Raw genomic sequence first — 72,089 nt, forward strand, 5'->3', positions numbered from 1 at the left:
AATTGGAATACCCTAAAAGTAGAAGATTGAGAAGACTGAGTTGAAGAGAACAAAAAGGGACCATGAGAGAGAGAGAGAAATTAGAATAACAATCGAAGTTGTAGAATGAAGAAGTATGCATAGGACAACTGTGAGATGATCAAATAATAGGATTTTCATATTTTACGAAAACACTGTAATTTTGCATTAAATAATAAATTGATCTTCCCCACTTAAGTTCCCGTTCACTACAATAGGAATAGTTTCTTTATTCTTAAAACTCAGTAATTAAGTTCAAACTGTACTGTAGAATTCACTTGATGTTGTTTTACTTGTATCTTCCCATTTTTATTTAGGACTGCGATTGGTCAGTCTCATATTGGCATATGTGCATCCTATGCGGATTGTCTCGATATAGTTTTAAGTCACACTGGGAATATACAAGTAAACAACATCAAGTGAATATAACTTCGTCCCATGGCACAAGCAAGTGGCTATTAGGATTTAGTAGCTGAGTGGATAACGCGATGGCGTTTGAAGCGAATGGTATTGGGTTCGCGTCCCGGAGTGAAGATCAACTATGCGATGATGGTACATCCAACTGACGAGTCCAAAATAGGACAAAACGCGCGTCCTGGATTCCACTGTTAGCCACTATCCGTTTTTGCTTAAATGTACTGTAGATTGTTTTGCATACAGTAATCGCTAACTATCTCACTAGCAAAAAAGTATCTACATCAAAACAACATAAATCAAACGTCTGAACAACAATATATTTTAGTAATTTTAAAGAAACATACACGTATGTTATTAATTTATGTATTTCATTCAATTTTCGAACATAATATGAAGTAGTGTATGCGTTTAGTCTTCAGAATTTTTAAACAAGTCTTATTGAGAATAAGTATGAATTTACGCATTGAATATACATGATATATATGTATATAAGGAGATATTCATTAGTCTATATGAACCTCATTTCAAATGACCGTCCAAAAATGAACATTGAATTTCAGTAGTGAAAAATATAACTGTTAATATACCTCATTGAGTAAATAAAACAATATACTTACTTATTAACGCCTATTACCCCTCAGGGAGCAACATAGGTGGCTCACCAGCATTCCCCATCAAACTCGGTCCTGGCCAATTCTTTCCACTTGCTTCCAGTCACTATTCAACCTATTCATGTCTGCTTTTAATTCTCGACTCAATACGTTTGTTGGTCTCCGTCGTTTCTGTTTCCATTCAGAATTCGAAGTTAGAACTTGTCTCGTGATGCTGTTTGGCGAGTTCTGTAATGTCCTATCCACCTCCAAAATCTTTTCCTAATATCCTCTACAGCTGGAAGGTGCTTTGTTCTCTTCCACTGTAGGCTGTTGCTGATTGTATCCGATCATCGTATATGATGTATCTTATGTAGAAAACTGTTTATTAATACCTACACTTCCATGATGATTATTGCAGTAGTTCTCCAAGTTTCAGCTCAGTGTAGTAGAATTGTCTTGATGTTTGTAATGAAGATTTTGACTTTGATGTTCATTGATGGTTGTTTTGAGACCCATATGCTCTTCAGCTGCAGTAATTACACCCTTCCTTTGCTCATCCTCGCCTTTATATCTGAATTAGATCTCTTGGTTCATCGACGATGCTTCCCAGATATGTGAAAGATTCCACCTCTTCCGCAGTTTCCCCATCAAGTTTGATTTGGTCGGTGTTCTCCGTGTTGAATTTGTGAATTATACTTTTTCCTCGTGTGTATTTTGAGGCCTACTGATACAGAAGCTGCTGCTACACTAGTTGTCTTCATCTGTATTTGTTCGTGTGTATGTGATTGAAGGTTCAGGTCATCTGTGAAGTTCAAATAGTTTAGTTCCATCCAACCTGTCCATTATATTCCGTGGTGCCAGTCAGATGTGGAAGTCTTCTCAACACAGTCAACCACCAGAAGAAAAAGGAAGGGAGAGAGTAAGTAACCTTGTCTGACTACGATTCTCACTTGAAATGAATCTGTCAGCTGTCTTCCATGCACGAATTTTTCAGTGTAGTCCATCGTACGAATTTCGGATGATGTTAACGAGTTTCACAGGTACACAATACAAACTTCATCAGCTGAGATGGCTGGAACATTTGCTACGTATGCCCAACCACTGACTGCCCCGACGAGCGATTTTTATGGGGTAGGAGTAGGTTGGAAGAAAACTAGGGGTGGCCCGAACAAAAAATGGCACAAATCCACGAAGTCACCGGCAAGTGGACTGAGCCATGTTGGTAGGTGTAGACTACCTGGTCGGGATCTGCGAGACAATAGCAACCGATGGCTTGAGACACTCAATGACATGGCTCAAAGTCGTTTGCAATCACGCAGGTGCATCCATTCTTTGTGTTTTCCCAAATTCTAATCTTCTGAATTATTCATGTTCCTTTTCTTTTTCTCTTTCCAAATTTATTTCACTGGATTATACTCCTTGAATAATATCTTCAAACCCTAATGTTTCCGATTACTGCTTATACTCTTACTACCTTTACCACTATGGGATTTGAATCGACAACTGCATCTCTGTGCTAATGTGGTATGGCAACTGATGTACGTACGTACGAAATTCTACGTTGTAACTGGCTGAGTGACTCTCAGGTGCACCATAGTATCGAAGAGGTTTCCATAATGTTCTTCTATCCACACTATTAAATATCTTCTTGTCGTCAAATTGTTTGACACTGTTACATTAAACATTATAACTTTCATTGAAATGGTCAGTTACCTGAATAAGGAACTACTGATCATTTAATGGGGTTAAATACCATAATACGTTAAGTGGAAAACATAATTTGTCCAGATGTATTAATAATTAACATAGAACACGTGAAACTATGAAGTAATAACTAGACATAGTCACATTTACTTTTTATTGTAATGAGCAATAAACTGTCATAAATGTTAATGGATAAGAGGTGTTAACTAAGTTATGACCAGTTTGATTATGATTTTTTTTCTAGTCTAATGTAAGTGTTTTATTCATTTCATATTTAGAAAACATTTTTTTTCCCAATGAAAGATATGTCATTATGCAAGGAATTCATTGTATGATGTAAGACTAAAATTTTTAAAAATTGAACTCAGAACTTTTGATTCATTGTAGATGATATGTTCATAGAATGATGTGAATAATGATGAAACTAATATTGGTTTCATTCTATTTAAACAGAATAAAGGTCAGCCAGTCAGTCAGCTACAACGTAGGACCAGGCACACATATGCATCGGTTTAAGTTGCCATACCTTATTAGGACAACAAGATGAACACCGAATTCATAGAAGTAGGTAATTCAGTGGTGGTAATATATAAAAGAAAAGTTGCAAATAAGAATATAATACAGGAAGAAAGAATTAGCTGGTAGAAAGAAAGATATGAAGCGATTTTAATCCCGTAGTTTAAGGGAAGACAGATAGTGTATACACCTACAGCACTGCGATCGATTCTGAGCCATGTCACATATAGTCTCAAACCATTGGTTACGATAGTCACGTGGACCCCGACCAAGTAGTCTGCATCTACCAATATGGCTCAGATCAGAAGTTAGTGACTTCAAGCACTGATGTCATGTTTTGGTTTGGCCGGCCCTAACTTGCTCCCCCCTCTAACAGAATGAAGAACTGCGTAGACTTCCAACATCGAAAGCAACATACTGGATTCCGTAAGGATTGATCGTGTACCGACCAACTTGTAACACTACTGATCATTATGGAACAATCGATTGAATGGAATTCACCACTCTACATCAATTTTATTGAATACGTGAAAACATTTGATAGAATGGACAGGACAACACCATGGAGCCTTCTTTGGCATTACGGCATGCCTGAGAAGATAGTCAATATCATACGGAATTCCTATGATGGATTAAACTGCAAAATCGTGCATAGAGGACAGATGACAGACTCGTTCGAAGTAAAGACCGATGTCGGGCACCCTTTGTGCAACTGAAGAGCATCTAGAACTCAAAACAACTGTTAACCAACACCAAGGTCAGGATTTTCAATACAAATGTCAAGACAGTTCTAATGTATGGTGCGGAAACCTGGAGAACTACGAAAGACATCATTCAGAAGAAACAAGTGTTTATTATTAGCTGTCTACGCAAAATACTTCCGAACCGTTGACCATACATTATCAGCAACAACCTACAATGGGAGGGAACAAACCAGATCCCAGCAGAGGAAGAAATCGGGAAGGTGCGCTGAAAGTGTATACGACACACATTGAGGAAAGCAAACAACTGCGTCACAAGACAAACCGTCACATGCAATTTTCAATGTCAAAGACGAAGAGGAAGACCAAAGAACACATTACTCTGAGAAATGGAGATAGACATGAGAAAAATGAACAAAAATTGGATAGAACTAGAAAGGAAGGTGGAGGACAGAGTGGGTTGGCGAATGCTGGTGGGCCGTCTATGCTCCATTGGAAGTAATAGACGTAAATAATATTAGCTAAAAGCTGTCAAAAATTGAGAATTATACAGTGTATCCGATTTTTATATAAACTTATTATGATAGATTTACAAAAGCTAAGGTATGTTAAAAATGTCTGATAATAATCATAGTCGCTATAAGATATACTTACTCAATAGAGACTTTGTCACTAACTAGAGCTAAACTATGATCCATTGAAATGAAAGTTTTACTAGACAATAGTTTCATCCGCATTTAGGAATCCATATCAGGCGTCATCTATAACCTTGAATTTTTAAATCACATGAGAGTTAAAGTACTTGATTCAAAATTCATTGGACTTATTTTACATTAGTGAACTTTATCGTTGGTATTAGTTAATAAGCGCTTCAATTACGATTTGAGTAAACAGTAATTACTTCTTTCTGGAATACTGAGACTTTTTGATGGAGTTTTGTTCTCTGAACTGGAGGGTTTAGTTCGTGGAGTTTTCATCATACTTCTGAACGACATCATCAGCACAAAATTCAAGTAGAGACTTTGTTTAGAAGTTAGTTATGAGTACTCATATGTTAACTAATTAATTGTGTGTGATGTGAAAATCATATTGTCATACTGACAGAGTTTTTTCATTACAAATGTGACAATGCCTGTGAATGTTTACAATTTCATAGTATACCACTAACGAGTTCAGTAGTGGAGAGATAATCTATCATGTTATACATTTATGAAATTTAACATTACTAGACATTATCGTACATATGAAAAAGAAAAGTTTCTAGATGCCAACATAATGATAGGAGTTATACATCCACAATATCCAAGGTACAGCATACAATAAAATAACAATAATATTTATAGATATTATCAGTATGGGGATTTAAAATCCTATATTAGGAATCGTGAATGTACGCTTTTGAACAGTCCTATACTAAGATGACACTGACATCCATTTATTCCAGGTTTTCAATGATAATCTAAATTGCCCCCAAATGCCCTGGTACGGCCAAGAGTGGAAAGAATCCGCTCTACCTCTCGAAATGCTCTCACATGGCCATGCGTATATAGCCTCTGCCAGAGAAGCCACACTCACTGCCTTCTCGTGGCGGGGGTGTTGTTCACCGGCTACTATGGGAATGCATCTCCTGACGTTGCTCCACTGCCTTGTGGATAAGACCCTCAAGGTCGAAGGCTCCGGATGTGGTCCCCTAAGAAAACCGCCTGCTTCGGTATGGGCACCCGGGTAGTATCACAACCCTCACACATATCTGTCGGGCGCATATGTATTTGGTGCCTCCTTGTACCAATATCTATGTGCTAAAGTCAATAAATAATAAAAAATCAACTCATGAATTCAATTGTAAAAAAATTATTGTCGTTATGTCATATTCTACCCGGTAATAATAATAATAATAATGAATCATGTTAGTTACACAATGAAGACCTTCTAACTGCCATGGTAGAGTTTAAATAGTTTGAGTAATTTTTTTCTGGTAAGCGTTTTATTCAGTGAGTTTGTTTTCTACGGGATGGGGTCGTTATCCATTTGCCCAACCCCCCTTCTTTATCCGGGTTTGGGATCGGCAGTAGCTCCAGAGGGGTCTCAGGTGGAGTTAGTTAGACAATAGGATTTTTTCTAAAATGTTTTTATTACATTATTGTTGTTCACATCTTGATTTACACTTTCACGTTAATAACTTTAATAGTGAACAACAACAACAACAACAAAGAAACAATCGTTGTTTACAAACCGCTTACTTTCAATCAAATCATTTGCGATAGTATGTAAATAAACAATCATGAATTAACATGTGAACAGCTGAATTCTATTATTACTCATTCTGTTAAATTTTTTTTCTCATATCTGTTTTCAATAAAACTGAAATAGATTATTATCATTATAGACGAACCAATCAGATACAAGATAATACGTCTTGAAGTTTGGCGCGAAATTCACCCGTCCATTTGTTTCAATAGAGTTTCGGCATTATAGTTAATGTCAGTTCGTGATAAAAACCCTAAATCTATTTCCTAATTTTAATGACCAACTGTAAATCACAATTTTAATTCCCCACACTGGTTTATAACCCTCATTTGGTCGTAGTTATTAGGTGCACACTCTCAAGGTCAGTCTAGCGTCGCTCAAAGGTCGTCCATAAATTATAGTCTCACATTATTACTACTATTATCATTATTATTATTGTGCATAATGTTTATCTGTGAAGTTTATGGGTTTATTTTTGTTTCTTTACTTATATGACCACCTATGTATATTTTGTCTTATAATGAATAACATTTTCAATGGTTATTTTTTCAAAGTGATTTTTATGCTTGGAAAGTCATAAAATATTTTTTTGAAATTGACGCGTAAATCTTTGAAGTAAATAACTAAGTTCACTTGATGGTGTTTTACTTGAATCTTTCCATTGATGATTAAGACCGTAATTGGTCAGTCTCTTATTGGTATATGTGTATCCTGTTCGAAGTGCCTCGATATTATTGCCTTAATTCATAAGCATTATAAGTAAAGATGGATAGTGGATAGCAATGGAATCCAGTTTGATGCGTGTTTCATCCTATTTCAGACTTATCAGTCGGATGTACCTGCATCTCAGAGTTGATGTTCACTCTGAGACTATTTAGCCAGTGAGTCTTGGTAGCCACCTTCTTGTAAAATGGGGTGAAGTTTTAAATTCACTTGATATTGTTTACTCGTAATCTTGTAGCTAAGTGGATAAAATGGGGAGGTACAAGTAAACAACATCGAGTGAATTTAAAACATCACCCCATTGCACAAGCAGGTAGTTATCAGGACTCAATAGCTAAGTAGTTAACGTGATGGCGTTTGAAGCGAACGGTATTGGGTTTGAGTTACAGAGTGGATATCAATTATGGGATGCAGGTACATCCAACTGACGAGTCCCAAACTGGATGAAACGCGCTTCATGGATTCCACCGCTAACCACTATCCATCTTTGCTCATATAGTAAGTACTTCATTTACAAAATGTCAGTTAATCGTTTCAGACTTCATTGTTCTTTCAATTCCACACCAGTCGTTTTTTTTGGTTCTCGTTCTCTTTTCTTTAGTCTTCTTAACCTTCTATTGTCAAGTATTTCACACTTACGATTCATGACATACACTACTGATATCTATCAACATCAGTAGCATATACCACAGTAAGATTTGTCTTTTTACTTTAAATATGAATATTATCTAATAATGAATGAATATATATTTGATATTTGTCCCCATTATTATCTTGACTGATTGTAATTTGTTTTCACCTCACACTGTTTACAGACACAGTAATAAATTTTCATACAAGATAAACGACTTTGACATGAATGAACAAAAACAATAAAGGAAGATATATATATATATACCTACAACTAACACATGTTTACTATTGTTTACAATGTTGACTAGTTCTACCCCCCTTACTTTTTTGTTTTTTTTATTTTTTTAGTTTTTGTTTCCATCGCAGGGTATAAAAAATAACAACACATATAATGACATTTCAATAAATAATAATTTTTTTGCTTTCTAATCTTTATTACCCAATCAAAGATGACTCAGACAGAAATGAAATAAGTTACCCGGATATAGATTTATTTATGGTGGTTGTTTGTTTGTCATAGTGATAGTGTTGCATAGATTAAATGGTTTATTCGAGTATATATTCAAGATTCTTTATAATTGAAATTTATATTATACATGTTTTATACTGGTCAATAAGATTAAGTCATGCTAGCTTTACAGATTGAAATTATGAGTCAATTGAAGCTAGACTACCATGGAAAACCTGAAAGCACTGGACGGCCGTTTCGTCCTAGTATGAGGCTCCTCAGCAGTGCGCATCCACGATCCCGCAAAACGCGAGATTCGAACTCAGCACCTATCAGTCTAAAATTTCCATAAACCCCTTCTGATCATGCCAGTTAGTTTAGTATCTATTTAGGTTGATAATTAAGATATGTTGTCTTAAATCATTTTAAGATTAGAATGGAGATTAATGATATGTTAAATACTAGGTGATTATAGTGTAGAAAAACTATGATCAATGGAGTTCAATCCATATCGAGTGTGAGATAGTTATTCACTTTAGATAAAGGGTTGAGCAAGAGATCATGAATCGATTGAAGTTAAACAATGACATCGTTTGCGTGCGAGAATGAAGGTCCTAGGTTCAATTCCTGAATGTGGAATCTGTAATGTGCACTGATAAAGAGTCTCATACTAAAATGTAACGACTGTCTAGTACTTCTAGGTTTTTAAAAAATGGTCTAGATTACATTGGCTCTTTGATTTATTTTAAGGGTCATAATAATCTAATATTGTAGTGAACAAGAACACGAGTGGGGACAATCGAATGCATTCGACACAAAATTACAGAGCATCTCACTAAAATATGAGAACCATATAGTAACTAGCTAATTTACAAAATATCAATCCATCGTCTCAAACTTCACTGTTCCTTTTGCAAACATCAGTCTATTGTCTCAGATTCCATTATTCATGCATTTTCATACCAATTACTTTCCGTTCTGTTCCGTTCCTGCTCTTTCCTTATCGATCTTCTAATGAAATACATTCTATTCCTAGATATCGTCATATCCTACTTATGTGGATATAAGTAACCCACACCACAATATCAGCATTTCAGGATCAATGTTCATATGGACATAACATTTGATGAAATCGGCAAGAAGAACAATATGTTGTTGATATGAATAAAGACCGAAATGTTAACAGATAAGCAATGTTTTCCACTTTTTTTTCACCTATTACGTGTAACATGGTATTTTTAATGTATAGAGTCTTAAATTGTAGCTAACTGTAAGAAATATAATGAGAAACGATCGTTCACATGTTATGTATATGATATTTTACACAAAATGTATAGACTCCATTCCATTTATATCTCTACTGTAGTGAATGAGAACAAAAGCGGCGACAAACGAAAGTATTTGAACACGAAATTATAGAATCTCTTAGTAAAATCTGAGAACTATACAGTAAATACTTCATTTGAAAAATGTTAATCGATTGTCTCCAACTTGTCTGTTCATTTTGTAAATATCAATTAATCGTCTGAGACTTCTTTTATTCCTACATTTTCATATGAATAACTTTCTGTACTTGTTCTTTCCTTCACGACCTTCTGCTGCCAGACATTTTAATCCCGACTATCGTTGTATACTACCTATGTCGACATAAGTATCACACATCACACTATTAGTAACCTTAACGATATACGGTGTTTGTAGGAATAGTTTCAGGAATATTTATCCACCGGGAAATATTTGTATAATTTGACCCTTATAATCAGGGTAATTTGTTACAAAATGTACATGCAATATAACATATTTATTAAACATTATTCAATAATATATCAATACTGATGAATCATAATTTAATTGAGAAACTTGGAAGCAATGAATGGTCTATTCTTTTTAGAATAGAACGCCTCAGCAGTGCGCATCCACGATTCCGCCTCTCCAGATTCCAACTCAGGATCTATCGATTTCGCATGCGAACGCTTAACCTTTAGACCACTTAGCCGGCCGACATCCAACGGTGTTAATCGTGTCTAACTTCAACCAATCCACAAAATTGAGTCACTGCCCACCATTGTCTTCACTGAGTTACTATCTCACAACACACCCGGATGAACTCCACTGATCACGGCTTCTCACTAGAACTCCAAGAAATACCATTTAAGTTTAGTATTTAATCTTATGAACAAACATTCATTTCTAACTGTTACATGTATACCCAAATTTACTAACATTGTAAACTACATGTTGATCGGATCGGAACACGTATGTTTGCTCACATTCATTTAGATTGCTTGATATTATTGTTTTTTATTATTATAGAATAATAATAGAAATATAAACATTTACTAGTTTCTCTCATGTAGTTCATTCATAAACACTAGATATTAATGTGTGGATTTGATAGATACTGTAAATAATAACGATCATATCACCCATGTAGATATTATCATCGATTTATCATTTGGTCAGAAACCATTTCCTCATCCATTCATTCATTCATTCACTCATTATTATTATTTATCATTTGCTCATCTACTGTCATATAAATCATAGTTTTGATGCCAAGAAACCAATTCAACATCTTATATACAATATTATTAACATAGAACTAGTTACTTAGTGAATGAAATATTCTAACATTTGTTTTGTAAATAGAATATTTATTGAAAGACAATATAGATAAACACGTTTATTATGAGACAACAACAAAAAAGAAAACAGTTGTTTATTAAATTCACTTGATATTGTTTATTTGTATTTCCTCATTGTTATTAGGCGTTGCAATAAATCGGGTGGTAGATAAATGGATAATACGATGGCGTTTAAACGGAAAGGTATTGGGTTCGACTCCTGGGGTGGACATCAAGTTTGAGATACAGGTACATCCAGTTGACGAGTCCTTAGTAGAACGAAACGCACATCCTGGATTCCACTGCTAACCACCATCTATCTTTGTTCATAAAGTTGTTTATAAAGTTTGTTTAGTTGGTCAACCTCACGTTGATAATGAAGATATAAACGTTGATATTTTTCTGGTTGTTACTGATAACTACTATATGTAACTGTATATAAAATTATTAAATGTAACATTAGATTTTTTAAAAACCGTTTTGAACAGAAAAATTAGTGATTGAGATCATGAACCGATTGATGTTAGACCACCATTAAAAACCTGAAAGCACTGTAAGGCCGTTTCGTCCTACTGTGGAACTTCTCAGCAGTGTGCATCCACGCTCACGCTCGCGGGATTCGAACCCAGGGTCTTTAATCTCGCGCGCGAACGCCCAACTTACTAGACCACTGATACGGCCGGCATCCAACGGTGCTAATGTCTAACCTCAATCAATCCACGAAATTGCACGACCATCTTTCATTGTACTGAGAAAGATACCTATCTCTACCCGACACGGATTAGCACTACTGATCACGGCTTCTCTCTAGAACTTCGTCCAGTGCTTCCAGGTTTTGAATGGTGGTCTAACATCAATCGGTTCATGATCTCAATCAAAAACTTAATAATCTACACAACACCATATTGAACAGAAAGCTTAATGTGATGAAATCATCCGGAATTAATTGATTAAAATGTGAATGATACGTATAAGTACCTTTTCAATTTTTGTTGAGTCGCTAGATATTTGAAATTGATCTTATTTTTCTTACATATTGTCTTGATGTTAGATATAATAATATATGATCTTTGATGGTAGTTATCTAAAATATATAAAATAACTTCAAAAGGTAATTCCCGAAGTTCTAGTAAGAAACCGAGATCAACGGAGTTCAACCGTATCCGGTGTGAAGGAGTTACCTAACGAAGACAATGGATGATAGTCGCGTATTATCTTGGATTGGATGAAGTTGGACATCAACGCCATTGGATCCTGGCTCAGTCATCTAGAGATTAGGCATTCGCGGAAGACCGAAGGCTGTATAGCCCTCAACGTTGAGGAAAGTTTCAAGAAACTTGAACTAATTATGACCGGCAGAATCTTCAATACTAATATCAAGACAGTTCTACTGTACGGAGCTGAAACTTTGAGAACTACTACAACCATCATCTAAGAAGTATAAGTCCACTCAAGATACTCAATGTTCGTTTGTCGGATACCATCAGTAACAACCTACTGTGGAGGAGAACAAACCAGCTTCTCATTGAAGAGGATATTAGGAAAAGATACTGAAAAAAGATATGATATACATTGATGAGACGGGCGCTAACTTCAGAATCTTGAAGTGGAACAGAAAAAGGGGGCGGACAAAGAACATACTGTGTCAGAAATCGTAGACAGACCGTCAGAACGATAAATACTAACTGGAAACAATTGGGAACTTTTTCTCAGGATAAAGTTGAATGAAAATAATTTTATAACTAGACAAGTCAACTAATTCATTACTATCATAATGAATTAATAATATATATCTTTAAGGAAAGACTTTCGAAGAATTTCAAATGAAGTTGTTATGAAATCAATTGATTACACCAGAATTTAAGAACACTAATACAGAAGATTGCTAAGTAATTATTAATTCACCTGCTGAGAAAATCTGTAGTAATGAGTTACCAAACAAACAAATACCCATACCGTTCATTGTACAAATAACACAAGTATACGAATGAATATTGACTATTGATTCAGGTAGATAAACATAGTTAACATATGAATGTGAAAAAAAATGATAAGACATATAATAGTTTATAGGTAAATCAAATTGTTGTTCAATGATTATGTTACTTATGAAATAATCTTATTTTAAACATGGCTATAGATTCTAACAGTATGCGGTTGTGGAGATTGTTAAGTTTTTGATTGAGGTCAATGTTAGACCACCTTTGAAAACCTGGAAGCACTCAACGGTTGTTTCGTTCTAGTATGGGATTCTTAAGCAGTGTGCGTCCATGATCCCACATGCGGGACTAAAGTCCAAAACCTTTAACGTCTAGACCACTGAGCCGGCCGGGATCCAACGGTGCTAAAGTTTAACTTCAACCAATCCGCGATATTATGCGACCGTCTTCCATTGTCTAAGGTAGATAACGGTCTCTACCCGACAAGAGTTGAACTCCGGGAGTCACGGCTTATCACTAGAATTCCGAGAATTACCTCTGGAAGCTAGTCACTAGTGAGCATATGGTAACTATCAGTATGGGATTGTGGCGATTATTGAGTTTTTGATTAAGATCACGAATCTTGAACTCGAACGCATTGAAGATAGCTATTAAACTAAATGTCATCCCCTTATATATCTTTGCCATTGACTAAATAGATACTTTGAAACAAACACAATGTTATAATTTTGTAAATATCTGCGTCTTCCTGTTGATATTGGGCAATATAACTGATCGCTCTTATTTGATATACCTATTAAGACACGTGTCTCGAATAATTTAAATCCAGTAGCTCAGTGGATGAAAACTTTAGCTTTTGAAAAACAGGTACTGGATTGCAGTCAAATTCAGCTGATGAGCCTCAAACTAGATATTATGCTAATCCTAGTTTCAGTTTATAGTCACCATTTAACTTTACGGAATCATGTTATAGAAATAAGATTTACAGTCATTTATCAGTAAATGTTTTATGATCCCAACATAATGCTTCATGTTTAACATTCAAATTGCCCATTGTACCATATAAGTAATCTATTTATACAAATTTTAAACCCAATTTACAAATAGGTAATCAGAATTCAGCAATTTTAAGTGAAGCAGGATAATTTTACGTAGTTTGATTTCAATAATTTTGAGAAATCATTGCTTATCATCTAATCCTTATCATTTTGTTTGTTATAAGCTATTATGATTGTCATGTAAACATATTTTACAAACGTTTTAGGACATGCTTCGACTTCATTTCAAAAGTGTTTGTGTTTAATTATCATCCCAATATGGCAGCATCTCATATCAACATATATCTTTGTAAAGTGTTAATGAATCCCGGCCGGTTCAGTGGTCTAGTGGTTAAGCGCTCACATGCGAGACTGATAAATCCTGAGTTGGAATCCGGATGCGCACTGCTGAAGAGTCCCATATTAGAACGAAACGACCATCAAGTGCTTCCAGGTTTTCAATGATGGCCTAGCTTCAATCGGTTCATGATCTCAACTATTATAATAATAATCGTTAATGTTAAGTTATTGCAAGATGCTAATTTATTGAACTTTAGACAATTTACATTTTCTTAAATATAAATAATGGTCAGCTTCCAGCTGAAGAATAAAATACGAAAAGATGTTGTGGGTGAATAGGACATACATTGTGAACATCACCAAACTACATCATGAGGCAAACGCTAACTTAGAATCCTGAGTGGAAACGAAAAAGTAGAATACTAAAGGAAGATCAAAGAACACACTGCATTGAGAAATGATTGCAAACGTCTATAGAATGAATAGCGACCGAAAAGAACTGGCCGGGACAGAGTGTGATGGAGAATTTCCATAGTCGGCCTATGCTCCTGCACGAGGGTTAGTAGGTGTAAGTAGGTAAGAAAGTAAGTAAGTAATATATGATTAAAGTAGTAATAAAAACACAATGGTATTTAAAGATAATCAACGACTGTTTACTAGAAAATATTTAACTCTGACCTATGTTTTAGTGTACTTGTAGGAAAAAAATAGTAATGCATTTATTTTCAGTAAAATATTAATTATAATACTATCCCTTAAATAAACTATTCATTCATGCATTGATTGTAACATCTATTTTAGTATATCTGTATTATACTACTTACTGTTTATATTGAATTTTGTAAGTTGCAGAATAACTAGTAACTATACAAATATTTTGTTATCGGAATGGGGTTGTGAAGATTTTAGTGATTTTAAAGTTGAATTCATGAGTCAATTGAAGCTAGATCACTATGGAAAACCTGGAACCACTGGACGACCATTTCATCCTGGTATGGGAATTTTTAGCAGTGCGCATCCACGATCCTGCCCTGTAAGATTCAAACCCAGGACCTACCAGTCTCACGAGTATATGCTTAATCTCTAGACCGCCTAGCTGGATCGCGGATGCGCACTGCTGAAGTGTCCCTTTCTAGGATGAAACAGCCGTCCAATGCTTTCAAGTTTTCCATGGTAGTCTAGCTTCAATTAAATCATAAATTCAATTATAAAAATATTTTATACTTCTATACAAGATGTTTCTAGATATTGGTTACGTTTAGTTTTTAAACATATTGAATTGCAAATCGTTTAGTGACTAAATCAACTGGATCTTATCAATAATAATAATTACTATTATTATTATTATTACTAGGTTTATTCAATATTAGATTTTCGATACAATATAGAGTTTCACAGATTGAAATCATGAGTCAATTGAAGCTAGACTACCATGGAAAATCTGGAAGCACTGGACGGCCGTTTCGTCCTAGTATGAGACTCCTCAGCGATGCGCATCCACGATCCCGCACCCCTCGAGATTCGAACTTAGGACCTATTAGTCACGCACCAAGCGCTTAAACAATCTGTGAAATTTCTAAAATCCCCACAAACCCCTTCTGACAATATAGAGTTCTTAGCACAAAGTATTCCAATGAGTTTCTTTATTTCTTGATCGACTATTGGGATAAATATTGTGTGGTCACCAGTTAAATGTTATCAGTTCATGAATCGACATCTGATTAATGTATATTCTTTTAGATCCTTATTGCCAGCAACCATGATAACTCTGATTGGGCTATTTTGTCATTTGTACAGTGGAATGTCATGAACTTTTTATAAACCTACCTGAATAGAATGCACAATTAATTGTTATAATGTTGTGTTAAAACAAACAAGGAAACATATAACTTATTGAAATATCTAGATGATAAGAACAGGTAGCCCAGATATTCAAATAGGTCACCTTTTAATTAGTTAATTATGATCATCTTAAGTATTTAAAGTTTGTCTCATAATAGTGATTTATTACTGAAAAAAAAAACAAATTTCTAAGCAAATAGGCAGCAATAACAACAACAACAAAAACACAATTATCCAATCAAATTACAGGGGAATTTTGATTGGTCAAATTCATTTAATATTAATTATCCTATTATTATATGTATATATTTTATTTCTCATTTAATTTAACAGGAAATGATAAATATATGCCGTGAAATTTCAAACAAAAAGCAAAAACAAACAAAATCTCAAACCCTATTTATTGAATATATTTTTTGAAAGCATGGTAACGAACGAAAAATTCCAGAAACTTCTTTACCCTCACCCCTCTTCCTCTCTCTCTTCTCAAAACTTTTTAAAAAAAAAATATTAGAAATATGTAATTAAATCAGAATTAGAATGAATTCAATGAAAATGATTGGATTTGATTTCATCATATTCATTAGTTTAATTATGAATGAAATTGGATTCTGTATGATAATGGATAATTATTCAATAAATAATCAAAGCAAATTACGTAAGTTAATTCATTATATATATACTTTTAATTACTTAATTTTTATATCTAAATGCTTAAAAGTTTGTTTATGTTTATCGGAAGGGGTTTTGTGGAGATTTTTCTTTTAGTAATTTCAATAGGTGAAATCATAAGTCAATTGGAGCTAGACACCACCATAGAAAACCTGGAAGCACTGGACGACTACTATGAGACTGCATCTTTTAACGTTGATCCATTGTTTGATAGATTAGACTTCTAAGTCAAAGATTTGGAATGTGACCCACTAAAAAAACCCACGTATTTCACTTTGAGCATCCGGTCAGTATTCTACCCCTCACACAAATTGAATGATGAAGTGTGTTGCATATATATTTAGTGTCCACTTGTACCAATGTTTATGTTATTATAAAATAAATATAAGTATTTCACAAGTTATTGAGTTAGGAAAAAACATGATAGACACTAATACGATCGGATGCCGGCTCAGTGGTCTAGTAGGTTAAGCGTTTGTGTGCGAGACTTAAGGTCCTCGGTTCGAACCCCGAGGGGAGGACCGTTGATGCGCACTTCTGACGAGTCCGACAATAGGGCGAAACGGCCGTCCAGTGCTTCCAGATTTCTAACGGTGGTCTAACATCAATCGGTTCATGATCATAGTCAAAAACTTAATCTCCACAACCCCTATCCTGGAAAAAAACATTCGATTTTGTTCTGTTACTTTGCCAAAGTTCGTAAATATATTTACAGTGTCTTTTAACTATGAACTCCTTTCATTGTTCATTTAACTAATTGCTTTTTGTTAAAGTTTACAAATAAATTATATTTAGGTCAACATTCGGTGTGTGTTTTTTTCTTTTTCTAAAGTAATTTTTTTCAAAATATCACTATACTTTTTAAGCAAAGGTGGATAGTGGTTAACAGTGGAATGTAGGAGGAGCATTTCGTAGTAAAACAATACCAAGGAAATTACCATACTTTCTTTATTTCTTTTTTTCTTTCTATCCTTTATTCCATTAGTAACTAACTTTAAATAAATTTGCTACTATCCTATAATCAATTTCGTTTATGATTAATTTTGGTTAAGACTTTATATTAACTTATTAAACATTGTTATTTGAATAGTAATAATTCACATAATTCTTTGTACCGTTATAATTTTTAGTGTACATGACAAATTCTAGCTAAAGTGTTGATTGTTTAAATATCACCCGATGATTTATCCGCTTTCCCATGTATATATATGTACTTCTTGCTTTGCCTTGTTGCAACGTTATACAATTTGATAATAAATTTGCTCGTATATATTTGCTCATACACACACGTTCGCATTTCTGCTTCATATTCGATTGATGTACTTATAACTTTTTGATTTGTGCTATCCCCTAATAAATTGTAATTGACACTTCTCATCACCTTCTGATTATATAATCACCATTACTATGGTGATCAGTTAAAAAAAACAATGCTATTACACTATAATCAATGCATAAATACTATTTCAATAGTTAAAATCGTGAAGCCAGACCACCATGGAAAACCTGGAAGTACTGGACGGCCGTTTCGCCCTATTGTCGGACTCGTCAGAAGTGCGCATCAACGGTCCTCCCCTCGGGGTTCGAACCGAGGACCTTAAGTCTCGCACACAAACGCTTAACCTACTAGACCACTGAGCCGGCATCCGATCGTATTAGTGTCTATCATGTTTTTTCCTAACTCAATAACTTGTGAAATACTTATATTTATTTTATAATAACATAAACATTGGTACAAGTGGACACTAAATATATATGCAACACACTTCATCATTCAATTTGTGTGAGGGGTAGAATACTGACCGTATGCTCAAAGCGAAATTTTTACAAATTGTAGTGTCGGTTATTATATGTTAAGCCTATATACCTTATTCTAGCTTTCGGACAGGCCAATCTATTCATTCAACTTGAGTCACATTTTGACCTTGTTAATTATTCGCTTATCAATCTTGACGGTTTTTATGTGAGCGCATATGTGTGTACCGCTCTTATCCCATTCATCACATGTCTGTGACCTATTTTTGTTTGACTATAAATATTGATTAACACTTGACTAAATGGAGTTGACTTACCCATCATCTCCACTGTGCGTCATTTAGCCTCGCCTCTATACCATTCGCTTCATATACAAACTATATGTATTCACAAGTCAGTTCTCGTTATTTGATTTATTTAACTTTATTATTGACTAACACAGTTTGAGTCGATGACTATATGCGAGGATAGGCGACATATATATTTCAATAATAATCATCCATACGATCTACTTGGAGTCAGATCCCAGTTCACTAAAGTTGTGAGCCCAGCGACAAAATCGTTCAATCCAAATGACAACAAAATAAAGAGCTACTAAAAAATTTAAACATCTAAATATTTATTTTGAATATTTGCCAATATTGATCACTTTTATTTTCTTTCACCAACTTAACTTTTCTCTCAGAATCTTAAATAGAAACCCATATATAAATTTATAAACCTTCACTGATATCTTTCAACAGAAATAAAGTTAAACTAACTTGACTATTATTAATTTCCATATCAACTATAATCAATATTCTAATGTTTCCGGAAGTTTTAAATCTGTTTATTGAATGATAACTGTGTAAATGTCTATTAAACTATTTGATAAATCATTCTATTTGATAGTCATTTGGTATTGTTTTACTTGTATCTTATCATTGTTATTTAAGACTGCAATTGATCAGTTTCACGCTGGGATAGTTGTACAGATGTTTATATTTCAGCACAGAATAATTCTTGTCACATAAGATCTTTGCTTAAAAGGCTTGTGACTTAAGGCTATATCAAGGCAATCTGAACACGATTCACATATGCCAACATGAGATTGATCAATTGCAGTCCTAAATAACAATGAGAAGATATAAGTAAAACAACACCAAGTGAATTTAAGCTTCGCCCATTGCACAAGCAGGTGACTATCAGGATTCAGTAGCTAAGTGGATAACGTGATGGCGTTTGAAGCGAATGGTACTGGGTTCGGGTTCCGAAGTGAACATCAACTCTGAGATACAGACACATCCAGTGGACGAGTCGCAAATAGGACGAAATGTGCGTCCTGGATTTCACTGGTAGCCACTATCCATCGTTGCTTGTAAAGCTTGTAAATTAAGGCAATATCGTGGCAATACACATATGATGCACATATGCCAATAAGAGACGGATCATTTATCTTTCTAAACAACGATGGGACGATATAAGCAAATAACGCCAAGTAAATTTGTACGTAGGTTGTATCCCTATCTTATACAAATAGTGTATATGTATGAACCTAGTTTACTAGGAAAATAATCTTTTTTATATGTTTCTTACTAAATATTTAATTTTCGAAATGTATATATTGCACTGTAAAAAATGTTGAAGCCATATAACGGATATATCATGTTTTTCTGTACAGAAACAGTTTGTAAAGTACATTATCTTGGCAGATTAGGCTTGGAAATCTCCACTATTTTGGCTTCTTTTTATACAAAAACTATTTTTCAAATTATTTTACAATATACTGGCAACCACGAACTTCAAGTATAAGGAAAGTTATTCCCTAGATTAGTGACTACCGACAAAAATATAACGTTGAATACTGATAAGTGGTACTGGTATCAGTGATTACACCATAAAGTCACTCGAGACTTTAATTATCAAATGAGGTTACGTAATAATCAGGTGGTTAGATAAACTTATGCACTGCTGAGGCATCGGCAACTCAATCCCGAACACTACGTGGATATATGATACGTCCATCTTTCTCCTTGCTCCTCCTTCTATTTTTATCTAACTCCCTGATTATTATGTAACCTCATTTGATAATTAGAGCCTCGAACCACTTAATTATGTAAACTTTTATATAATTCTATGAACTATTAATACGAGTGTACAGCTTAAGTTAATTATTATTATCACCCCGAATGTAGAAAAAATGAAACAGCAAAACCTAGTCGAGCTCAGTTAGGAGACAATAGAATCAAGTATATTTTAAGCGAATCCAACAAATCACTTAGTTAGAAATGTAGAGAATGTTTATCTTATGAAACTGTGAGTCTATTTTCATCCACCTACAAAAACAGTGATGTGAGTTAGCAACTTAGACCAAAAAGCTAGGAAATGCCTTAGGATCTTAGAAGGTAATGCTAATTAGAGACATAGGTGGAAACCCATTTTTCCAAGTTCAGAAAACAATGAAAATCAAAAACAGAGAGTAACGTTATTGGACGTGTTGATCAGTTTATTTATTTTGGAAGTCTCATCAGCCAAAGTAGGTTGATGTCTAGAGAATTTTCCTCACTGATTCAGACAGCTCTTTTAGCTTCTGTCAACTTTCGTCACATGTGGAATTCTTCTGCCAACCAAAATTCATGTATACTGCCCAGATATTTACTCTAGAATACTCTATGAAAGCAGATCATATGCGTAGACTGTCATTTTTGATCTTGGCTTTCTTCGGAGAATTGTTGGTGTATTGTGAAACAACCGAGTAGACAGTTTTGAAGTCAAACGCTGAACACTAAAGTAATACGGAATATCGGTTGATGACGTAATGAAGCTTCGTCGACTGTGTAGATTAGATATACATAGTCTATACCCAACCATTACCAACTTTAAAGTGTAGTGCCAGCTGAAGTAAGAATATTTTGAAGGAAATTAAGTGATGACCAAGTCCAAACATGGCTTTATCCCTGAAACCGTTAACTGTTAGACAAAATCATGCACGTAGATTCGAGCGCCTTCAAATGAGTCTATGTTATAACTATGATCATTGATGAGAGAACTTGGATGATACGAATCAAAACATTTCATAGTGGTCCATGTATGTCCATTTTATATAGAGTATCAATATTATCCCACTAACCCAAACTTTTCCTTATGAACTCCATCTCTCAATGTTTAACCATTCTCATTAGAACCAACAGTGAAATTATTCATCTTGGCATACTTATATGACCATAAAAATGTGAGCCAACTCATTATTGTATCAGATTCTATTTTTAATGATAACCGACTAAAACAAAATGATGTTTTAAACGTTTTATCTATTTATCAAATAAAAGAATCTATCATGACTCATCTATTTACATGTTATTAGATCATTTTAATCATTATAATTACCAATTATATAGAAAAATTAATGGCTTCGTGACTTCTATCCATAGCAAATACATAGTATGTAAATAATTTTGATTTAGTTAGCTGTATTAACAAGTTTATTTTATGATAAATATGAAAAGAAAAAGATTTGTGATGTTAGACATTAACATTGTTGGAGGTTAAGCGTTTGCTCTCGTGACCGATCGGTACTAAGCTCGAATCTCACGAGTGGGATCTTGCGTGGATGTACACTACTGAGAAGTTCCAAAATAGGACGAAATGGTTGTCCAGTACTTTCAAAATTTTCACGGTGGTCTAGCTTCAATTGACTCATGATCTCAACTATTGAAATTACTATAATATCCACAAAACCACCTTTCTGATAGTAATCATCGTATGCTCACTAGTAACGGTCTCCAAGAGGTCTTTCATGGAGGTCTAGTGAGAAGTAGTGACCAATGGAGTTCAACTGGCTCTGTTGTGTGATAGTAACTTAACGAATACAATGGTGGACATGTCGCTTAATTTCATGGATTATTTGAAGTTAGATAATAACATCGTTGAATATCGGCCGCCTCAATGGTCTAGATGTTAAGCATTCTCACACAAGACCAGTAGTCCTTGGTTCGAATCTCATGAGTAGGATCGTGGATGCGACAAATCAGTCGTCCATTACTTTCAGATTTTCCATGATGAATTCAACTATTAAAACATTTTATATTTTAAAAATAATGAAACCTCAGTTTGTATGTTTTGATCTGGGTGGTCATGAAATAATTATCAATACTAAGTTATAAAACAAAAAGTACACTGTGATATATTTTCGCCCCCATTTTAAAAGAAACATTTTTTCCCTTTTTTTTTCAAAAAAAAGAATAACAAATCGATAAACGAAAAAAGAGTATGTATCAACGAAAGTGGAAAAAAAAGCCGAAATCTGTTTATTTTCTATTAAAGAATAATGGGTTCGTTTGTTGTTGTTTTCCTTTTATTACCATTCACCATTCAACATGAGAGTAATTTCAAGAGTAAAGATATTTGAAAAAAAGAAAAAAATAGGCAACAAAGAAAAATCTAGAATATTTTCCTGAAAGGGGGATGACCTGGTAGAAAACAAAAAAAAACCCACATAATATATATATATATATATATATATATATATATATATCACAAATATTCATGTTTAAGCAGTTTTCAATGTTTTGTTTAAAAAAAATACTATTTGTGGTGTAAAGTTAAAAGGGTAAATTTCAGGACAATAAATTTCATTGTATACAAGGGTTATGTACATTATCACTCTTCTAAACGAATATGTATATATGTTTATATATACATATGGGTTAAATGCTATGTAATATAATGTATACATTCAGTTTATAGATAGTGAATCATCTTGTCTAATGTAGATTGTTAGCTTCGTTTTTTTACTAGTTTACTAAGTCTGGTTTAGAAGAAACGGTATATTTCAAAGAAATCATCTTGGTGCTTATATATCTTTTTCATATCAGAAGGGGTCTTTGTGGATATTATAGTAATTTCTATAGTTGAGATCATGAGTCGATTGAGGCTAGAGCACAGTGGAAAACCTGGAAGCACTGGATAGTCGTTTCGTTCTAGTATAGGACACCTCAACAGCCTCGCAAAATTCCAACCTAGGATTTATCAGTCTCGCACGCGAGTGCTTAACCACTAGACTATTGGGCCGGCCGGCATTCAATGGTGTTAATGCTTAACTTCCACCAGTCCACGAAATTGTTCCACCGTCCACCATTGTCTTCAGTGAATTACTATCTCACATTAGACCCGGTTGGACTCCACTAGTCACTGCTTCCCATTAGGACTTGAGGAGATATCTTTTTGTAAATCGAAGAGATAAAAGATAGATTACTGACTTATGATGTATTGTTATTATTATTATTTATCATTGGACTTCCTAACTGTATTACATCTTATACAGTGATAAACTGTATTAAGTTCAAAATTTTGTTTTATTCTTATTAGAAGATGACTGATGGATATAAATAAAAAGATGAACTCGTTAGTAAGATATTCGTTATTCATACTTTGAAACATATAATTTGAATTACACTTCATAGTAGATTATCACTGGCTTTATTCAATAGTATATTTTTGGTACAATATAGAATTTCAACAAGTCTCCCATTTCTTATTTCTTGATCGATCCCGACGATAAACATTGAGTGATAGCCAGTTAGATGTTAGCAGTTCAGGACTCTACATCTGAATAATGTATATTCTTTTCGATGAATATTGCCAGTAACCACGATGTTTCTGATTGGTCTCTTCAGTAATTTGTATAGTGAAATGTCGTCAAGTTTTCACAAACGCACTTGAGTGGGTTATGAAACTAGTAGGCATAATACTGTGTTCAAACAAACAAGCAAAAACTAAACTTGTTGAGTTATCCAGATTGCAGGAATGGGTGGCCCAGATATCCAAACAGGAGGCTTTAAACATACATAAGCCTGAATTTAATGGGACGTTAAATCAAATGATTAAAGCAAACTATTAGAAACTACGTACTTTATAACCATATTGTTTTCTATAAATAAATTCAAACATTATATATTACTTGTCTGTGTTGTAGTAATTGCGTAATATCCTGTGGAGACGATGTTTGATAATTAAGTTTGTCTTCGAAAAGCTTTTTGGTCGAAATGTGGAGCTTTAAAGAAAGTTTTATATTTTTAAAAAAACCCAAGTGCGATAACAGATTGTTATCAAAAAGGGGTTTTCTAGATATAGTAATTCAATAGTTGAATTGACGAGTCAATTAAAGCGAGAATATCATGGAAAACCTGGAAGCTCTGGAAGGTCGTTTCGTTCTGGTATGGGACTCCTCATCAGAATGCAACCACTATCCAGCTCGCGGGATCCGGACCCAGAACCTACCAGTATCGTGTGCGAACGCTTAACCTTTAGACCACCGAGCCGGCACCCAACGGTGTTAATGTTGTGTTGAATAAATCTTTGTTAGTTCGGTTTTCTTTCTCAAGTTTTATGTGACTCATGAATTCTAGTAACTCCGGCTTCTTATTTATAGCATATAATGAAACATATTAATCAAACCTATCTTACATTAGTTCATTTAATATATCATATGATATTGATTTCCTGATATATATTGTCTGGATCTAACATGGGAGAATTTATGTTATACTTAATATACCATAGGTAATAACCGTACCACTCAAAAGTAGAGACTTTGGCCAGTTGAGTTTTCCAACCTTTGAGATTAGTTGCGCCAATATTTTTTTAAACTAGACTTCTGTAATCTTACACATTTCAAAGCTGAATGAAAACTAGATGACAGAAATCAGAAGAGATTTCCAACTTTGAAGATTGTTCGCTAGCTAGAACAATGAAAATTTTCGAGCTTCTAAAAAATTCTGCGTAGAATTATAGATATTGTCTTAGCATCAATATATTTCTAAACTGTCTGAGAATATCATCTTTCCGTAAATTTCATGAGTTCAAATAAGACTGAGAATTACACTATATAAACAAATATATACCATAAGCAAAGATGGATAGGACGAAACGCGCGTCCCAGATTCCACTGCTAGCCACTATCCATTTCTGCTTATAAAGCTTGTGACTTCAGGCAATATCGAGGCAGTTCGCGCGGGATGCACATATGCCAACAAGAGACTGATCAATTGCAGTCCTAAATAACAATGAGAAGATACAAGCAAATAACACAAAGTGAATATATACCATTTATTTACCAATTAACATGTTCATGTGGACACACATAAATAGGGAGGAGTAATCGAACAATACAATCAAAAGTCATTGAACATGTTCCTAGATGACTTGAAAACCAATTATTGTCAAATGATCCGATCAACGTGGAAGGTAGAAAACCATGTTCATCGATATCGAAAAATATAATTGAAATGGAGCACAAAATTACCAATAATACAGCTTTTAAAACGTCGTATAAAAATTATCAAGGACGAATTCTCAAGTTTATTGAAGCCTTAGCTATTCGTAAATTTACCCCCACACACCTTATGTGTCGTAAACTTGAACTTACCTTGATAATCCTTAAGTCATTCTATGACCAAGGATAACGCAACAGGTTGAAATCATGAGTCAGTTGAAGCTAGACCACCATTGAAAACCTGGAAGCACTGGACGACCGTTTCGTCCTGGTATGGGACTCCTCAGCAGTGCGCATCCACGATCCCGCACCACGCGGGGCCCGAACCCAGGACCTACTGGCTTCGCGCGCGAGCACTTAACCACTAGACCACTGAGCCGGCATCCAACGGTGTTAATGTCTAACTTCAAGTGCTCGCGCGCGAAGCCAGTAGGTCCTGGGTTCGAGCCCCGCGTGGTGCGGGATCGTGGACGCGCACTGCTGAGGAGTCCCATACCAGGACGAAACGGCCGTCCAGTGCTTCCAGGTTTTCAATGGTGGTCTAGCTTCAACTGACTCATGATTTCAACCTGTGAAATTTCTAAAACTCTCCACAAAACCCATTCTGATGATAACGCAACAATTTCTTATTCTTTCTATACAATGCAAAAGAATGTTTCTCTCCCCTTTATTACCCTTTTTTATACTTGAACTTGAACCTTTATTCTTCTTCATATAAAGTGTCCTGACAAGTATATATGTGACCAAATTGTTCGAAATCTATAGCGCAAATACATCAGATCATCTTCATCTTCTGATTGTTCTAACGTAATTTGTAAAATGGACTAATTGCTTTATATCATGTATATATGACATGCAATATGTATCATTAAAGGGAATGTGGGAAACATTTTCTTTTATTATCTTATTAATCTTTCATTATTGTGTTCAAATGTAGCCTCTACAATATACATAAATCATTTCCCAATATAAATATATTCAGTATTTTAATAAAAAGAATAATGACTATTTCTTTTCCACTATTTAATAGTAAATTTATTTCCCACGAAGTAAACTGAAATAAACGTTTCTCTTTTTTTTCTTTTTTGATTAATTAACCCACCTTGAATATAATTTACTACTTATATAAATTAGATGTAATTTAAGTAGTATAATTAATATCAAAAAGGTTTTTACGGATGCGTACTGACGAGGAGTCCCACAATAGGACGAAAGAGCCGTAATTATAATATCAGATGGATTTGTTTTTGTGTTTTTGTGGATATTATAATAATTTCACTAGTTGAGATCATGAGTCGATTGAAGCTAGATCAACATGCAAAACCTAAAAGTACTGAACGGTCGTTTCGTCATATTGTGGGATTCTTCATCAGTGTGCAACCACGATCCCGCCTCTCGAGATTTGAACCCAGAACCTATCAGTCTCGCGCGCGAGCGCTTAACCTTGATCAAAAACTCAACAATCACCACAACGTTATATTGATAATCCAAGATAGTTTGTGTAACTCACTGATGTATGCTTCAGAAAATTTCATCCATCGTAAATAACATCTTTACTAAAATACTACTTTGTCGATGCATATAAAAACATTCTTTCTATAATCATCTTTTATATTAGAACGAGGGTTTGTGGAGATTTTAGTAATTCGTCTTTTATTAGTTGAATTCATGAGTCGATTCAAGCTAGACTGATGATCCTGAGTTCGAATGCCGCATGCGGGATCGTGGATGAGCACTGCTGACGATCATTTCAAGTGTTTAAAGTTATTTCTGTAGTAATATTATCTCTTATCCAAAGTCCTTTAAATATGTCGTTTACCTGAATGATCATTAGACAAACTTTACACTTTATTTCACCATGGTATATTTTATTTATTTGAACACATAAACATGGGTACAAGGAGGCATCAAATACATATGCGCCACACAATAACAATGAAGCTAGTAGCAGGTATCATTCATTTGTGTGAAGGATGTGATGCCGCCCGGGTGCCCAGATCAAAGCAGTTAGTTTTCAAAGGGGGCCAGTCCCCGAATCTTTAACCTAAAGGTTTAGTCCACAAGGCAACGGAGCAACATCAGGAGATACGATCTCATCGTATCCGGTGACCAATAATTGGTTCATACGCCAGTTGTTCCCTCAGGATTAGCGAGCCCATGTGCACCATCGGTATGGAATCAGGATCTTCTAACTCCCCTGTTTGGATCCTCCATATTCACTAAGCCGGTTTGATCGGCGAATATTCGCTTTTCATCCTCTTGCTTTCGTAAACAACACTCTCGCCTCGAAAAGGTAGTAAATAGGACTTTTCTGACAGTGACTGTATACGTGTAGCCATATGAGAGCACTTAGAGATAGTGAGATGACCCTCCCTACTCTCGACCGTACCAGAGCATTGCGGAATATATCATTAAAAAAAAAGGAAAACCTGACTTTATATTTATTTGTACAATAGAAACTCATTAATCTTAAGATGTTTTTCTCTTGTCCCTTACTAATAATCAAGCACAAAATATGCATATAATAAAAGAAAACACGTAGTCATGCTGAAAATATATATGACTCATGAATCAACTAAGCATTCTGATTGTAATCGACGCCAAAATATTCACATTAAACATATATACATAAAGAATAACTTCAAGTGTTTTCTTTCCTCCTACTTATGTACATAGTTTTAGTAGAGTTAAATTAAATTATTATTAGAGTATTTGTCATTTATTTTATTAGAGATTATTTACTGTCTGAAGAACTAAACAAGTCTTCAATGGGAAACTTTCTCCCTCTATCTCTATCTCTATAGATTATGTATACATTTTCCACTTTAAAATTTGAAGTGAAAAATGTAATGAAAATTCATAATAGAATAGTCAGCATACACATTTACTGATGAATAGGGTCTGTTAAATCTAGAGGTTAGATTCTTGATATACCGCGTATAACTTTAGCACTAGAACTCTAGAACATTCCAAAGTTGTAAGTGAGAACACAGAAGACGAATAAGAAGGAATGTTTTTTCGAACTGTGTCAAATGCGGTATAAAACTCTTAAGTATTTACAGATTTTAGTAAAAGCGAAATCATCATTATCGTCATTTAATCCATGTGTAATGGTTTTTTAACTTTTGTCCGATACGAAAGCTACACGTTAATACTCTGGAATGTTCTTTCAAAGAGTGGTTGGATGGAATGTTTTCAGCTCATTCTGAGCTTCTTAGAATTTCCTCGAATTCACATGTAGGTCATCCTTATAGGTTTACACAAGAAAATATAAACAACCGAAAATCTCATCTTAATACTAATATAAATGAATCATCATGTATGAAGATATAAACAGACAGTGAGGAAATGAGTAAAAAGACTATGACATTAGTCAATCACCATTATTACAATTGAATATATTTGAAAGATATATAAATAGTTAACGTAAACTCGGGTAAGGTTAACGAGTTGGTTACATTTAACAAAACCACACATTGGCCATGTAAAATATCAAAATCATACATTTTTTACATAATTTATAAATTTTCCTTGAGTTGTTTATTACATAACCCATCATTCTTTCAATCTTATGATTATTCTAATTACCTTCTCTTTTCTTTCTTCTATTTATTTCAATATATTTTGTTAATAAGCATTTCAATTCTAATTCTTGCTACATACTACTTATGTTTGTCCGCATAAGTATCTCACACTACAGGTACATAGATTATTACACAGATTGAAATCATGAGTCAATTGAGGCTAGACTACCATGGAAAATCTGGAAGCACTGGACGACCGTTTCGTCCTAGTATGTGACTCCTCAGCAGTGCGCATCCACGATCCCGCACCCCGCGGGATTCGAACCCAGGACCTATCAATCAGGTCTGTTGTGAGATATCAGCTCACTCGAGACAATTGTGTACGGTGGCGCAACTACGCGGATTGGTTGAAGTTAGACATTAACATCGTTAGATGCCGGACGGCTCAGTGGTCTGGTTGGTTAAGCGCTCGCGCGCGAGACTGACAGGTCTTGGGTTCGAATCTCGCGGGGTGCGGGATCATGGATGCGCACTGCTGAGGAGTCCCACACTAGGACGAAATGGCCGTCCAGTGCTTCCGGATTTTCCATGGTGGTCTAGCTTCAATTGACTCATGGTTTCAGTCTGTGAAATTTCTAGAAAAAGTCTCCACAAACCCCTTCACATAGATTATTAGATAGAATAATGAAAACTTTGTCTAATTTGTGGAAAATTAAGAAATTGCTAGAAAATGGAAAAATATGGCAGAGAAAAGAACTTGTCCTAAATAAACATTCTATCTATAATAGTGAGTAAACTGCTATAGAGATAAAAGAATTGTTCCATTTTCGTTAAGAATACTAAAGTTTTATGAACAAAGATGGATGGTGGCTGGCAGTGAAAACAAGGAACTGTGCTTCCTTTTATATGGGAATCGTGAGCAACATGTACCTGCATCTCAGAGTGGATGTTTACTCTGAATCTCTAACACAGTACCGTTCGTTCCAAACTTCATCACGCTATCCACTTAGTTACTGAGTTCTAATACCTACTAGCTTGTGCAATGAGGTGGGGTACTGGGTTTGAGTCCTAAAATGAACATCAAGTGTGGGATGCAAATACCTCCATCTGACGAATCTCAACTAGATCGAAACGCTGCTAGCCACCATTCATCTCTACGGATAAAGCTTGTGACTTCAGGCAATATCGAGGTGATCCTCACAGTATGCACATATGCCAATAGGAGACTGATCAATTGCAGTCCTAAACTACAATGAGAAGATACAAACCAACAATACCAAGTGAATTTAATACTAAAACTTCATTAAGAGTGAATAACGTGTGCATTTTCTCAAATCAAATTTTTCTAATGATTCTTTTCTTCTCTCTTATTGATTGACACTACTTTTAGTCTACAAATTTCCTGTATACTCCGAGATTATGATTTTGTTACCGTATATAATTACTCAAGTTATTCTGTTTAAATATCGAGCTTTTCCTAAACATCGTCTTCTATTTCTGTTAGCAGCTGATTTTTGAAGTGTTGTCTTCAGTGAAATCATTTGCAGTGAAATACATAGGCCATTCTTAAATCTACAAGTATAGTAAATCAACCGGATAGTTGTTATTGTCATAGCTTAACATGAACATTAAGAACTGAGCATACATCTTTTAGGAAAGAAGATAGATTCCGAAATTTCAGGTTTCTATATATCTTGATGTTGTTCTACTTGTATCTTCCCTGTTGTCGTTTACGACTGCAATTGATCAGTCGCATGTTTGCATTTGTGCATCCTGTGCTGATTGACTCGATATTACCTTAATTCACAAGCTTTACAAGCAAAGGTGAATAGTGGGCAGCATTGGAACCCAAGACGAGCGTTTCGTTCTATTTAGGAATTGTCAAATTAAAGTACCTGCATCCAGCTGACGAGTCCAAAATAGGACGAAACGCGCGTCAAACTGGATTCCACCGCTAGCCACTATCCATTTTTACTTAAACAGATAAGTATATGTTGTCTGCACCACTTGGTGTATCGTAGCAAAGTACACTTTTAGCATTTCAAACTTCCTTGACCATTTAAAGAATCTTTTCATATTTATCAATATAACCGAAAATCAAAATTGAAATTATTAGCACTTGATTTGTACAAGGTCTCTTGGAGTTCGTTCGACATTTTATTATCATAAACCGACGTGAGTCAAGGATCCGCCAAAAACCAAGGTGCATTTAATAGATGCTTCATACTAACACTCAATTACTTAGTGATACGTATCCATGAATAAATTGGATATTAAACGCAGAACCTCCAGGTTAATGATTTGTTTTTGACAACTAGATCATTAAACCGGTATCCGTCAATGTATATATCTAACTCCAATTTGCTACGTTATTCACTTACTGAAGAAAATGAAATATAGTTGTTTAATAGGACGAATTGACTGAAGTTAGGCTTATGCACAATTGAATACCGGTTAAATAGTTTAAAGATTCACCACGGGGCACAGTTGGTGTTAAAGCCGTGGATGTACATTCCCGAAAAGTAACATACTAGTACAAATTGGCTGTTTGGTCTTCCTAGATCCTCAGTATATTCCTAACTAAGATCATTTCGTGATATTAATAATATCAACACTGTTTGATTCACTTAAAAATTTTGTGAATTAATGTTTTTCGTTTAAACTAATCTTTTAGTATTCAGGGCTTTTGTGATTGATTTCAATCAGTGATGACAGATCATCTCAAGTTAATGAATTTCCACAAACATTCATTTAAGTATCTAATCTCCTGAAAACAAAATATTAGATGTAACGATTGCTAACGAATTATGGTCTAAAAGTGACGTTTAATCAATGCCGGAGAAAGTATATCTCATCTCTATGAGATGCTTTTCCCATATGAAAATAAAAAATTCTAACTACGATTAATCCCTTTAATCAAGTTACCTTTTTTTCAAAAAAAAACAAACGGAAACATTCAGACATGTATTTTGAGATGATGAAGATTTGTAGCTGAGGTAGATAATTTTGATGGAGTTTCGTTTCTTTATGCTGAATGGTTTGATCGTGAAGCTTTTATCATTAGCACAAACGTCAGATAGAAGTGAAGTGTACGATATAATTTACACATTTTTTTTGTATTATTTATATTTAATTTTGTTATTCTTACAGATAACCCAAGCAAAACGTATCGATATGGTGTGTTTCGACAGACATCTTTACTTGTTTGTCTTCCAGACCTTATGCAATTACATTGTCCAACACATATGTATATTAGAACCTTAGAAATTGAAGTGTTTCATAGTTTTCAAACAACTCAAGAACCAGAATTCATTAGTCCAAGTTGTTCATTTAAAACAAATCAACCTGAAAAAAAGAGAAAACATGAATTAAACATAAAACGAACCATAGATTGTAACAATAAATTGAACATAGTTAAAGTATGTTTAAATTATGGATCTTTTATAGTTTCGAAAAGAGTTTAAAATAATTTATGATTATTTATTTCAACACATAAACATTGATACAAAGAGGGATCAAATAAACATGCACCACACAAGTCACTTGATTGATATGAGGGCTGTGATACTGCCCGAGTGCCCAAACCGAAGTAGGCGGTTTTCTTAGCCGGCCACACTCAAAGCCTTTGACCTAAATGTATAATCCACAAGGCAGTGAAGCAATGTAAGGAAATACAAACCCAATAATTGTTCCATACGCTATTTGTTCCCTCAAAATCTTGGAGCCCATATTCTTGATTGGTTTGGAATGAGGGTATTCCAACTCCCTTAGTCCTCTCAATTTCGTAATCAATACCCCCGCGGCGAGAAGGCAGTAAGTAGAACTTCCCTGATAGTGGTTACATTCACGTGGCCATGTGAGAGCATATGAAGAGGGAGAGCTGACTTTCCCCACTCTCGGCCGTACCAGGACATTTGAGGGCTCAAAAATAGCTACATAATACTGATCGATACCAATTTATGGGAAAAACTAAATGACTTTGTCATTTTAACTTATAATTAGTGTGGATAATTTCCGAATGAACAGTCTATCAGAATAACTTATTCGACAATAGGAAGATCTAGTCAGCGAGATTTAATAATAGTCTATGAAACTTGCATTTCATAGTTTTATACTTGACCTCTGTTATTTAGAGGTTAACATATAGTTTTTCTTCATAGATTAATGATATTCAAAGGGCTTCGTTTTAATTTTTTCACCTTCTATGTAATGTATCGGTATTTACTCTCATTCGATTCAATTCATTTTATTTATTTCAACTAAATAACAATTACAGACTATCTTATAGACACGTCTTACTTGTTGTAATAAGGTACTTCAACACTTTGACATCCGTTTTAAAAGTAGGCATAGGCTTTTCAGCCAAACATTCCGAGGTTAAAAGTAGAGCATTAAAAGTATATAATTTCCTCTTCTCTTAAAATGTCGACAGTTGATTGAACCAACAACATTTACTATGCTTCATTATCAAGTAACCTTTTTCATTGTTACACTCCTCAATATTCTCTTAATTAATTTGTGCGTACTGTCTCGATATTGCCTTAATTCACAAGCATTATAAACAAAGATTGAAAGTGGCTAGCAGTAGAATCCAGTTTGATGCGCATTCCATCCTATGTGAGACACTCTGGCTGTCAATAAGAGACTGATCTTTGTAGTTCTAAACACCAATTTGGAAGATGCAAATAAACAATACCAACTGAATTTAGTTTCACCCCATTACACAAATAAGTAACTATCAGGACTCAGTAACTAAGTGAATAACGCAATGGCGTTTGAAGCAAACGGTACTGCGTGAATTGAGCGCCAAAATTCGAGACTTGTTATCTTATACCTGATTAGTTCATCCATAAATTATAGCCTCACCATATCAATTCATTGTATATATTCAGTTATAGTATAGATAAACTTATACATAACATTTAATGATTTTATACTTGTAATTTTAGATGATTAAACAAATGTGTGAAGGAAGAAAAAATTGTGAACTTCATATATCTCAATTAATACCTAATTTAACTCAATGCTCTGAAGAAAATAGTTCTATTCTTATTAAATATCAATGTTTACCTGGTGAGTATGTACCTTGTCATTTTGTATGTTGATATGTATGTTAGTTAAATCATTTCGAACAGATATCATTCTTGGATATTCTATGTTTCATTTATGGAACATGTATCCTGGATACAAAAATAGGCAGTGATGGTGGTTAGTAGTGAAATTCGGGACTCACATTTTCTTTGATTTGGAACTCGTCAACTAGATGTAATTGCATCCCAGAGTTGATATTCACTTCGAGACTGAAACTCAGTTTGTCAATAAAAAGACAAATATCTAAGTAATGTATCTTTTTTCTTTGAAGTTATTAATTATCTGTGTATACGCCAAATGTTATCTTCTTATTATTCATAGTGATTATTCAAAGTTATAAACAATCTACTTTAAAAAATGACCGCTTATAAAGCTGAGCATTTATGCATGAAATCATTATAATTGTTCATTATTTCAATCTACTTATTACATTAATAAATTGTGGATAGTGGCTAACAGTGGAATCCAGGATACTCGTTTCATCTTATTTGTGACTAATTTGAACGAATCATGTGTTAAACTGGATTACACTACTAGCCACCATTCATCTTTGTTTATAATACTTGAGATATGAGACAGTATCAAGGTAATCCGCACAAGATGCCCATATATCCATAAAAGACTGATCAATTGCAGTCTTAAACATCAAAGAGGAAAATTCAAACAAGCAATACAAAATGAATTCGAACAACTCTAGAGTATGACGATAGTCAATAGAATTTGGTTAACATGTTACTTACTTAAGCATTGACTTCAACTTATCTTTGTCTTTTATACTGACATCTATTCACAAAGTTCTTTGAAAAACTAGTGGTAAATCATATATTGGCTTGTAGGAGAAGTATTAATAAACATGAATATTCTAAACCTACTTTTCACATTTCAACAAAAGATTTACTGTTATTTTGTTTACATTTTAGATCTTGATTCAGCTTTATCTGAAGCAATCTGTACAGATACATATATGGAAGTAAAATGTAATACAGAACGTTCTATAAATACACTTGTTATATTGAATGCAAAATTTGAAAAAGAAATTAAATTATTTGATAGTAGTTCAACTTATGAATGTCCAATTGTTCCAACTGAGATACCAAGTTAGTTAATGTTATCAATAATTGTTTTAAAAGTGAGACTATTATTTATGAACGACCTTTGAATGAATCTTAAGCAACCTTGAGGAGTATCAGACAATCAGAAAACAGTTAGCATATCGTAAAAATATATTATACAAAATCAAAGTGTTAAAGTGGATACACATCGTTTTCATGGTTAAAAACTTTTCAAGGTTAGAAAGGAGTTCAAAAATTGTAATCCAGACGATAGAGGAACTCATCCATATGGCTGCATAATAGTCAACCACTGGAGTCATGATAAGGTCCTAAAAGCTTATAGCCCCAATCATATAGCTTCAATATTGTTTTTGTGCACTCCAGTTGTTCGGTCCACAAAATACCGCTTGTAGACAACGACACGATGCACATAATCAAATCTATGTAGGCATTGGTACGCTTTCCAATCATCGGTACATATTATAGTACCCGGCAGCACATATTCCCGTATAATTGGTATTATCGTTGTAGTCCGTGGGAAGTGTCCCTTTTGAGGTGACCTGTCGCATATTCCAAAGATCTTTGAGGTATATTTATGGAAGTCCTACTTACCCAATCCTCTTTACCACTACATCCTTTGTCGAAGTTTCGTATTCTGACAACTGTTTCGTCTATTTCAACGATTCTCCTGACTCCCCCAAACGACTAGTGTAAGCTTGTCGATTTTACTGATTACCACAATCACAAACAAAGGAACTTCCTAGTAGTCCCATTTATTGTAGTCGCTTAGTTATTACGGTTCCTCTAAAATCTGCCGTGAACCGATCGTACGTGAGTATCAGGTACTGAAATTAGCGCTGTGATCTTGAAATCCCTAAAACGCTTCTGATTTGTTCCTCTACAAATTATAGTCCTGCCGTATATCAAATCTTTTAGCAGTTATATAAATATAATGTTCAAATGTGACAATCACATTAGTTATGAGATTACTGAACGAAAATAACTGAATAATTAATTATTTTCAGAAAGGGAGTTTTGTGGAATTGATCTACTCTAAACCACCATTAAAAACCTTGGAGCACTGGACAGTTGTTTCGTACAAGTATGAAACTTCTGAGAATTGAGTATTAACAATCCCACACGAAAGGAACTGGAACCTAAAACTTTCAGTCACGTTCACAAAAGCTTCACCTTTAACCTACTGAGTTGACTTTTATCAATGTTAATGTCTAACTTTTGGAAATTTTAACACTGTATTTCATTATCTCCATATATATTTACCTTATTCATATTCATTTATTTTATTATCTCATTTCTGTCAGTTGGATTATCAAACAATGTATGTTCATCCACAATAGATATTACTGATTATTTGAGCAGTTCATGTGATGGACATAGTACTTGTTCAGTTAATCCAAATACTATTGATTTATCAATGAATAAAATACAAAAATGTGGAAAAATGCATCTTAGTTTAGTTTATGTTTGTGGTAAGTGTTTTTTTGTTATTTTTGTAATCTAATATTATTATGAACTACATCAACAGATGAAATCCCATGATATCCGGTAATCAACAAATGGTTCATACACCATTTGTTCCTACAGGATCCTGGAAACCACATGCAACACTGGTTTGAAGTGAGGGTATTCCAACTCCTCTAGGTATACCCTCCGTGTTCACCAACCCGGTTATAGTACCAGACATTCGCTTTTCGTCCTCTCAGTTTCGTAAGCGACATCCCGCGCTACAAGAAGGAAGTGAGTAGGTCTTCCTTGACGGTGGCTGTATACGCGTGGCCATTTGAGAGCATTTCGAGAGAGAGCTGACTCTCCCCACTCTCGGCCGTACCAGAATATTTGGGGGGCAAATTAAATTCAAAATTATCATAGAATACATAACATTAAACGATCAAATCGAATTCTTACTAGATGCCTATCCATTTTCCAATCAATATTTGAATATGTTTGAATATGCGTTTCGTGTAAATTGGACTTGATTATTAAACGTTACATATTCTCTGACACAGACAGTTCATACGTGATTGTGCCTCTGATTGTACTATTGTGTATTATGCATACAAGAGTAAACAATAATGTCATAGCATAATAGTATTTACATTCTATCATTATCGAATCATTTTTACATTGAGGTCAGTTTTAAGCACTACTGAACATTCAGATTATTGATAATTACAAATAAGATGATAAGATTCCCTATAATTACTTTGATCAATCCATCTATAATGTTAAAATTGATTTCAATACAACTAGTTAGTTATCAACTTAGTTTGTCAATTATATAACTTTAATTTATATATTACTATCATATCCACAAAACCCTTCTGATATGAATTAACATATGCTCACTAGTGACTAGCTTCAAGAAGTATTTCATGGAGTTCTAGGAAGAAGCAATGACCAGTGAAGTTCAACCGGGTCTTCTATGAGATAGTAACTTAATGAAGACAATGGATGATGTGCGGCTCAATTTCGTAGATTAGTTAAAGTTAAACATCAACACCTTTGGATGCTGGCCGGCTCAGTGATCTAGAGATTAAATGTTCGCACGCGAGAACGATGGGTCCTGGGTTGAAATTTTGCGAGGTGGGATTGCGGATGCGCACTGCTCAGGAGTTCTATACTGGGGTGAAACGGCAGTTCAGTGCTTCCACTTTTTCCATGGTTATCTATCTTCAATTGACTCATGATCACAACTATTGAAATCGCTATAATATCCACAAAAACCTTAACTGAAATTTATGTATCAATAATAAGATCACAACTCTTGTAACTCAAAAAATGTTTATTCCGAAGGGAATGAAACATTTATCCAATGCATTCATCATATATTAGAGATACTTAGTTAAGATAATTATAATCCTTATTAAGAAATTACTAGATTACTGATTAATTGATTGTTATGTAATAATAAATAATGATATTCTATATTTCAAATGATTTGTCAGCGTGAACGAAAATTACCGGGTATTTTTTTTTCCCATGACTGATTGTAATCATTAACGAAACTAATATGTAATCTAGATTTTTTTCTTTTTCTCTGTCTCTCTTTATCTCTCGTTGTCTGTCTGACAGTACCACCGGAACTAATTATAACAAAACATTTTATAGATACAAATAATGAACGACATACTGAGAAACAAAAAACAAATCAGAGACAACCTAAAGGTATGAAACATTAGTTCTATTTTTTTCTTTTTTTAAATTGAGATATTGATGTGTACTGCTGAGGAGTCCCACAATAAGACCAAACAGCCCTTCAGTGCTTCCAGGTTTTCCATGGTGGTCTAGCTTCAATTGATTTATGATATCAATTTTGAAATTACTATAATACCCACAAAAACCCCTTCTGTTTTGTCCTACTATGGGACTTGTCAGCAATGCGTATCCACGATCCAGTACGGATGATTCGAATCCATGATCTTCAGCTGGATACCGACACAGTGTTTTAGAGGTCAAGCGTTCATGCGCGAGACTGAAGGTTGTGGGTTTGAATCCTGCGCGCGGGACCGTGGCTTCATACTGCTGAGGAGTCCCATACTAGGGCTTCCAGGTATTCAATGGTGGTTTAACATCAGTCGATTCATGAACTCAATCAAAAACTTAGCAATTTCCACGACTCCATGTTGATAATATTTTAACAACATCAAATGTTACCGATTATGAATTAAGAAATTGAACACATTGCAGGCAAGAAGACAGTAATCGGATTATTGCTATTATTAAACAACTATTAAGTACTTCGTGGTTTCCAATAGTTGTTCAGATAATGTTAATTATCGAAAAGAACTTTATACTGGATGAATAATAACAAAACTCTAGTTTAAATTACAATCATATGCTTAGTTTGTAGAATACCGAAATGAATTTCTTCAAATGATTGTAAGAATCTACAAACAAAGAATAAACATAATCGGTAATGATATAATCACCTATGAATGACGGTAAATGATGATCACACTTTTTTATGAATAAACTGAAGTTAATTATATTAATCATCAGGCTTTAAGTCAATAGTTTGTTCTGATATTTTGTAAGATTCTAAGCCATAGACTAAGACGACGTAATTTTTTGTACTCTTTGTTTCTTCTAGTTCCTCAGTACCAGGTTGGTATATCTTTGTACTATCAAGATGTTATTTACTGAAATGAATAAATGACATAATGATATGATTTTTATGTAAGGGTGTATAGTAAGTGGATCAGATCAATTATCTAAGCTAACATTAATTACGATCTAATTATTTGTCTGTCATTTATTACATAGAAATTCAAACTGTACGTCAAGGTAACAAAATCCACACGTTAAATCCATCTGATGTATCATCTTATGAGAAGAGTCATCTATCATTGATCAAAACGGATATTGAACAAAGTGAGCTTTAATAAATATTATTCAGTAATCATACTAATACTACCACTAATAAAGACTTGACACACATAACATTGATTACCACCCAGTGATCAATCAGTTGTAATTACATCTCAGTCCTACAGGAGGTCGGTCGCGGCTCGGATAGCTCAGTGGTAACGTCTCTGACTGTGAAGCTGGGTGACAAGGCATCGAATCCGTCAGGGAGCACCAGTTACCTCAAGATTACAGGTACACCTTGCTGACAAGTGCGAAGTAGCACGAAATTCGGATCCAAGGTTTCCTGTTGACTACCTCCAACCACCATCTAATAATAATAGTGTTTCAAGGTTATTAACTAATTACATAATAAAAGTAGTTTATGATTATTGTAATAAATATTTATATGAATTGTGTAGTTTGATCTTAATTGAATAAGTATTTAAAAAGGATCGCTTATTGCAAGTTGAACAAGGTTGTGTCAGGAGATGCAGTCTCATGGTAGCCGGTGGACAATAATTGGTTCATACACCATTTTTCGCCTCAGGATTTTGAAGTCCATTCTCACTATTGGTTTGGAATCAGGGTTTTCCAACTCCCCTAGTTGAACTCTCCGTGTCCACCAACCTAGTCAAAGCACCGGACATTCGCTTTTCGTCATCTCAATTTCGCATTAAGTAGGACTTCCAAAGCAGTGGCTGTGTACGCATAGCCATGTAAGAGTATTTAAAGAGGGAGAGCTGACGGTCCCCAATCTCAGCTGTACCAGGTCATTTGAGGGCTTATTGCCACATTAGCTGTGAAATATATCGATTGATTCATTTTGATAAGCTTAGAAGAACTGAAAAATGAGATTAGAATTTTAATAATTCTGTCAATGTGTTGCTAATTGTTGATAACCTATACTATGATAACTGATCATAGTTAAACTATTATTTCATGGTGTAATTTAAGAATTCAATAGTCCATTTAGACAGACCGTGCTCCAGAACATTATTATGTAATACAATGGTTCAGTGCTAAAAAGAGAAGAATTATATTTACTGAAGTAGTTTATCACATGTCATATCATTGAAATATGAAATTAAAATCGTATAATCCACATTTTCTAGTGCCCTCAAATGCCTTGGTACGGCCGATAGTGAGGAGAATCAGCTCTTCCTCTCCAAACGATTTCACATGACCACATGCATATAACCAATGTCAGGGAAGTCCTACTCGCTGCCTTCTTTCAATAAGGGTGTTGTTAACGAAATTGAGAGGATGAATCCCGTGAGGCGGGGTCGTGTATACGCACTACTAAGAGATCCCATATTAGAACGAAACGGCCATCCAATGCTTCCAGATTTTCGATAGTTTTCTAGATCCAATTAACTTATGGTAATGTTAAACCTTGGTAATGATACTTATCCTATTTAAACAATTCTTTTTCTTATAAATTAGATAAGAAGAAAGTTTTCATAGATCCAAGAAAGTCAATCAATATACAAATGAATACAAGAACAAATGAGCTATTATATAAACATCAAGAACCTTATGTACAATCCATCAATCCATCTCTATTACAATCCTTATTAATTGGTATTGGTAGTGGTTTATTAATCCTATTCAGTATACTATTTATCATTATATTATTATATCGTAAATATAATCAAAGAAGAACTACTGAAATCAAATCTAAATCAAATAAATGCTCAACAATATGCTTTTCTCATACAAATGATGATTGGTCAACAATCAATTCAAATCTATTACATAATACATCTTCTAGACTAGAGATACCTATAACAAATGATATAAAATGTTTATGTTCCATATGTAAATTACCAATTAATTCATATTCTATAATAAATGATTTACATAAATATCATAATGAACATTGTCAATGTCATATAAATACGAATATATCAGGAAATATAAATCATTGTAATGTAAATCATGAACATTATGATGGTAAATCATGTTGTATAACAGGACATCATCAGAATATATCTGATTTATACGGTATGAAAATAATAACACCTACATTAAATCAGTCACCAGTAAGTTTAATCATTTATAATATGCAAAATAATACATACATGAGCATCCATGCGCATCCTGCACGTGGGACTTGGATTCAGGAAGTTCGATTTCGCACCTGTGAACGCTCGTAGTACAAGTGAGAAGCCGAGTACATTGGAATTAATCCATGTCTAGTAGAGACAGGTATCTACCACAGTACAATGGAAGATGGTCGCGCAATTTTATGGATTAGTTGCAGTTAGACAATAACACCGTTGGATCCCGGTCGGGTCAGAAGGCTAGAGGTTAAGCGTTTGCGTGCGAGAACGAAGTTCCTGGACTGAAATCCCGCATACGGGGTCGTGGTTGAGTACCGTTGTGGAGTACCTTTACTAATGTGAAACCGCTAACCAATGCTTCCAGGTTTTCTACGGTGGTCTAACAGTGATCAATTGATGATCTCAATGAAAAAATAAATAAATCTTTCACTAAATATAATATAATTAAAGAATTGCGACATGAGTCGGTAAAGTTGGGAAAAATGGTCGTTGATAGTCGTACTGTTTTTCATCTGATAGACAATGAACACCATCAATTTCATATCAGATAATTATCCACCGACAAGAATGAAATTGTGTCTTCTCCGAATATGTAAGCAAAATCTGGTGAAACATATCTAGTTATCTTGAGTTACAATCAGATAACCCAGATCCTTTAGCAGCAAAGTATAGATTCTTAACAATGTTAAATCTGATATTTTTCGGGTATAACCCTGATTGGATTATTCGTATCTGATGTATGTATACGTTGTATGTATTTTCAATTGTATACAGTGATCTTGAGTGCTATTAGAGGTATGATGGCAGTTATCATTTCCCGGTTGTCCAAACCGTGGAAGGGTTCTTCTAGGCGTACACCTGAAAAAGAAGATCGGGTTAGAGGCGGTCTTAGTGAACTGAGAGCGTGACTGCAGTGCCCAATGGACAACTGCTTAAGGTCGGTCACATACGACCTTTTTGTGAGTAATTTTCGTGTTAGCTCCGTACCTATTAGAACCTTACCACCGGAGACAGATATCCGTAGGATAAGGCGATATGTCCAACTTAACGTCAACCTTTTCTAAACCCACCCTTCCTTTTGGGTAGGTAGCACCGCTGTTATACTCGTTGTTTGAAGGAAACACCTTACGGCGTCATACCTCTGTACACTTATCAGTACGACATCGCTTTCAGACCTTGGGATGGCTGCTCTTAGTCTTACCAACCTTCAACCGACTTATCTGATATGGTAAGACATCGAGGAACGATTATTCCAGCCAGTATAACTCGATTGTTTCATCACGATAGGTAAACCCAACCATCACGTCAAGGTAGTGAAAACGGTATAGCCTGAATATGAAGCTGTTGAAAGCAATAATTCTCTTTCATTTATCCTGTATTTATAGACATTCAGGAAGCATTTTTTTTGAGCTGTTGAAATCAAAGCATATTTAAATGGACATGATTATTACTATGATAAGTTTATAATTTAAAAACTATTTATCACTAATTCTTATGAATAACCTGATGTTCTCTTGACTTAATTTATTATTGAAAACCATCAATATATAACCATCGATATATATACATATATAGGAGTGTAGTGAACAATAACACCAGTGGGGACAATCGAATATAATTTGAGAACAAAATTACAGAACATCTCATTAAAATCTGAGAACCATAAAGTAAATAAGTTCACTTAGTGTTGTTTTGCTTGAATCTTCCCATTGAGGTTTAAGACTGCAATTTATAAGTCTCTTATTGGCATATATGCATACTGTGCCTATTACCTCGATATTGCCTTAATTTGCAAGCTTTATAAGCAAAGATGGATAGTGGTTAGCAGTGGAATCCAGTTCAACGCGCGTTACGTCCAAGTGAATTTAAAATTCACCACATTGCACAAGCAAGTGGCTATCGAGACTCAGTAGCTGAGCCGATAACGCGATGGCGTTTGAAGTGAATGGTAGTGGGTTGGAGTCCCAGAGTGAATATCAACTTTGAGATGCAGTTATATCCAGCTGACGAGCTCAAACTAGAACGAAACGCGCCTTAAACTGGATTCCACTGCTAGCCACTATCCATCATACAGTAAGTAGTTATTTTACAAAATATAAATTGTCTCAAACTTGATTGTTCCTTTTGCAAATATCAGTCCATCGTCTCAGATTTCATTTTTCATGCATTTTCATACCACTTGCTCTTCTTTCCCGTTCTTTCCCTCAGTATCTTCCACTGAAATACATTCTATGTCTATCGTTATATACTACTTATGTGGATATAAGTAGCTCACACCGAAGGAATACAATGTAGTTGTAATTAGAATTCATTTAATAAATTTTGGATATTTAAACAACAAGCTTTGCTAATAGTTCAAAAGTGTAAATAATGACTTGTAAAACACTATAAAAATTAGAATTCAGGGATATGCAATTGACGAATCGTAAATAGAACGAAATACATATCTTAGATCGCCCCCAAATTTCTTGGTACGGCCGAGAGTGGGAAGAGTCCGCTCTCCCTCTCCAAATGCTCTCACATGGCCACGAGTATATAGCCTCTGCCAGGGAAGTCCTACTTACTGCCTTCTCGTGGCGGTGATGTTATTTACAAAATTGAGAGGATGAAGAGAGAATGACCGGTTCTTTAACCAGGTTGGTGGACACAGAGAGTCCACCTATAGGAGTTGAAAAACTCTCATTCCAAACCAACGGTGCACATGGGCTACAATATCGTGAAGGAATAAATGGAGTATGAAACAATCGTTTGTCACCGGCTATCATGAGACTGCATCTCCTGACATTGACCCACTTCCTTGTTGATTAGACCTTCAGGTCGAAGGCTCCGAGTGTGGTCCCCTAAGAAAACCACCTGTTTCTGTTTGGACACCCGGGCAGTATCACAGCCCTCACACATATCGAACCAGATCTTTGTGGCGCATATTTATTTGGTGCCTCCTTGTACCAATACCTATGTGTTAAAATAAATAATAAGTAAATAATATCCTAGATCTCACCTATTTAGTAGAAGAAATGTTATCTGATTAGTTAAGATAATAGTAATAATTTCTAAGCTAACAGTTCAAATATACAATAAAGATATTATAGTAATTATAATATTTGAATTCATGACTTAATTAAATCTAGACTATCATAGAATACCTAACAAAACTGGTCAACTGTTTCATCCTAATATAGGACTCTAGTGTACAATGCGTATTCACGATCCCACTTCACAAGATTCGAATCCAAAACCTACCAATCTCACTTTTTATATTATTTTAATCCATCATTACTTCTAGATTGTTTCCAATGAAATGTCTTTTTTGTTTCTTCTTTAGTGTATATTCAATGTATGTCCATTAGATACATCAAATGATATAAACTCTACTTTACTTCCACTTAATACAAATACAATCAATAGTGAAAATTCTAAAAATACAATAAATGATTATATGCCAACAATTACAACAACAATAACAACAACATCATTATCATTATCATCAACACCATCATCTATCAATAGTATCCATTATGAATATCATAGATCATCTTCATTAGATCATAAATTTCAATCAAATCATATTTATAATACAAATTATATCAATACATCACAATCAATTAATAGTAATTCAACAAGATATGGTTATGATATAAACAATGAAATAAATGATCATCATGATGAATGTCTACTTAAATTCAATCATTATCATAGATTATTAAAATGTGATCGAAAAATCGATTATGATCATATAAATGAACATCGGTTACGTAATAATAATAATGATAATAATAATAATAATAATAATATTATAACCGATCATTGTCAATATGAAATGAAAACAATTCCATCTGAAATAATCAATAAAGAAATGATCCGATCACCATCGAATAATTTCACTGATCAAATTAATATTGATAATTGTATTGAATCATTTAAGAAATATAATGAAAATAAATCAATTTATGAAATCAATTCATTGATTCAATCAACATTACAACGAAAGGAGATAAATCCTCAAGAATATGGATGTAATAATAATAGTAATAATAATAATAATAATATGTATTTATTAAAGAAAAATGATAACCACCACCACCAACAACAATTACATAATGAAAAAGAAATAAATCAACAAATCAATAAAAAAGAAGGTAAACAATTCCTAATTCATGATCCTATTTCAAGATGTAACTCATCATTAGATAATGAATCAATTGAAAGTCTTGCTATATCATTAATTGATCCACCACAAAATTTTCGTACATCTATTAATGAATTACATTTAATTAATAATAATAATCATAAATCATCAATGAAGGTAACAATAACACCAACACATAAACCACCGGATGTAATTTTAAAAAGTGGTAATTATCATGATGAAGTTGATTTAGAACGACCACCTCCAAAAATGCCACCATTAAGAGGTATATTAACTAATAGATCTATTATAACTGAAAGAAATACTGCATTTTAATTTATTTCTTCTCTTTTGTTCATATCACCATATATATTCAAGTACTAATGTAATAATGTATTATTAATAACCAACTATAGAATAATAAACTATTTATTGTCTATAAATTCATAACAAACTTGAAATAATAAACATCATTCAGCGTTGTACATGTTAAATATGATTATGAAAATATTACTAATTATGTTCATTAATTGATTATTATTTTTTGTTGTTGTTGATATTTCTTAATCTCAGAAAGGGATTCTGTGGATATAATAGTAATTTTAATAGTTCAGATCATGAGTCGTGTGAAGTTAGACACTATCATGGAAAACCTGGAAGCACTGAACAGTCATTTTGTACAAGTATGGGAATCCTCAGCAGTGCTCAGCTACGATCTCGCCTCGTGGGATTTGAACTCAGGATCTATTGGTCTCGAGCGCGAACACTTAACCAACCTCCAGTATACTGAGGATCCATCAGGATCCAATGGTGTTAATGTGTAACATCAACTAATCCACGAAATTGCGCCACCTTCTACCATTGTCATCAATGGGTTACTATCTTACAACAGATTCGGTTGAACTCTACTGCTCATCACTTCTCATTAGGACTAGAGGAAATACCTCTTGAAGCCAGTCACTGTTGTTGGATAGTAACTCACTGAGGACAATGTTGGATGTGTGGTTTAATTTCGTGGATTGGTTGAAGTTAGATTTTGAACATCATTGAATTTTGGCCGCATCAATGGTATAGAGGTTAAACGTTCTCACACGAGACTGATAGGTTCTGGGTTCGAATCTTGCGAGGTGGGATAGTGGTTGTACACTGTTGAGGAGTCTCATACTAGGATAGAACGACTGTCCAGTGCCTGCAGGTTTTCCATGGTAGTCTAACTTTAATTAACTCATGAATTTAACTACAAAATTTCTTAATCTATTAATGATTCTGTTAAATGAACCAATTTATTAGCTTTTTCGCCGTTGTTGTTGTTGTTGTCAAGTATAAATGAATAAGATCATTGTAATATGTTCGTTTGTAAAAAAGAGGGTTATATTGTTTATTTAAAATTTGTAAGTATCACTATTAACGTGTGTCTTGATAATTTTAAATAAACTGAGCACTGGATCGATTTGTTATACTAATAATAGTAATAATAATAATAATAAGAAGAAGATAAACTGGAATCTCTATCTTTTCAGCACTTAGCATAAATCAGTTCTATAGTCATTCTATGCAAATCAGTAATCAATTTAAAGTATAAATACCAAAGTTGAACTTGATTTCCTATGAAGAAGTAACGTTAGATAATACTAGAAATTCATAGTCAAATCTGTACTAATTCTATCAGTCATAAAACAAGTAATTAATTGCTTTTTTATCCTTATTATTAAATACAAATTATATGCAATCACATTGTAAATTGTACAATTTGTATAGTAGAAAACTGAGCATACAATGAATAACTTAATGGGGTAGTTAATAAAATCTATGATTTCTGTAATATATAAGTAAAGTACATGAAATACAGTAGAATTTCAAAGTGGTTATACATTGAATAGTAATTCATTAGATTGATAATTTCACCCCCTTTATACAAGGTACTGGTTATCTGTATTTAGTAGCTTATTGGATAACGTGATAACATTTGAAGTGAACGGTACTCTGTTCAAGTTTCGAAGTGAATATCAAGTTTGGGAGACAGTTACATCCAGCTGACGAGTCCCATATCGAAGGAGATGTGCGTTCTGGATTCCACTGCAAATCACCATCCATTTTTGTTTATAATGCTTATAACTTTATACAATATCAAGGCAATCCTCACAAGATGGACACATGCCAATAAGTGACTGATCAATTATAGTTCGAAACATCAATGAGAAAATTTAAAGAACCAATACAAAAGTGAATTGAACGGATGAATGTTTTGCGATTTTTCACCCAATTGATGTCGTTTCTATGTTTCCAAGGAAAATTTAACATCCATGATGATTATGTACTTTATTATCTCACATTTTTTTGTAACTTATTGCCAACTTCATTTGTCCTAGTTTCATATCCTACCATTGATCTATTGACCAAACTTAGAACTGAAACAAAACCTACATTCTTAGGACGACGCGAACCATTAATTCAATCTTTTTTCATTAGTACCATTATTGTTATTATTATATTATTAGCTTTATTCAGTATTATAGTTTTGGTACAATATAGAAAATTCAGAACAAAGTATTTCAGCGAGTTTCCGTTTTTTATTTCTTGATTGATCCTGACGATAAATATCGAGTGGTTGCCAATTAGATGTTAGCAGTTCAGGAATCGACATCTGAATGATGTACATTCATTTCGATGCATATAACCAGCAACCATGACGTATGTGATTAGGCTCTTCTATAAGTCATACGGCGATATGTAATAAACTTTTCACAAATGCATTTGATGATTAGGTTATGAAACTTATAGGCATGATGATGTGTTAAAACAAACATGCGAAAACAGTAACTTGTTGAAATATCCAGATGGCAGGAACAGGTAGCTCAGATATACAAACTACTTACTCACATACAAAACAATTTACACTGCTTTTATTCATATGTTCATCTGAAATCTCGTAAACAGGAAGTTTACTCAAAGTCTAATGTAGCAGTTCATGAAATGTGAATTATTTCACCCATCCATTGAAAATATTCAGTTAATTTGATTAAAATTGTATTTTTCTTTTTTTTTTTTAAATCAATATTTCGTATTACAGTACTTATTTTCTGAGAAGAGATTTCGTGGATATTACAGTAATTATAATATTTGAATTCATGATTCAATTAAAGCTAGACCATCATGGAAAACCTGGAAGCACTGGACGGCTGTTTCGTACAAGTATGTAACTCTTCAGCATAGGACGGTGGTGAAATTTCAGGAATTGGTTGAAGTTAGACATTAACACCGTTGGATGCCGGCCGACTCAGTGGTCTAGAGATTAAGTGTCCGTGCGCAACACCGATAGGTTCTGGTTTCGAATCTCTCGAGGTGGGATCGTGGACGAGCACTTTTGAGGAGTCTCATACTAGAACGGGACGGCCGTCCAGTACATCGTGGGTTTTCATGGTGATCTAGTTTCAATCGGTTCATGATCTCAATTATTAAAATAATTATTTGCAAATCTATGTATTATGATGGTCTATTTTGAAGATAAGTGAATAACTCTTAAAATTTGTAGACGAAACATTACTTTAATTTTTTTGAATTGGATATTTCATAAAACTCTTCAAAAACAGAGTTATTTAGTCGTCAACTAAAATGTTAGGATTAATGACAGATCTAATCATATATGCAGTTTGATAAGCATTATTGTAGTGAATGATAACACAAACAAGGACAATCAAATGTATTTGAATACAAAATTACAGAATCTCTTAGTAAAATCTGAGAACCAAACTTGACTGTCCCTTTTGCAAATGTCAGTCAATCATCTCAGACTTCATTGTTCCTTCATTTCCAAAACAATCATTCTTTGTTCTCTTTTTCTTTTCTTCGATCTTTTTAACCTTCTGCTGCCAGGTATTTCACTTCCAACTGATGATACATGCTACTTATATATGTCGACATCGGTAGCATGCACCACATTATGAGTTATAAGTATATAAAGTGTACAAATGTATTACCTAAATAAACTGAAAACACAGTAAAATCATTCTCTTCGGTTCTAAATTAGAAGTAAACGTGTAGATATTTAAGAATTATTTAGTATAAATGCATATTGTAATGAACCGTAAGAACTATTAATGACATCATTCAATTTCAGTACATTAAGCAACACAATAAATAATGTTGCTGATGACTTTGACTATGAATATATATACTAGTATATCCTAGTGAAGATGAAATTACAGGCAACCTCTGAGAACTATTAATGGACTAAGGACGCTAGGCTGCTCATACCGGTCGAAAGTTATTGTTGTGGCACAGTACTAAGATTGTATAAGTCGTACTTTGAATGGCGAACAAACGCCGCTGGCCCTGAGCTCGGGTGAAGGAAGAGGGATGGGCATGAGGTTACCGACCACATCCCATAGAAAACTAACTCGCTAAACAAAACGCTAACCAGAAAAAATATTTCAAACCATTTAAACTCTACCCTGGGAGTTAGAAGGTCTTCACTTAAAAGAGTTGTAACGCCTCATGGTGAAAGTCGAGTTCCTTCGGAAGTCACGAGGCTGATGCCCCTCCTGACAACGAGAGTAACAGTTAATTTAGCTACATGGAATTGACCGGTTTTATACGCAAAGATGGGTAGTGTCTAGCAGTGGAATACAGGACGCACGTTTCGTCCTATTTTGGACTCGTCATCTAGATGTACCTGCACCTGAGTTGATGTTTACTCTGGGACTCGAACCCAGTACCATTCGCTTCAATCACAGTCTTAAACCTCAATGGGAAGATAAAAGCAAAACAATACCAAGCGAATTTAAATTCACCCCATTGCACAAGCAAGCGGCTATCGAGACTCAGTAGCCGAGTAGACAACGCGATGGCGTTTGAAGCGAATGCTTCTGGGTTCGAATCCCAGAGTGAATGTTGACTCGGGGATGCAGGCACATCTAGCTGACGAGTCCCAAATGGGACGAAACGCGCGTCCTGGATTCCACTGTTGATGAAAATTTAACAGCAAAGTATTCATTAGTTAAATTAATTCTATATTCCCGTCTATATTTCACGTTCATTGTTATTCAATAGTTTTCAATCATCAAATTTGTTGTTCCTGAATAAACTACTCATATTTATCTGTCATTGAATTTTAAACTATTTTTATCTCTTTTTGCTTTTTTATTTCTTTTCCATGTTTTTTTGTTGTTGATGTTGTCAGATTTGGTAATTTCAACTGAGAAATTGATAGTGATTAACCGACTGTTTTACTCAGCATTTAATTTCATCACATTCAACCATTTATTTATTTACATCTTTTAACCCTCAAGGATGAGCATCGACTAACCACCAGCATTCACCATCGAACTCTGTCCTAGACAAACCTTTCCACTTGCTTTCAGTTGCTATTCATCCTATTCATGTTTGCTTCCAATTCCCGATACAGTGTGTTGTTTGGTCTTCCTCTTCTCCGTTTACCTTGAGGATTCCAAGTTAGAGTTAACCTCGTGATGTAGCTTGATGATTTTCTCAATGTGTCCTATTTACTTCAAACATTTCCTAACTTTCTATTTAGATGGATAATAGTTTGTTCTCTCCCACAATAGGCTGTTGCTGATGGTATCCGATCAACGGACATTCAGTATCATGCGTAGACAACTGTTTAGAAACACTTGTACTTTCTGATGATGGCTATGGTGGTTCTCCAAGCTTTAGCTTCATACAGTAGAACTATCTTGATGTTCGTACTGAAGATTCTGACTTTGATGTAGATTGATGGTTGTTTTGAGTCCCATATGTTCTTCAACTATAGGAATGCTGTTATTGCTTTGCTAATTTTTGCCTTTACGTCTGCGTCGGATCCTCCTTGATAATCGACGATGTTGCTCAGGTACGTAGAGGATCCTACCTCTTCTACAGCTTTTCCACGGAGTTGGGTTTGCATCCAGTGAGGTGATTTGTATATTTTATTATTATGCTCACTTTGCAAAAACTAATCACCGTAAGTACATACTTCGTTTAAAATATTAACAGTTTTGTAGGTCATTAAAAACGGCAAGTATCAGCAACATTTACAAACCTTTTAGTCTTCCATGTTGTTTACTGAAAATAAATATGTATGAAATAGAAATAATCCATCGGCCTCATATCAAGGTCACAAATATGATTGAAATAGATAACTGACAAAAGATTTATAAAACCCTTGTAAATCTTGGAGATGTAAATTATTTAGTAATTGAATTCATGAGTCAATTGAACCTAGACCACCATGCAAAACCTGGAAACACTGGTCAACCGTTTCGCCCTAGTATGGGATTCCTCAGCAGTGTGCATCCACAATGCCGACCTATCAGTCCCGCGCGCAAATGCCTAATCTCTAGACCATTGAGACGGCCGGCATCCAAGGGTGTTAATGTCTAACTCCAATCAATCCACGAACTTGAGAGACACATCCATCATTGTCAACAGTGAGTTACTATCTCACAACAGATCCAGTTAAACTCCACTGGTCAACGCTTCTCACTAGAGTCCCAGGACATACTTCTTGAAGTCAGTCACTAGTGTGCATATGATGATTATAATCAGAAAAGAAGTTTTGTGAAGATTGTAATAATTTAATAATTGAATTCATAAGTCAATGGAAGCTAAATCATTCCTCATCACTGTTGAGAAGTCCCATATTAGAATGAAACGGCTGTACAGTGCTTTCAGGTTTTCTATGGTGGTTAAGCTTCAAATAACTGATGAATTCAATTATCAAATTACTACAATCTTCACAAAACCCTTTACATTAACTCTCCATTAATCTTATAGTATATTCAATAATCATTTTTGATTACATATTTGTCTATCTTAATATACAAGTTAGTTATTGTTAAAATCGTTTATTCTTTATAGATTAAACTGTTTAATGAATAAAACAGATATAAATTATAAACTTTCATTAGATCATATGATTAGTTATCGGGGGTAATAAGTATATACATTCAAATAATCATGTTCCTTTTTTCTTATCCCGTTTCTAATTGATTTTTTTTCCTTCTCATTATTGCACACACACACACACACACACATGACTGACCTCCTGCTAAGATAAACAAGTTTTTTATTTTTAATTTTCCTAATAAAATTTCGGCGTTCATCTTTCATTAGAATCAGATAAAATCAGATAAAGTTCTAACATATTTTTCATTGACAAAAAAAAGAAAAGGTGAAAATCGTTTGTAGATTATTTGATTTCAATAGATCTTTATATTGTGTATAATTTAAGATCTGAAAATCTGAACGTATATTGATTAACAGAAAGGGGTTTTTCTGGATTTTATAGTAATTTTAATAGTTGGAATCATAAGTCAATTAAAGCTAGACTAGCATGGAAAACCTGGAAGCACGGAACGGCCGTTCCGTCCCACTGTGGGACTCCTCAGCAATGTGCATCCAAGATCCCACCTCGCGGGACTCGCACCCAGGATCTATTAGTCTCGCGTGCTAGCGCTTAACCATTAGACCACTAAGCCAGCCGGGATACTACGGTGTTAATGTCTAACTTCAACCGATTCACGAAATTAAGCCACACTTTCACTATTGTCTTTAGTGAGTTTCTATCTTACAACAGATCCGGTTGAACTCCACTGCTCAACACTTCTCACTAGAACTCCATGAAATACCTCTTGAAGCCAGTCACTAGTTAGCATATGTCGATTAGTTTTCAGTATATTGATTGGTTAATGTAATAAATGTTTGGGATTATGATTGTTTCTTTTATTCAGAAATAAAGATATTTGTAGTCATTTGCTGAATGAAGCTTTATAATTTAGTTGATATGTATACACCCGGAACCTTCGATCTATTGGTTTGATCTATAAGACAGTAGAGTAACGTCAGGAGACGCAGCCTCATGGTAGCCGGTGATCAACGGTTCGTTCATACGCCATTTTTTTCTTCAGGATATTGAAGCCCATGTGCACCAATAGTTTGGAATCAGGGTTTTCCAACTCCCGTAGTTGGTTACTCCGTGTCCATCAGCACCGGATATTCTCTTTTCGTCCCCTAAATTTCGTAAACAACACACATGTCACGAGAAGGCAGTAATTAGGGCTTCACTGACAGTGGTTTTATAAACGTGACCAAGTGAGGGCATTTGGAGAGGGAATGCTGACTCTCCCCACTCTCGGTCTTACCAGGGCATTTTGGGGCAGCAATAGCATAACTAATAAATCTTTAGGTATTTGTGTAAGTATGGTGGAAGATGAATAACTGATCAGCATTTAATTTATCAGATATATATCATCTAAATCATTCAAAAATTTATTTTTGCATATCTACTAAAACAATGAAATGCACTACATTAAAGCTGATATATAAAAAGATCGTGAATCGTGGATGCGCACTGCCAAAGGGTCTCATACTAGAACGAAACGACCGTCCGGTGCTTCCAGGTTTTCAATGGTGATCTAATAGTGATCGATTTATGGTTTTTAATCAAAAAAATGTTAAAGCTCTACAATATATTATCTACTGCCTATATTATACGATGAAAGAATTAGAGGGGTGACGTAGCTAAAAACCTATACAGTTGAATATCCAAATATGCTATTCAATTTCTCTGTTGAGAACTTCGTATTTTATTAAACAGAATGTAATAAATACAGCAATTATGTTCATTTCAAACTTCACTTAGTTACAACAAGATATTGGAATACAACGAGTAGTTCATTTGATTCTACTTCTAAAGAAATTTCTTTGATAATTAAGAACATGAAATTAACTTTAGTCTAAGTTCACAGTTCGATTCCTCTATTAACTAATTACCATTATGCTGACAAATATGATTTGCTTTATAAAACATAACCCTGTCACATCATTAAACAAACCATTAATTGGTGCTTCCTTATTTTCTTCACGATTTCTATGATGTTTCTGATAGTACCTGGAATGTTTTGCTGAGAAACACTTTATAACCTTTGATTTGCAGATTTTCCCCATAGTAAATTAGAACAAATCTTACAGATACTCACCAGTGATAGTTGGTTATCAAAAGTTATCGGAACGAAACTTAACACTTGGATTTCATGGTGCCGGAGTTTATCACTATTTCAAAGTTAACATTTCTACATATTTACAAGTTATCTGATCTGCATCAATTTTTCTGTCATCATCTCTACCACGTAAAGACTTTTAATCGGACTGAAGTGGATACAATTATTATCAGTGGTATAAAAACATTTCGATAGGAAATGGTAAATCTTTCGAACATTAAAGGATTTAAAGATATTGGCCAATTCTTATCAATTAACAACCAAAGGAAAACATAATTATCGATTTTGAGGATCAATGTAGATTGTAGTATTTTCAAAGTTGAATTCAGGAGTCAATCTAAGCTAGACAACCATTGAAAACCTGGAAGCGATGGACCATATGCAAGATCGTATATGTATATTTCTGTGTGGTCAGATACTAGGATGAAACGGCCGTCTAGTGCTTTCAGGTTTTTTAATGGTGATCTACCTTAGATTGATTCGAGAATTCAACACTAAAACATAATTGTTAAAAAATTTCTGCTACCAAAATAATCGAAATATTCGGTAAAATAAGAAAAATGTGAGGTTTTTACTAATCGTATTTCATTCAGAATCATAGTTAATAGAAGATCGTATTACGTCAATCAACGAAAGCTTTGAAATTATGCTTTTCATTGAGATCATGAACTGATTGATGTTATGCTACCACTAAAAATCTGGAAGCACTGGATGGCCGTTTCATTCCTATTGTGGGACTACACAGCAGTGTATATCCACCATCCTGTTCACGAGATTCTCACCCAGAGCCTTCGGTCTCACGCGTGAACACTTAACCTCTAGACCACTGGGCTGGCCAGCATCAACGGTATTCGTGTCTACCTCAACCAATCCACGAAATTGCGCGACAATCTTCCATTGTACTGTGATAGATACTTGTCTTTACCCGACACGGAATAGCTCTATTGTAATCATTTACTGCTAAAATTTGACGAAATTATCATTATATTTACAGAAATGCACACAACTACCAATCTCTCCTCTCCAATATATAAACACAATCATAATTTTCCTTAAATATTTTCTATAAATAGAATTTAAACCTACCACAAAATAAAACTGTCATTGTTCTTCACTTGAAACTAGTTACTATATCTGACTAACTCAATCTTTATAATCTTATTTCTATGACAGAAAGCAGATTAAATTAGGTCAATATGATAATTGTGAACTTATGTGAATAAGAATAAGATATCAAATAGGCGAACATCAATTATATATATATATATATATATATATATATATATATATATATATATATATATATATGGATAGATAGATAGATAGATAGATGTGTGGATAGATAGATAGATAGATAGATGTGTGGATAGATAGATAGATAGGTAGGTAGGTAGATAGGTAGATAGATAGATACTTATTATACCTCAACGTTTACATCTCTCTTTTAAATCCATTTAATAGCATGAAAAATATCAAAGAATAATGTGTTCAATTTAATTTTGTCAATTCATTCCATGATCTAAAATAAAGATGACCTAGTTAAAACAAAATGGATAACTTCGATAGTTTCCTAATTCCTATGAACTTTTATTTTGTTGTTGTTTTTCTTTCTTTTCTTCTTTTTCTTTTGGATGGTACAACTTTAATCCAGACGGATTATTATATTGTCCAAAAAACAAAATATAATAAGCAGAAATCATTTCTCAAGCAAAAATGTTTGATAAAAGTTTTTAAATGATTTTAATGATTTCTAATTAATGTATGTGAATTCGTGAATTGGAAAACATGGGAGCATTGAATGGCTGTTTTGTACTGGTATTGAACACTTCAGTAGTTTGCATCCACGACCTTGAAAGTGGGATTCGAACTGAGGACCTTCTGTCACGTATGCGGACGCTTAACAATAGATGAATGGTTGTGCACCCATTCATGAATAAATGGAATTTAGATATTAACACCGTTGGATGCCGACTCAATGGTCTGGATGTTAAGCGTTCTCACGCAAGATCGACGTTCGTCGGTTCGAATCCTGCGAGCGGAATCGTGAATGCACACCTCTCAGAAATCCCATACGTAGTACGAAACGACCATCCAATGATTTCAGGTTTTCAATGATGATCTACATCACATTGAATCATGAATTTAACTATTAAAATTACTATAATCATATCTATCAAATCTTTCTTTAATTTTATATATCTAATCCAATTCTAAATAATACTGCAATGGTTATCAGCAGCACTAAAGAATTTCTATCTACCATTTGGTAAGTCATAGTTGTTTTATGCTTAAATTGATAAAGCACACTGAAATGTCATAATAAATACTCATTTATCAGCTTATTTTACAAAATGTTACTTTAAAATAGGTCAGTTAATGATCCATATAACTACACTGTATCTGTTATGTTCAATAAATATATTAAATACATGTGGAAGGAATCATTACATGGATCATTATAAATATTTATTTGAATACATCACATACTACTGTTCTACTTTAAGACTATAAATGTAGAAGACATGAGCAGCATTTCTGACGTTTCGTTGAATGATCAATTGAGGAATTTCGATATTAAGCATATGGGATTTGGCAAAGTTTACAGATTTGTCGATGGAATTGTAAATCTATATCGACTAAAGTAACAGAGATATATGTTTGTATGCTTAATCACATTCCATCTTAGCATGAATGTCTGCTAGCACAGAAGTACATTCAAAGAAAGTTAATGGTGACCAAACACTATGTGACACCAGTCTATGATTATCAGTCTGTCTCTTATTTGTTAATGTGAATTATTTAGTTTGAACCCGCATGATTATCATAACTGAAAGTTAAAGATTTTGGGCAACACAAATTAGATTCTTCTCAATGACTGAGATACATTCACCTTTTATCTTCCAGCATCCTTAAAAAATATCAACGTTTTACACTGTTTTTGTAACACATTTATAAGGTCCATTCTTGTTTTTTATCATAACTACTAGATTATTTTTATTCTGATAGTTGAGCCAATTGAAAACCTGGAAACACTCAATTTTGCCCAGTCTCCTGAATTAATTGAAGTTAGATATTAATACCATAGGATCCCGGTCGGCTCAGTAGTCTAGTGGTTAAGCGTTCGCGAGCGAGACTGATAGGTCCTGCGTCCGAATCTGGCGAGGTGGGATCGTGGATCCACATTGTTGAGGAGTCCTACAACAGAAATGAAACAGCCGTCCAGTACTTCCAGGTTTTCCATGGTGGTGTCTAGCTTCAATTGACTCATGATCTCAACTATTAAAAATCAAAATCTCTTCTGATGCTAATTCTATTCGTTAATTTTTTTCTTAAAAGTTCTTTCATTTATACATGAAATCTATTTCAAAAACAATATACTCATGGAATATTAGGAACTATGTTTTATTCTTAATACTAATGTACCTCATTCTATTATAAAATATCCTTAAGAGATAAGTATCTACATTGTTTTATTCCAACATATATGCGCACTGCTGAGGAGTCCCATACTAGGACGAAACGGCCGTCCAGTGGTTCCAGGTTTTCCATGGTGGTCTAGCTTCAACTGACTCATGATCTTAACCATTGAAATTACTATAATATCCACAAAACCCATCTGATATATGTTTATATTTGTCGTTCCTTATATTCTTCTTGAATAACATTATTCACCTTTGTAAATATAACCAAAGTGTAGATGAATAAGATGAAATGTATTCATCAATAACTTGAAATCAAGATTTTTGCGTCGTTTCTACACTTATCTATTTTCATATTTATTGAATTCTTTGTTTTTGTTTTGTTTTACCTCTTATTACTAGATTTAATTAAATACGCAATAGTAAACAGAAATTGCAAAGATAATTTCATAAGGAAATGATAGTTAAATCTAATGTTGATTGTTGATAACCTATCAGATAAGATAGAGTGTAGCAGTTTAATAATTGAATTCATGAGCTAGACCATCATGGAAAACCTGAAAGCGTTAGACGGACGTTTCGTCTTATTGTGGGATTCCTTAGCAGTGTGCATCCACAATCCATTCCAACCCTGGACCTATCAGTCTCGCGCGTGAGCGCCTTACTATTAGACCACTGAGCTGGCATCCGGTGGTGTCAATGTCTAACTTCAACCAATCCACGAAATTGCGCTACTGTACGAATCCCGCTGAGTGGGATCGTGGATGCGCATTTCTGAAGAGTCCCATACTACGACGAAACAGCCGTCCAGTGCTTCCAGGTTTTCCATGATGGTCTAGCTTAAATTGACTCATGATTTCAACTAGTGAACTATCTAAAATCTCCACAAAATCACTTCTGATAAGAATCATCCTTATCACTTAGAAAAATAAAATACGTATACAGTATTTCGGATGTGTAATTCTGATCTAGCATAACAACATAGAATTACGTAATGACGAATGCCTAGTCAATATCTTTTAATTTATTAATTCATAGATTATTTGCCAACCGTTATGCTCATACATTTCAAAGATTAGCTGCGTATATATATATATATATATATATATATATATATATATATATAATTAATCTCTTAACACAGGTTTATTGCGTTTATTGTTCTACGCAGTTCTTCATTCTTACTGTAAAATACAATATAGAATTTATATTTATGAATAATATCACTTTGTCTGTGATGCATTATCATAAATATTAATAGTTGAATTCATGAGTCAATGTAAGCTAGAATACTATTGAAAACCTGAAATCATTGGATGGCCATTTCGTAATAATATAAGACTGTTGAGCAGTGCACATTCACGATTCAGCATCAAAGAGACACGAACCCATGAACTTAGATCTCGCATGCAAACGCTTAACCTGTAAACCATTGAACTGGCATCTATTGGTGTTAATGTCTAACTTCAGTCGATCCATGATTTTATGTAACCCTTCATTCATTGTTTGAAATGCATAACTATCTCCTTCCGACAAGGATTTAGCTCCACAGATTATGACTTTTTACTAAAACTCCAGGAAATTTATCTTGAACCTGGTCACCAGTGAGCATATCAAAATAAGATCACCTATTTTTCTGCGATAGGACAAAGAAAAGAGATCTGGCGTTTCAAGCCGCTCTTGGTATGACAAAACCCGGAGTTCTAGAATCGCACAGATAGTTGCCTTCTTTACCATTTCCAAGATATCTGAATCACCCTTTAATCAGGAGCTTGCAGTCTGTACTCAGTTTTCAAGGTTAGTTGTCACCAAGGTTGTGTATAATGTAATGAACATGGTAGTATCTAACTTGGTGAATGTTCGTCTTAAATCCTATAGATTTATAAACTCCCTAGCTGCAACCTCTCGTCAGTGGCCCGTGGTCTAAAGATCACGACTTACAGTCACACCAAGATCCTTGAGAGACCTGATTGTGGATACAAACGCTTTCTCTATTTTGTATCTATTTACCATTGTTTTCCCAGAGTGCATGTAGACTCACTTTGCCGCGTTGATCGGCATCAGCTAATCCTTAGACTACTTAATCACAATATTTAAGTCTGCCTGAAGTGCGCATGCATCTGCGTCTCCTGTTGTTTCTCGCCAGATTTTTACATCTTCAGCGTATAACAACATTGGGGACTCTACCATACTTAGGAGATCATTTACATACAGTATAAAAAGTTAAGGACCTAGGACATAACCTTGAGGTACTCCACTAAGTACTAGTCTCCAGGTGGAGCACTTAGTATTTACTGTTACTTTTTGTCTACGACCTACTAGACCACCATTGAAAACCGGGAGTCATTAAACGGACGTTTAGTCATAGTATTATTTAATTTATTTTATTCATTATTTCTATTTGATAATATACAAGTAAATATTATAAACCATTTGACTAATTCGATTGTTGTGCGTTTAATAGTTATCCATTTTAGACAAAAGATGAAAAATTGTGTAAGATCATGAATCGATTAAAGTTGAATAATAAAACCATTGGATGTTTAGAAGCTAAACGTGGGTTGTGGGATCCAAGTTCCCTCGATGCTGAATCATGGATTAGCATTACTCATAAGTCACATACCAGTACTAAACAGTCGTCCAACCCTTCTAGGTTTTCGATAGTAATCTAACTCACATCGACTTGTGAATTCAATCATTACAATTTAAATAGTTGATATCATGGGTCAATTGAAGTTAGACTATAATATCCACAAAACCCATGTGATATAAATTAACATTTACTCATTAGTGACTGGCTTCAAGAGGTATTTCCTGAAATTCTAGTGAGAATCAGTGATCGATGGAGTTCAACCGGATCTGTTGTAAGATAGTAACTGGATGAAGACAATGGTTGATGTGTCGCTCAATTTTGTGGATTAGTTGAAGTTAGACATTAACACCGTCAGATGCCGACCGGTTCAGTTGTCTAGAGTTTAAGCGTTCACTCTCAAGATTAACAGGTCATGTATTGGAATCTCGCGAGGTGGTGGATACACACTGCTGAGGAATCCCACAATAGGACGAAACATCCGTTCAATGTTTTCAGGTTTTCCATGGTGGTGTCTAGCTTCAACTAACTCATGATTTAAACTATTGAAATTACTATAATATCCACAAAAACACAACAACAAACCCATTTGATATTCTAATTTACTCTCATTACCATCTATTTGTTACACTTACTATATAAATTAAAATTTTAGCAAATGTTCTCACTTTCAAACACTCACCCATCCACCCACTCACTCACACACACACACATTAACTTCAGTTAAAACTTTTATTCATGCTCAAACAGTGAATAAATACATTTTCAAGTTTCCTATTGTCTCATAGAAATAATCAATGTAAGTTGATTATTCTAACACAACAACAACAACAACAAAAAGAAGAGATTGTGATTAATTTTCACTTTCGTGTAATAAATTTATATTTATTTCTTCATTATCAATATCACATTTATATTTATCCAATATAAAGAGAAAGAAAAGAGAGAGAGAGGACGTGAGAGAGGGGGGGAGGGAAAAAGATTGTATGATTCCATAAAAGAAAGAATATATATAAGCTTATACCTTTTTCTTCTTTTTTTGTTCTTTTTTACTATTGTTGTTTTCATTAAATAAACCATTAAATTAAAAATTAATAAATAAAACACCCAATTAAAATAACACGTAAACAATTTGGAAAGATTCATAGGTGTTTTATTGTTTTGAATAGGAATAATAATAATAATAATAATAATAAAGAAAACAAAGAAAGGAAGAAAGAGGGAAAGAATGATTTAGCAAAGGATTTTGAAACTGAAGTTTATTTCTTCAGCACGTTTTATGATTGTTTAAATAAGAAATGAATAAGAAAAACTTTATACATTTGAAATAGTTTAATTAAATATTAGTAGACTGGAAAGAAATTTGTTGAAAACCTGATATACTAATAATAACTAAGTAGATATATTATAGTTAGAATAAAGAAGGGGGGTGTTTGTAGCGATTTTAATAATTTTAATAGTTGAATTCATAAGTTGATGTAAGTTAGATCATTATAAGATACCTGTTGTGATGTATCCATGATCCTGTACGCAGGATTCATATCCACAAGTTTTTATCTCATGCTCAAACGCTTAACAATGAGTGAATGGTTGTGTGGTTAGTCATTGATCGATGGAAGTTATACATGAACATCGTTGGATGTCGGCTCAGTAGTCTAGAGGTTAAACATTCGCACTCGAGACCGAGGGTCGTTAGTTCGAATCCTACATTCAGGATTGTGAAAACGAACTGATGAGGAGTCTCATGTTAGGATGAAATGGCTATCCATTGCTTCTAGGTTTCCCATGATGGTTTAGCTTCAATTAACACATGAATTCAACTATAAAATAGAATTGATTCTTTGCGTATTCACTGTAATCAGTAATATACTACTTCGGAATCTTAAACAATTTCTGGGTTTTGTGAAATTTATAGTTATCTAAGTTGATTAAGTGTCCAAGTGTTTAACATGAAGACTATCTATTATCTAATATTTTCTTCATTTATATTCTTATATATATATATATATATATATATATATATATAGAGAGAGAGAGAGAGAGAGAGAGAAAGAGAGAAAGAGGGAGGGTGTATGTGTATGTGTGTGTGTGTGTAAACAGATCAAAAGGTTACTAATGCTACTAAATTAAACATTTTGTTGTTGAAGTTACACCTTTTAACAAGAAATAAGTTTTATGAAACAATATACAAAGTGTAACATCATAAAATGTTTACTTATAATAAGAAATAAACATCTTAATTACTAATGTTGATCAAATATTTAGAACTATATGAGATGCTCGCGGGATTCCAACTCAGAGCCTTCACTCTCGCGTGCGAACGCTTAACATCTAGACCATTGATACGGCCAGCATCCAACGGTGTTAATGTCTAACCTCAAACCACCCACGAAATTGTGCGACCATCTTCCATTGTACTGCGGTAGATACCTGTTGAGATTTAGATGGTGGTTGGAGGTAGTCAACAGGAAACCCTGGACCCGGGTTTCGTGCTACTTGGCACTCGTCAGCAAGGTGTACCTGTAATCTTGAGGGAACTGATGCTCCCTGGCGGATTCGATCTCATGTCACTCAGCTTCACAGTCAGAGACGTTACCACTGAGCTATCCGAGCCGTGACTAACCTCCTGTAGGACTGAGATGTAATCACAATTGATTGATCACTGGGTGGTGATCAATATCATGCTTGTCTAGTCCTTATTAGTGCCTGTCTCTAGCCGACACGGATTAGCTCCACTGATCACATCTTCTCACTAGGACTCCGAGAATTCCCTCACGAAGCTAGTCACTAGTGAGAACATGTTAATTATCAGTATAGTCCAGTTCTTTCAGGTTTCCAACGGTGATCCAACATCAATCGGTTCATGATCTCAATCAAAAACTTAATAATCTCCACAATCCCTATACTAAAACTTCCAGAACGTTTAACTAGTGATTAGAACTTATGGAGTTAACAAACATTAGATGATTACGTAATGAAGCAAATAAAAATAGATTAATGGTAAGTAAGAAAGATATGAATTGAAATCAGACAGTTAGGGACTGACCATGATGTAATCAAATTTCAGAAACAATTGATATAATCAATAACATAATGAAAAGGATATAATGTTACCAGGGCAAAGAATGGTTTATATTACTATTTCTTTCTCGATAAATAGACGTTTGATCGCTATCACTTCAGTAAATTTCAGAAGATTGGAGTTTGATCGTTTGATCAATCACCTTGAAAAATCTCATTATATTAATTTCATGTCCTATATCAAGGAAATGTCTTGAGATGACACTACTGAATGCTTTTAATCTATTTGACAAAACTTCATTTACCTTTTTGAATAGAATTGATAAATTCAGCACTGTTTCTTATATTTCCTTTAAAATGAAAACCTTTTCATTAACATAGTAAAATATTTTACAATACAATCGTTTTCTTTGTGATTAAGTATAAATAAAATTATCCTTCATTTAGATAATACAATGAGAAAACGAAGTTTATAAGAAATATGTGATATTTCACTATAGTACATTTCGAAAAATGTGATCACATACTTAGGTTTTAAAGCATTTCTATATTAGAACTGAATATCAACCAAAGAAATTTACTCATGAGAAAACAAGGAATATAATGAAGAAGAAAGTGGGTGAATCTTATCACGACACAATAAATCAATATGATAATGTTAAACTATACATAAGTGCTCTGGTTAAGCCGAGGGTGGCGTGGGCCCTCAGATGGCCACGTTCATACAACCACGGTCAGGAACGTTCTACTCACTGTCTCTTCGTGACGGGGGTGTTGTTTGCGAGAATGGAAGGACGAATATCTAGAGCTTTAACCGGGTTGGTGGACACGGAGAGTTCACCCAGGGTAGTTGAAAAACCCTGATTCCAAACCATTGGTGTATGTGGGCCCCACAATTCCAAGGAAACAACTTCGTGGATTGGTTGAAGTCAGACATTAACACCGTTGGATGCCGGCTCAGTGTTCTAGTGGTTAAGTGCTCGGGCGCGAAACCAGTAGGTCCTGGGTTCGGGCCCCGCGTGGTGCGGGATCGTGGATGCTCACTGCTGAGGAGTCCCGCACTAGGACGAAACGGCCGTCCGGTGCTTCCAGGTTTTCCATGGTGGTCTAGCTTCAATCGACTCATGATTTCAACCTGTAAAGTTACCTATATCCTTGTTTTTTCTAACAGATCATTATGCTTATTAGTTTCATAACCTATTCAAGTGCGTTTGTGAACAGTGTATTGACTACATGAAACTTATTCTTTCAGGTTTCAACATATTATACTTCAGTACTTATGCTTTTGTTTAGTAAGAGTTAAACTAAACCTCAATCCTAAAAAGAAAAAACACACTCTAGGAATGATGGTTAATTGAGTCTTGGATATTTAAAAAAAATTATCTTATCTCAAACAACACATGTTAAGCTCAATAGAATCTCAAGACTGATGAAATCCAAGATTAACAAAATTCGACTTTCTGATTATAATTATAGGAAAGGGTGAGAATATCATTTATAGACGAACCAATCAGATTTAAGTTAACAAGTCTTAGATTTTAACAGGAAATTCATTCATTCATTCAACTGATTAGAGTTTTGATATTATAGTTGATGTCAATTCACCATGAAAACCCTACATTTAGTTCTGTTATATTTAAAGCTTATATTCTTGATATGTCGCGTATAACTTGAGCACTAGAATGCTAGAACCCTTCAACGTCGCAATGAGAAGACAGAAGACTAGTGAAAAGAATGTTATTCCAGACAGTGTCAATTATAATATAAAACTGTCAGGTATTTATAATTTTTAGTAAAAACGATATCATCATTATAGCTATCCAATCGGGAAGCTACATGTAGAGATTCTAGAATATTCTTCCAAAGGATGATTGGAATATCTTCTGCTTTTTACAACTTCCTCGAGTTCACTCATGGACCGTCCTCATAAGTTTCTAATCCTAACCATCATAATACTAATTCCTCACACTGGTTTATAACATTCATTTAGTCCTGGTTAGTAGGTAGAAATTTTGAAGGTCACATTAGTGTCCTTCAAAATGTTGTCAATATAAATTATATTTTCAACAAATCGTTTTTTTAAAATAATGATTTATGTATGTTGAGAGATTTAATTGTGTATATTTTTTAAAGAAAAATCATATTCCTTTTGTATGATGAATATCTACCATCTTTCTATATTTTCTATCAACAGAACACACTTGGAAAAGGTCCTAATTTTGTAATTTTATTCTGAAAATTTGAATTTTGTGTTGTGCTAAAAGACGCTTAGTTGACCTACAGCATACATTTCCCACTCGGAAATCTTTGACTGTCATTGGTTGACGGATTTTTTTAGTATGCTATTTTGTGGCCCACCCAAAGGCGTTTCTATGATTGTATATATAAGCTTGATTTGTGTGCTTAGTGAGCTCGTATTTTCTGAGTGCTTGTAGAATACCTTCTCTACGCTTCATCAAGAATTCTTGATTTAGTTAGCAGGGCCAGAAACAAGCCTATCATGTCACTGACCTTCGTTCCGTTTACCGAGTAAGGTGAACTCGTAGTAGCATTCAAGCATATCAATAACTGGAAATAAACTTTACCAATGTCATAAAAAATGTGTACATTGTTTATTAATTGACATTCTCCCATTTTTTTTCAATAATAATCATCATAAAGCATAGAATTTATAAAATATGATATCATAAACAGAGAACATTATTTCATTGTAGGTTGTCAGATTACAAAGCATTTGAAGAAAAGATGAAATAATAATAGTTTATTCTTGATGTATGCACACATACACACACACGTACACTATAAGTCAGTCAGCTTCAACGTAGGACCATCAGTCCAAGTTGCCATACCTCATTAGCACAACAAGATGAAAACCGAATTTATAGAAGTAGTTAATTCAGTGGCGGCAATATATAAAATAAAGATTGCATATAAAGATATAGTACAAGTAGAAAGAAAGATATAAAGCAACTTTAATCCTACAGTTTAACGGAAGACAGAGAGTGTATATACCCACGCCTTTGTGATCAATTCTGACCCATGTCACCAAGACTCTCCAACCATTAGTTACTATAGTCACGCGGACCCCAACCAAGTAGTCTGCATCTACCAACATGGCTCAGACTAGAAGTTAGTGACTTCAAACACTGATGCGACGTTTTGGTTTGACAGTCACTAACTGTCTTCCAACCGTGTCCAACACTAGTCAGCAGCATTGCGCGTCGTGGTAATCGGTATTCAGGCATACGTAACACATGGTCCAAACATCTCACTCGATAAAGATTTACAACCTTATCAACCGATTTACCATCATTCCCTAATACTATGCGTCTAACCTCACTATTACTTACACGGTGATCCCAGCAGATATGAGCAATATTTCTAATGTATTCTTGGTCAAATTCTATCTTCTACTCCTAATGACCACGTTTCGCAAGCATAAAGTAGAACAGAACGAACTGCTGCTCAGTATACTCGTCCTTTAATTGATAGATGAATATCTGGCCTTCATCATAAATGACGTAATTTGGAAAAAGCCAAATGAACTTTTTGAATCCATGCTGAGATTTTGTCAGACGCCAACACCCATTACGGCTGATCAGACTTCACACACACACAGACACATAAAGTATAGAGTATATTAAGTAAACAAGTTGTCACTAAGATACTTTGGTATATAAAATCCCTGTTTACAAGTTACTGTTTAGTTAGCATCTTTTTCATTCTTAAGATAATTTAAAAGGGAAAAAAAAGCGATACAAATAGACATTAAATTTCTTTTTGTAACAAAATCTCACGCTTTAAAATAATACTTTCTATCTAATTTTCATCTTGTTTCCCAATAAGTTATGGGTTCATTAAGTATCAATAAGATACTAATAATAATAAGAGAAGAATAATAAATCATTTAGAAAAGTTGTTGTTGTTGTGGTGGTGGTGATTGTGATAGTAGTAGTGGTGGTGGTGGTGGTATTGGTGGTGGTGGTGGAATTCAAATGATCATCAAATAAATTACAAATTCATTTCATGGAAAATTTTTAAAAAACACGATGATTTACACTCATAAAACTTATGGATAAATAAATGAAAGAAGCAAGAAGAAAAAAAACAAAGAAAAAAAGAGGGGGAAGTAAGATGTTCAAAGTATTGAATATTCACTATGATATAGACAAAATTCTAAATGATAAATAGATGATTAATAAATAGTTAATGATGGTAATTGTATATTGTTTTGAGGGTGAATTGTCATTAGTTTCATGATCATTTAATTGATATTCAATAAACAATTTGAAAAATTATAGGAATTTCATTTCTAAGCTTTTGTTAATTGTTCAGAAACGTTTTATTTTTCATTGCTTTAATGGATTATATCCCAATTTATATTATAAGCAGAGATAGATGATGACTAGAAGTGGAATCGAGTTTAATGCATGTTTCGTCCCAGTTGTGACTTGTCAGTTGGATTTACTTGCCATTGTTCACTGTTGATATTCATATCGAGACTTGAACTCAGTACCGTTTGCTTCAAATGTCATCGTGTCAACCACTTGCCTACCAAATACAAATAACCAGTAGCTTGTAAGTCAAATTTACATTTGAAGGGCATGAATAGAACGTTAGTGAGTGATCATCAATTAAATTTATTAGTAAAATGTGTTAAACTGTTATTTTTTTTGCTTATTCGAAAATAGACTTATATCGTCAATGGATCTGTAAGATTCACTAATTACTGGGAACAATACAATATGGTATGGATCGCTCTAAATGAACACAGATTTTGTATGCATCAGTTAAAAATGCATTGTACATAGCTAGCAATGACGTTAATGACGATTGGATGTTTTATTTAGGCTTCATACTTGTAAGGTACAGTTAAATGTTAAACAAAATATAGAATTGTGTTAGTGTTGTAAATGAGAACACAGTCGAGGACAACTTAATGTTGTTTAATGCACTATTACAGAATCTGAGAACCCTATAGTAAATACTTCATTTGAAAAATGTTCATCAATTTCCTTAGACTTTGTTGTTTCGTTGTTTCCATACTAATCACTCTCTGTTCTTGATCTCTTTTCTTCTAGTTTCTCAATCTTCTACCTCCAAGCATTCCGACTTCAATTGGTTATTAATTAATGACCCCCAATGCAATATAAGCTGACCACCAGCATTCTCCAACACACTCTGTCCTCCGCCTTCCTTTCTAGTCCTATCCAATTTTTGTTCATTTTTATCATGTCTATCTCCAATTCCCTATGTTATGTGTTCTGTGGTCTTCCTCCTTTCCTTTGGCATTGAGGAGTTCATGCGAGGGCTTGCCATGTGACGTAGTTGGCTGCTTTCCTCAATATGTATCCTATCCACTTCCAGCGCTTCTTCCTGATTTCTTCCTCCACTGGGATCTGGTTTGTTCTCTCCCATAATAGGTTGTTGCTAATGGTGTCCGGCCAACGGATCCGAAGTATCTTGAGTAGACAACTGTTCATAAATACTTGTATCTTCTAGATGATAGCTTTCGTAGTTCTCCAAGCGGAGTTCAATTGCTGATACATAATACTTATATGAATCGACATCAATAGCACACATCATATTAGTTATTTTAAATCACAAAACTGAATAAACATATATATATATATATATATATATATAATCAAAAGGGGTTTCGTGGTGATTTTAGTAATTTCAGTAGTTGAAATCATAAGTCAATCAATGCTAGACACCACCATGGAAAACCTGGAAGCACTGAACGGCCGTTTCGTCCTAGTATGGGACTCCTCAGCCGCGCGCAGCCAAGATCCAGCCTCCCGCAAGATTCGAAATTCAATTGACTCATAATTTCAACTATTGATATATATATAAATAAACCTTCGGAAATATTGTACTCAATTTTCGGCGCTTTTTTCTTTTCTTATCTAACAATACATTGACAATAATTCAAAACCAAAAAAATGACCCATCAAGTAACCAATAAACATTAGACACTACAATATAAAATAAATCAAAGACTATATTACTCAATATTTGCCATATCCTTTTTTGGCAATCAGTATCATCACTCATTTTAATTAAAGTTTTCATTTGTCAGTATTACTGAGAAAGAAATTAATTAAATGTCTATTTCTTTTAATGAAAGTGATCATTCATTAGAGTGGATACTGTGGATTTATTTAATTTAATTATTATATTAGACACTAAATGTTAAATAAAATGAAGATAAACAAATTTTCCTATGCCATAAGATTGAGAAAATTGTTTAGACGTTTCTATGATTAATGTGAAATGTTTAATAAAAATGTCAATTGAATGAATAAAGTCAAGCATTGTCTTATTAATAAACATTATAAGGATATAAATAAATGTTGCCGAGAGTGAGGAGAGTCAGCTCTCTCTATCTCTCCAAATGTTCTCACATGGCCATGTGCATACAACCACTGTCAGGGACGTCATACTCACTGCTTTCTCGCGCCACCAAGGTGTTGTTTACGAAGTTGAGAGGACGAAAAGCGAATGTCCGGAGATTTACCCGGGTTGTTAGACACGGAGAGTCCACCTAGGGGAGTTGGATATTCCTGATCCCAAACCAATGGTTCACATGGGCTCCAGTATCATGAAGGAACAAACAGAGTATGAACCAATCATTAGTTACCGGCTACTATGGGAGTGCATCCCCTTATGTTGCTCCACTGTCTTGTGGATTAGGCCTTGAGGTCAAAGGCTCGGGGTGTGGCCCCTTAACAAAACCACCTAATTCGGTTTTGGCACCCTGGCAGTATCCCAGGCCTCACACAAATCGGGTGATTTATGTGGCGCATTTTTATTTGGTGCCCCTTTGTACCAATACTCATGTATTTAAATAAATAAATAAAAATAAATATAGGAGGTAGTCATTTGTAGGTGAGTAAAGTAAATAAAACTTGTGATTATATTAGGAATGAAATCAGTGTAAATGTCTGAACTAGAAACGACAAAATTTTTTCCGAACATAGTGACTAGTTTCAAGATGGATTTCCTGAAGTTACAGTAAAATGTCGTAACTAGTGGAGGTCAATCTGTATCGGGTGGAGACGGTTATCCACCTCAAAAAATGGATGAAGAGTTGTACAATATAACTACTCAATTAAAGTTAAACATTAACATCGTTGGATGCCTGCTCAGTGGTCTAGAGTTTAGGCATTCGTGCATGAGACCAAAGGTTCTAGGTTCAAATGTTGCGTGCAGGATCGTAGATATGCACTGCTGAGGAGTCCCATACTAGGATGATTTGGCCGTTCAATGATTCCAGATTTTCAGTGGCGATCTAGCTTAGATTAATTCATGAAATCAACTATAATGTTCAAACATTTACAATTCTGTGTATCGTCGCTGTCAAACAGCCTAGACGTACCAAACTGCAAAGAAACGTTTGTCCAGTGCGATTCAGTGGTGTGACAACTGATTATATATATATATATATATATATATATATATATATATTGTTGTTTCAGCAGGTCCATTATTTTTTATTTATATCATTAATCGACTAGTGTTAGACCAACACTGAAAACCTATAAGAACTGAACGGCCGTATCGTATAAGTATGGGACTCCACAATGATGCTCACCAACGGTCCTACATTCTGGATTCGAACCAGGGACCTATCGGTCTCGCGTACAAACTGTTAACCTCTATATCACTGAGACGGCATCTAGCGGTGTTAATGTCTAAGTTTAACCAATACACAAAGCTTTGCAGCCATCTTCCATTGTCTGAGGTAAGTACCTATCTTTATCTGACAATGATTAGCTCCTCTGGTTATAATTTATCACTAGTGAACACATTCATTATTTGTTAATATCCATACAATCGAGATCATTTTTTATCAACTTTCATCATAGCTGTAGATGTCAATGATAGAAAAAAACCTATCAGACCTATCAAGTCTTAGGTTCGAATCTCGCGGGGGGGGGCGGGATCGTAGATGAGCACTACTGAGGAGCCCCACACTAGGACGAAACGGCCATCCAGTGCTTCCAGGCTTTCCATGGCGGTCTATCTTCAATTGACTCATGATTTCAACTATTGAAATTACTAAAATCTCTAAAAAAAACCTTCTGAAAATTGAATAATAATTCATTTTTTCGTTCTTCTTTTTAAAAAAATGAATCTCAACTGAAATTTAAGTCATTTCTTTTTTAAAAATTTAGTCTCTAATGCTATTTACTGTTCAATTAGATGACATTTTGGTCTAAATTTATTTTAGACAGCAATATTTTGCATTATTTTTTTTTCTTTTGTCTTTGTTTTAACACTTCTAATAATCAGAAAGGTGGGTTTTGTGGAGATTATAAGTAATTTAATCGTTGAAATCATGAGTTGATTGAAGCTAAACCATTAGAGAAAACCTGGAAAGATTGAACGACTTAATCGTTTCAATATGGGAC

At 34.3% G+C, this 72,089-nt stretch overlaps 1 protein-coding gene across 1 annotated transcript; it reads left to right on the forward strand.

Moving 5' to 3' along the window:
• Positions 1-16,052: 16,052 nt before the first annotated feature.
• SKN7 (kinase-regulated stress-responsive transcription factor skn7) lies at positions 16,053-45,982 on the forward strand (the record flags this gene model as incomplete). The annotated part of the gene is made up of 9 exons (XM_051218642.1): positions 16,053-16,401; positions 32,097-32,365; positions 33,896-34,019; positions 34,958-35,134; positions 36,412-36,579; positions 38,183-38,275; positions 39,374-39,481; positions 40,901-41,499; positions 44,843-45,982. Exons 1-9 carry the CDS (start codon positions 16,284-16,286, stop codon positions 45,980-45,982), a joined length of 2,796 nt encoding a protein of 931 aa, XP_051070216.1. The 5' UTR covers positions 16,053-16,283.
• Positions 45,983-72,089: the final 26,107 nt, after the last annotated feature.

Source organism: Schistosoma haematobium, chromosome ZW (genome assembly GCF_000699445.3).
Source record: "Schistosoma haematobium chromosome ZW, whole genome shotgun sequence".
Lineage (NCBI taxonomy): Eukaryota > Metazoa > Platyhelminthes > Trematoda > Strigeidida > Schistosomatidae > Schistosoma > Schistosoma haematobium.